A 72,089-nucleotide genomic window follows, 5' to 3' on the forward strand; every position below is an offset into this window, starting at 1 on the left:
CAGGTACCACACCCTTTAGAACTCTTGTTTTGAAAAAAAAAGAAGAGATGACACTAAAACTACTGTGAACCAACTACTTAAGATCATAAAGCATATTTTGTCCCTGTCTCTATCTATCAAGGTATATTTTTTAAAAACCTACCTATTTTTGTCAAGGTGTAAATTAACAACTGGCATCACATTACTTTCTTGGTAGTACAAGAGTGTGAATGGAAAGAGGTAAAATAAGTCAACCTTTCCTTCATTCCTCTTTAGAAAATAGTGTAGATATCAGGAAGAAATAATTCCGCAATAGATCATGTTGAATAGATTTATAATGTACCTTTTTTTATTATGAAGAAATAGTTCCTAAAGATGTAACACTAATTTCTTCCTTGGGAACAGGTGGAAGGGTAAAGAGGGGGACCTCACCTATTCTTTAGATCTGGCAATACTTGGAATATAAAATGTAAATGTTGCCTATGATGGCTAAGATAGGAAAATAGAGTTGATTTGGATTAGAATAAGAACAAAGATGACTAATAGTATATTGGGCTGTTAAGACCAAATCTTCTGAGTTCCCTATTGTGATAATTAGATTAAACCTACACTGCCCATCTTCAGATTTAATCACAAACATTTGGCTGACCCCTTAGTTTGTGCCGAATACCCTCAATCTTCTGATTTTTTTTGACTCTTCTTTGACTCTGTAAACCTCAACTCAACACAGCTGATGTTATGAGGAAGATTACTTAGTTACTAGTTAGGAGACCTAACAGGAAGGGCTGGAGAATTCTAAATGGAATGGGGAAGCAGGAAGTGTGTCTCTTGCTCTCTGAGACAGACTACATGGTGGTTGGGACAAGCTGTAACTGACCCTGGGAGACCTCAGAGCTAGTGGAGCTATACCCTGATTCTCTGGGATCTTGGAGAGTGGTGAAGATTGAAAGCAGAGGACATTAATCCTGCAAGACAGAACTGAGTAGGGAAGTGGCCTGAGATCTGGTGGACAGCTTGCAGACTTCCTCTCCCTACTGGGCTACTTTGGATCATCAGTTCTGGAGGAGTTGGCTCCTGGCATCTTGATAACATCTCTGGACTCTGCTGTGAGGATTCCCACTCCAGTCCTGCTATTCTTTGGGCTCTGCCTGGCTTAGGTCTTAGATGAGAGTAGTTAAGTACCTCCCCTGACCCTGTGGTTTGCCCTTAGTCATAAAGTGTAGAAACCCCTATTCCCATCCTTTACCATAGTTTCCTTAATTAAAATTGTTATAAACTCTTGCCATTTGCCTGCTGGTTCCATAGGCCCCTTGCCTAGAAGGTGCAGAGTGAGTTAGGGCCTAACTGCCACTTGTAATGGATAAAAATGGGGGTACACTAAAGTTCAGAGGGTGATCTCAATTTGGGGGTGATCTCCTTCCATGGCTGAGTGACAGAGGGGTAAAAGGTGAATGAGGTAATAGGAGAGGAATGAAAGGGATGACTAAGTTTAGGGAGGAACGGACAAGGTGGTATTTGGATGGTAAGGGTACAGGTGAGATATTCAGGAGAGGCAGCTAACACAGACTAGACACCCAAGCTAGAGACAGAGGATATTGGGGTAATAGGCTGAACCCTTCCAGGCAGGAAAGGTACTTTTACAGACACAAGGAATAGGGTCAGTCAGAAGTGGTTTGAATCTGACTTGAGGGCTTTCTTGTCAGTTTCTCAAGCCCTCAGAGGAGGAATCACAAGGTTCCTCCCTGTCAGTGAAATTGAAGGGTTTCAGGAGGAAGCGTTGGGCAACTACTTGCTCCCAAGATGGATGCCTCCAGTTTCCCTCAGGAAATAAAAGAAAATTTTTCCTACCCCTTCACCCTTGCCTAATTCTTCAACACAAAGATTCACCAGAGGGTTTGATTAGGTAACCAAGGGTTTATTAATGTTTCAGGGTTGGTCTGGAAGGAGAGAGCAGATTGAGGTTCCTGACAGCCACTAGAGAGAAACTCAAGATGGGGGAGGGTCTCAGGAATGGGTTAGACTGAGAGAGAACCTGCTCTCTCATCCTGGGAAGATTTGGCTGCTTTAAGGTAGAGGATATACTAAGGGATAGTTTAAATTCAAGGATGTCCTACTTGCCTATTGGGGAAAACTAAACCCACAAAGTCATTTCATTAAAAAAGCCCGCAAAGCCACCCTGCCTCCCAGAGCCCCGGGAAAACAGGCAGGAAAACAGGAAAATAACATGGAGAAGGTCAGAGAGAGGTCCAGATGAATTAGCTAGGTACAAATTGTCCAAAGACAAGGCAAAGGCCAAAGCAAACTGAAAGCCAAAAATAGAGCTCTGGTTGATCCTTCCACTCTGTTTAAGTGTCAGGGACCAACTGAACTTTCTCCCAGAATTCTAAGGCTAAACTGCCAAAAGTTTTCAGTTTGCCCCCTGCAAGAGCAAAAACCTTTCTCTTACATCTTTTGCATTACACACTTCTGTTAACAGATACCTCCTTAGCAGTTAAAGTCAGTCTCCCTACCTTGTTTGGTCCTGCCTTCTTTCATTCCTGTCTTTCTCACACCCACGGAGCCCACAAAATAATATTTAAGGCAACAACTCTGGTATTCCCCATTATACTGAATAGATAAGTTCAATTTTTTTTCTCCTTTTACCTTAAAATAAATAGCAGATAGCTGTTTAAATTTTAGCCTCAGGGTCTTAAAGCCCCACCCATCTTCTAGGTACTTTGCTGGCAATACTCAGTACTGGAAGCAGCTGCTTTGTTTCTTAACTAGCTGTATAGGCCTCACCTGGGGAACTGTTTCCAATTAGCCAGCCCATAGATTTTGGGAAGGATTCTTTTAGCTGCCTTAGTTGTTAGCTGGCTGGTTTGCCTTACCATCAACAAACAGGCTGCTTTTTTCTTAACTAACTGTGAGGGCCACACCCAGAGAAACACTTTTTAAACCCTCTTAGAGGGAAAGCATCTCTTCTCTGTGTCCCAAACAATTTCATCTTGTAAAGCTGCATTTTTGCCCCAAAGAGTGAGCACATTGTTCTAGCTTGTTTTTTTTTACCCTTAGGAGCTACTTAATCTATACTTAAGCATACTTAAGTATACTTAGCCTCAGACAAAAGGTTCCTAGCCTGCCCTCGATCCAAAAGTTAATTAAATCTTGAAGTGTGACATATTTTAAAAATGTGAAGTACTTAAAGGGACCACACCTTACCTATAAATTCTCACACCTTCACCTTAAAACCCTAGCCAAAGGAAAACCTAGCCAATAGCGCCATCTACTGACAAAAATAAAATTACAAGCAACTTAACAATTAGCTAACAAAAATGTGGTTAGAGCCATTGAATTCCTTAGTGAGTACTTGGATCTCCTGGACTTTAGACTACATACCCAAATTTGTACAAACAACCTTTTTTTTTTGCTGATTAGTAATCCCACAGAATGTATTACAAGGGGGTATATCTTGCACTATATTTGGGTGTGTAAAGTTGAAAATACCTTGTACCCCCTTTAAAACTACATTACCCAGATTCCCTTTCACAATACCCATAATTCCTTAAGCCTTTTCCTATTGGTTGTGAGTTAAAACTACATTACCCAAACTCCTTTTCACCATACCCATAATTCCTTAAGCTTTTCCTATTGGTGGTGGGTTTCATGGGCTGTTTTTAATATGGTCATGGTGGGCGTGGTGACAGGACCTTTTGGAGAGGAGGTGCCGTGGTGAAGGGTGAGTTAGGATTCTTCCCCAGGGCTTTAAATAAAAATCCTTATAAATATCATACTTTGGAGGCATTGAATATTAATTTCAAAACTTACAGGTGTGATTGTAATACTTTCAAGTGGAGTTGTTTATTTTTACCTTTCTCAGAGAGACTTGAGAAAGTCCCTAGATATACTAGATAGGCAAGTAAAAGATTTATTTCAGCCTCTCCAAACACAGCATACTTCCTGTCCAACCCAAATAAATTCCCCTTCTACTATACAACAACCCAGGGAACCACAAGCTCTGATTGAATGTAACTCAAGACTGGACAATATTGAGAAGAAACTGGGGAATTTAATAGCTTTCATGGAACAGAACTCTAAAAAACCCCAGAGTAAGGGAGACTTATCTCTCCAGACCTCCTCATTATCTGAGTCTTTGTCCCATCCTGCCCTATAAGATTCTGCTACTGCCACAATCCCTACTCAACCCATCCCATACCCTGTCCCTACTGTTGATCCAGCTCTAGCCCCTCCCCAATCCAACCCCTCCTCCGTTGCCCCAGCCCCTAACCTTTGCCCACTTCATTACCCATCCTGCTCCTTCTACCTCTCATCCTTCTAACCCTCCCTGCCCCCAACCCCTTTCCCTCAGCTTACCTACTCCTCCCCCTCCCCTTACCTACCCCACTGATCACTAGCCAGGGAGCCTAGAGGCAGGAATAGAGAATGATGCAGTCCAAAGCCTATTTCCCTTAAGGGAAGTACCCACCTTCAATACAAATGGGGAATTGGTGTCTATAAGATACCATACACCCTTCAACCCTCAAGATTTAGCTAGATTCAAAGAAAATATGCTTACTTTTTGAGAATTAACCAATCTTAATTGTGAAAAAATTAGAGAATATATTCCATACTCATGACCCCAATTGGTAGGATGTTGAAAATATATTAGAAGAGTTTCTGACAAAAGGTTGAAAAAATAGAATCATCTCTCTGGCCAATCAGAAGAAAGGCAGGGGAGGACTTAAATGGCCCCTCCAGGATCTGAAATGGAATTACAATTTGGACCCATATTACAAAAACTTATGCAATGGCAGAGAAGCAATATTGTCAGCCATGAAAGCCTGCTATGATACTACTAAAAGCTGGTCAAAATTCAGAGAGACCAAACACCATACCAATAAAACCCCCTCCCAGTTTATGGACAGGCTCATCAAGGTGGGCTATATATATATGGACTTGATTTGACCAGAGAATGAGATATTAAAAAAATACATAAACAATTTGTTGAGATTTGTAAAGTAGTCAAAGACTACTTTAGAACTGACTGCCAGAACTGGGATTCTGAATCTTGAAGAATTGAGGAGGGTAGCATCTTATGGGTTTAAGGGCCATGCACAAAGACATGAGGAAGACAGTGATTCAGTGGAAGCTTTAAGAATAGAAAATAAAATGCTAAGAGAAAAACTGAAAAATAAGGGAGAGACTATAGCCCCTCTCCAAGAATCTAACTATCAATCCCTCACCTGTCACTTCTGTGAGAAGAAGGGCCACACAATGATGAACTATAGAAATTTGTTAAGAGTAATCAGAAATAACACCCAGTTAAAAGATAACTATAGAAATAATGATAGGAATAATAATCATAACAATGATTCCAGGAATTGTAACTTTAGGAGTGATAAATATGCTAGGAATAAAAATCAGGAAGATACTAACTCATTACCCTGCAACAGTATATCTTAAATTGAGCTCACTCCCAAACTACTCAGGGTGCTAATGTCCAAGGAAATGCCCAAGCAGCTTTATGAAGATGTGATGGGGAGGAAAGGGCCTTGGAATCAAAAAGGGAAACCTTTAATTTTCCAGACCCTAATGTTTTGATGCCAATTATCCTCATATATTCCACACCCCAACATAGTAAGGAACCTCATGTAAGCCTAAAAGTGGGAAATTCATATTACAATTGTTTATTGGACACTGGAGCTTCAAAGTCAGTACTGGTGAATAAACCAGATGAAAACTGTAACTCGATTGGCTCTCTAAATGTAGTAGGTATACCAGGAACACCTAAAAAGGTCCCAAAACTTTCTCCTCGATATGGTACATGTAGGACTCCTAACTGTAAAACATTCCTTTCTTTTTATGCCTGGATCCCCCACAAATTTGCTGGGAAGGGATCTATTATGTAAACTTAAAACTACAATAGTTTGAGCTCTAGATGGCTCTATGTCATTAGAATTATGGGAGGACTCTTTATATTTGCTCCCTGTATTTCTCTCAGAGAGTCAGGAGGTGAAAAAGCCTCCCACCTTTGAAATCCCAGATGATATCCCGAAGTCTCTCTAGGCCACATCTTCTTCTGATGTAGGCCTACTTAAATCAGCTGTTCCCATTCAGATTAGAACAAGAGGAGGGCCAGCTCCCTCCATTCCTTAATACCCTTTATCAAAAGAAGCTACTGAGGGAATCAGCCCAGTAATAAATTCATTAATTGAACAGGGAATAATAATTCCATACAAATCGGTATATAATACACCTATTTTACCTGTTAAAAAACCAAAAATAGGCCCAGATGGAAAAGCCCAACATTGATTTTTTCAAGATTTAAGGGCTGTAAACAATCATGTCATAAAGAGACATCCTGTGGTTTCAAACCCAAACACAATCATTTCCTCTATTCCCGGTACAGCCACTTACTTTATAGTAGTGGACCTGTTTTAAGCCTTTTTCTTGATTCCTATTCATGAGGATTCCAGATGTATATTTGCCTTTACCTGTAAAAATTCTCAGTGGACATGGACTCATTTGCCCCAAAGGTACTCGGAAAGTCCCAGCCTTTTTGCACAGGTTTTGAGCCAAGATACAGATAATATAAAATTTAAAAACAGTAAGTTAATTAAATATGTGGATGATTTGCTCTTGGCTTCACCAGATGCTGAAACATGTCAAGAAGATAATAAACATCTTCTTTTAGAATTATATAAAAGAGACCACAAGATCTCAAAGGAAAAGGTTCAGTGGTGTATCCCTAAAGTGGTATATTTAGGATTCATTTTAACTTCTGGTGCCCATTATATTTCTCCTAAGCGTATTGAAAATATTCAAAAATTGAGCAATCCACCACTAAAAAACACTTAAGAGAAATCTTAGGTGTAACAGGTTTTTGTAAACAATGGATCTCTTGCTATGGGGCAATTACTAAACCCCTTATAACACTAACAAGAAATTCACTCTGTGAACTGTTTAAATTAGAGTCAGAACACCAGTTAGCTCTGTCAAAATCTAAAACAGGCTATCCTGTCTGCCCCTGCTCTAGGCATCCCAGATTATAACAAACCATTTACTTTATATGTACATGAGGGTAAAGGGGTAGCTTCAGGTGTTTTAACTCAAACTTTGGGACCTTATCAGCATCCAATTGCTTATTATTCAGCCCAGTTGGACCCAGTAGCTATAATAACACCACCATGTCTTAGAGGTGTAGCTGCCACAGCCTTATTAGTAACAAAAACTGTTGATCTAGTATTGGGATGCCCATTAACAATTATGTGCCCATGTAAAGTAGAAGCATTGCTGCTTAGACATAGAACACAGGCATTTTCTGATCAGAGAATAACAAGGTATGAAATAATCTTACTAAATACTGAAAATATTACTTTAAAATGTTGTACAACTCTTAATCCTGCCACGCTGCTTCCTGATTTACCAGTCTCAGGAGAACCATTACATAATTGTGAATCACTAGTGTCCATGTTTGAAAAGCCTCACGATAATCTCCTGGACACTCCTTTAGACAATCCAGATATAGTCTTATTTACTGCTGGTTCTTCTTTTATGAGGGATGGCATACACTACACTGGAGCTGCTGTAGTCACAGAATTTGCCACTGTGTGGTCAGCTTCACTGCCCTCAAATCTAAGTACTCAAAGTGCAGAACTCCTAGCCCTAAAACATTCATGTATAATTTCCAATGATAAAAAGACAAAAATTAATACAGATTCTAAATATCCATTTGGAATTTGTCATTTAGTGTGTATGTTATGGTTTCAGAGAGGATTTTTAACATCAGCTGAAAAATCTATAGCTAATGCAAAATTTTTTAATCAAGTTCTTTCTGCTCTCCAGCTACCCAAAGCCCTAGCTGTAGTTCACTGCTCTGCCCATACAGGTGGCACTGACTCTGTCTTTAGGGGAAATGACCAGGCAGATACTACTGCAAAGCTAGTGGCCATAGAAGGGCCAGAATTAATTTTAACATTAACAACCACTGATGATTTAAATTTATCACCTTCCTATATAATGAAGAGGAAGTCTGAAAATGGAAGCAAAATTGTAAAGCAAAACTGATTAATGGAGTATGGGTGTCTTCTGAAGGAAAACCCCTGCTCCCTAGAAGTTTTTATCAACAAATTTGCCAATATATTAATAAAAATGGTCATTTTGGTATCCAGGGCATCTCAGACTCTGTTAAAAGAGTATGGATAGCTCCTGGCATAACTACTATAGCCTCTAAATTGTGTGCAGCCTGCCCTACCTGCCAAGCATATAACCAACATGTCTTTTGTGGAAAAGCTTTTGGTGGGTATCCTCTGGTTTACACACCTTTTAAGCACTGTAAATTGATTACATAACCATGCCAAAGGCTGGACAATATAAATTTTGAGTAGTCATAGTGGATCAACTGACCAGATGGCCAGAAGCATTTCCTACTGCCCAACTCACAGCCACTTTTGTTGCCAAGGTGTTTTTAAAAGAAATCACTTCTTGTTTTGGCTTGCCTGTATGTATTGATTCAGATAGGGGAAGTCACTTTACTGATTCAATTTTATCTGAAATATATTCCTCTTTGGGGATAAATACCAAATTCCATGTACCATATCACCCCCAGAGCTCAGGCCAAGTCGAAAAGATAAACAGAGAACTTAAAACTATTATTGGAAAATTATGCACTGAAACACATTTAAAATGGCCTGAAATTCTCTCTCTGGCTCTATTTTATCTTAGAAGCAAGCCCAGAGGAGATTTCACATCTCACCATATGAGATGCTTTTTGGACATCCCCCTCTACAGGTCTAAGCCTTTTTCTCCTACATATACATCACTATTAGGAGGAGATCTTCTATTGCTTCCTATATACAGGAATTGCATCACAAACTGCATGAACTCCGTGAATCCGGAGCTATAGGACAAGTAGGACCAATAGATTTTTCAATTCATGATCTGAACCCAGAGGACAAGTTATATATAAAGAATTTCCAGCTCACCGAAGCAACTCAGCCTTCCTGGGAAAGTCCACTTCAAATATTGTTAACCACTCCAACAGCTATAAAAATTGGAGAAAAGGACTCTTGGATTCATTGCTCACATGTAAAGAGAGCACCTTCTATTGAAACTGATCGACTATATCCTATTATAAGCATTGGAGCTAATAATCCATAGAAAAGTGGACACCATTTTTGGAACACATTGAATTCCTGAATTTTATTTTACTATTGCCTTTTACTTTTCTAATAGAATATTTGATTTTTTCCCATTTTTTATTTCTTATAATCAATATTAATTTTTGATTCTGCAGTAATATGTTTAAAATATATTTGCTATAATATTAATGCATACCCACAAAGCCTTAGACTATGGTAACCTGTCATTTATTGTTAAATATTATAAGACTGTGATTAATGATTCTGTATGATTCCAGAAGAAGGGAATGGCAGAGCCACCATACAGTGCAAGAAGCACAAGGTTGTGGAGACCAACAAGTCCCACTGGGATTTGTAAGAGGGGAGACTAGATATTTAACGTATGATCACCAGAAATCAATTAACTCAATTTCAAAATAAAATAGACCAAGTCAGGATGACTTTTATGGTGGTTTATTTTCAATTAGGAAGGTTGAAGGTAGGGAAATTGAGAGAGGGAAACTCTGTCTAGGACCAGAGGCATGAACCAGGTAAGAATTTAGAGGCCCCAGCAGAGGGGCACAGAGGTTAATTAAACAAAGCTTCTAGTCACAAAGTCTCCTCCAAGAAGAGGCCTCCCTAAGGCTAGAGCCTCCAGAAACACCAAGGGAAGAGAAAGAGATTCAGCCTAACTTGCCCAAGTGACAATTCAAGGGAAGCAGCCTGAGGTTTCACCAGAGATCCTTCCACACCAAGTTCAAAGTGCCAACTCCCTCCACAGGAAGTTACCATCATATTTAAAATATAGCATCTTTTGTCACTTCCTGCATCCACCTTCAATTTCAAGTGGACAAATGGAAGCCTCAACACTGTTTTGGACTGCCCAAAGGGCAGTCCCTTGTTTTTGATTTGCTACTTACTATCATGTGTGGGTCACAGACCTCCCCCTCCACACTTAATTCTAAGTTGTGTGGGGTGACATTATATCTGGTTGCTAGAGTCTACACAAATGAATGAGGGTGAGCTAATTCCATTCACACTGATGACAAACTGCACAGTGCCATGGAACACAAGGTCAAAAAAAAGACCATACCAATCCAAGTAGGATCGTGCAACTTTTATGCCAATACTAAAGGACTTGAAACTAGTGTGAGACTTTGTGTGACCTTGTTCTCTTTTCATCCAGTCAACTCCAGACTACTTTCTAGTCCATTCTTTACTACCTGGTTAATAGAAAAAGAGATACTTCTTTTAATTACTCTCTTCGTAAAGCCTTGTTATACTTCTAGAGGTTGTAAAATTAGAAAATGTTTTGACTTCCTAGTAGCCAGTGGCTGATTAAATATGACTCTTTCATAGGACATAATAATTTCCTTCTCTTTTTGTCTTTTTAACTATGATTTTGGAAGTCAATAACAACTCTTACTAAAGAAAAACCAATCAGCGCCAGGAAAATAATGATCACCATTCTTCTTTCACAAATATTAGATGTATTCCTTATTTTTATAGTCATTAAATTTCCATTATCTTAATATACTGATTAATTTTGATAGCTGTATGAGTTTATAATAAACTAAAGTTTTCTTCTCAACTTTATGCTATAAGTTTCCCATTAAATATTTCTACTTACAGATCAAAATTTTTTGTATATATTTAGTGGACTTTAGCCTGTCAATTATTCTACTGGCTAGAATCCAGGAATATCCTGAGATTACTGGCCCTCAACAAGGTTAAAGAAATTATATTTTGCACATAATAAATACAGTGAATGCTTAATAAATAAATGGATAAATGAAGGATAGTTAATGAATGAATAAATAAAAAGGAAAAGCTTAAAGTAAAAACTTGGTAAAATCACATTCACTGCTCATTTTTTTTGGGAAAATATTAAAATTATCTATGTTGTTTGTTTTTTAGCCACTCAGATTTGTTATCTCTGATATTCTTTTGCATTTAAGTGACCATTATCATTCACCATAAATGTTTATTAATTTGTATTGAGGAGAATAGCATGAGAATGTATGATTGTCCATCCACTTGAATAGACTGTGGTTAAATAGGTCTTTTTGAATTAATCTAACATTAAGAACCATCAAAAGATTCCAGGGTTTTGGCACTATTCCCACAAGCTCTTTCCCAGATTTTAATGTGCCCTTGACTCAGAGATATATGCCTTCATGAATTTTAGTATTGGGAAGGAAACATACATTTATATAGCACCTACTATGTGCTAGACACTGTGCTAAGCAATTTGTGAAGCTTGAACTTTAATAAAGTCAAGTTAGATTCCTTTACAAAATTTATAAAATTCTTAGCTCCTGGTACCTTGGGACACTTTACTTAAAGGTTATATTTGATTTATTATTAGTCTCTCCTAAGAGAGACTAAAAAGAATATGATATACAACATTAAGTAGGGACAGATATTTATTTCCTACACAACAAGCTAAAAGACACAAGAGACTCACAGCTTGCAGTGACATAATGACAAAATAAGATTTAGTAACTTAATTTATAATGTCTTATGAGTTCTCCTGGGATACTAACACTTTAATTTAATTAGAACCCAAAGCATTTTTTGGTTACTTCTAAATATTCATGTCCATATTTTACCACATGTATGCCCCATGGACAGAAGAAGTCTAGTTCATCCTCCAGTCAGAGGTCATCATCTCCAGTGATGAAAGTCTCCTTTTTGCTGGTTGCCTGAACCAATAGACTTCCAGACCTCTAAAACCTACATGGTAACTTCCAAACTTTAGCTCATTCATCTTGTTGATTCTTGGTCACCTGTTTAGGAAAGTAAACCTAATGTAGATAAGGCATCAATGACTCTAACCCTAAGCTCCCCTAATGCAAACACCATCCTTTCCACTTGTCATGTGAAAACTGATGCTTTGTTGGGGAAAATCTAGCCCATTCTCTACCTAACACTGATGACTTGAAAGAGTGAGATGAATTTATCTCCTAAATGCTACATCACTGTGCCCACATGATTTTGATATGGTATGATGGAGAGCTAAAAGACCCACGATACTTGTTTTTTCATTCAAAACATCTACACTTTTTGAAGCTGAATGACTAAGTGGCTATTAGGAAGGGGAGGGGAAATCTAAGCATGCTCCATTTTATGATCTTCATTATAAAAGAATAGATCTAAAACTTTGCATATTTTTATTGTATTTGCTTGAAGGAGGCATTAAATATACTCTGTGAAGCTTCCGTGGGGGTCTTTAAAGGAAATATACCAGCTAAGTTCTAGAATTTTCACAGTCAACTTTTGGAACAATCCTGTCTTCAGCTAATGGATTTTAAGGATTTAACTTTAGATCTAGAAGAGACTTTAGTGGTCACCAATTGCAATCTTTTCCTTTTACAGTTGACAAAATTGAATCCAAGTGTGCTTTCCTAAGTACACATAAAAAGAGCTGGGCTCTGGCCTCCTGACTACAAATACAGTGATATTGTTATTGTGTCATATTTCTAAATGCTTCATTTTTTATCCAGCAATGTAACAGCCAAGCATTCCTCTAAAGAAAAAAGTTACATATATTCTTATAGTATATCTTGGGGCTTTTATTATTAAATGATATGTTTAATTCTATATTCTGTATTCTGGGGTGCAGGGCAACTTTTGCTATTTCCAGAAAATTATTTCTGAAATCTAAGGCCTTTTCTTTGTTTTATGTGTTCAGTTGGGAAAGTACATTTTAAAATTAATGCTATTCATATAAGACTTGCATATATCAGCATTATGTAATCTAAATTTCATTGATTATTAACTGCAAAATATGGGGGAAGAATTTCCCACCCACCAATATAATATCTGAAAATTTTTCCTAGTTATTGCAGTGTGGGCTCATAGAGGAAAAGTGAAAATGGCCAACCAGAGTTCCCATATGAATATTTAGCTCGATGATCAGATGAACAAATTCATACCAGCCAAGAGTCATTGACTCAGACAAGAATAATTGACTCAGGTCTCTTCCACCCTTAGTTCTTTATAAAGAATCAAAAACTTTCTTAATGTCTTTTGTATGAATGGAAATTTTGTACCTTTTGAACTATGTTCCCCAGAATTCCTTTCATCTCCCAGCATCCCTTTCCCTGTGCCCCACATTTGCATCTTCATGTTATTGTTTATACAGTTCTATAACTCCTCCTTCCCCCTCTCTTCTTTGGCAACCAGGGCTCAGTTAGTTGCCTCTTTACTTTAGCTAGTGGTTTTTTTTTACTTTACTATTATTAATAAACTTTATAAAATATAATACTTAGTTATTGTATATTAATTTTAATCTTTAAACTTTTCTTTTCCTCCTTTTTAGATATATTTTCAATGTAGATTGTTTTAGGCATTTAGATAGCCCTCTGTTTTCTGCATAATCTTACACAAATTCTCATGTTTTAAGGGGAAATGGGGAGTGGTAGCAAAGAAATGTGTCTGTTTCTCTTTCAGGGTCACCTTGAGATTGTTGAGAGTCTGTATTTTATCTTCCCAAGGATATCTGTCCTTTGCTACACGTCTCATTCCATGTCTCCTCTTTTTCCTTTATCAAAGGCAAGATCTGATTTAAGCTACCTATTCTCAAATGCAGTCTTCAGACCAAAGTAAGAACATTAGAAAATTAGATGAGACAATGGATTTCACCAGTATTTTAAAACTATATCCCTAAATGATGTTCCACCATTAACATTATGTCTAGAATCAATGAATTGGGACACAAATGCAAAAGTTATAGTACATCTCTTTTCAAGAAACTGATATTTTTCCTGAAGGAATATAGCATTCCTTCAGCTAAGTAATCATACATGATTTCCCAAATAAGTGAAATAGATCCTGAAGTTTAGAGTCTAAAAATTCAGAGGAATCTGAAAAGGTCTTTTGAAGTAAGTTTAATATTCCAAAGAGAGGTAAGAATTCTAAGAGGTGTCAAGAAAGAAGAACATTCTAGGAATGGAGGTGAACCCCTCTTCCCCAGAATGGGGAGATGAAAGTCCCGTATGAGATAGACTAGCATTTGACTGCTTGAAGCTGGGTCACAATTGTGAATGGATCTAGGTGTCAAATAAGCATTTATAGTTCATCCTAAAAGCAATGACGAACCTCTGAAGAAGCCTAAGAAATAGAACTAATCAGGTATAATCTTTAAAATATCATTTTGGCACATGGGAAGAATGAATTGGAAAGGGTAATGACTGAATGATAAGGAGACCAATTAGTAGGGCATTGTAATAGGTGACAAATTTTGAGAACTTGAACCAAAGTGATTCTGCTATAAATAGAAAAAGGGGACAGATATGGGAAACGTGGAATTAGAATGATGAAACTTGGTAGGTGATTGGACTTTGGTCTTGAATCAGAGAGAAGAATGGATTCCAAGGTTTTGAATCTGTTTGCTATAAATTTGAGTAATGTTGGCCTCAAAATGAATGGGAAAATCAGTGGGACAGCTAGTTATATACATACATGCATACACACACAGACATATATATATATATATATATATATATATATATATATATATACATACATACATGGAAAATGCATTGGAATAGAAGGATAGATGTTTGTCCCCAAGACTGGCCTTGGGCGGCTTTTGCCTACTTCCCCTCTCCTATATTGTATTTGTAGAATGATTTGGACTATTTGGTTTTCAAAATCTTTTCTAACTCTTTTCTAAGTTTACATTTCAATAAAAGTTTTGGGTGCAAATGACATAAAATAAGGTAAGTACTATGAGGAAAAATGCCAAATATGTTTAGAATTTTTCTCTAGTTAAGGATTTAAACTATCCCCTTCTTAGTTTAACTCAACAGTGCCTCTTTTTGTCCTGGACCCTTGGCCAGACGATTCATAAAATGTGGAGCATCCATTTGATCCTGATATTTCACAAAGTTCAGAAATCCAACAGGAATAAGTATTTGAAAGGTTTTTAAAGCAACAATTGTCATTGGTTCTTACTGTGACTTTCCCCTACATATGGTTTTATGAGACTATAGGTATAGGCTTTTGTAATGAAGAATGGTTTATTAAGCAACCCAAGAAGCTACTAAAAGTTTGACATGTATATACAGACTATAATAATAAGATTATATTCTGGTCCAGATTTATTTAGGAAAATTGAGTCCTATTATCTCTAACTAAAAAGTTTTGGATAGTATATAAAACAGAGAAATTATTTCCTTCCCCTCATGTTGCCTTTGTATTGTATGCCTATATATGAATATACATCTTATCAAAGATTTAATACTTTTTTCTTTGAGTGAATCACAAAGGTTAGATTTCTAGATGTACAAAGAATAGTGAGTAAGGTGTCATTCTTTCAACAAGTATTTATTATGCATTTAATATGTAATAGACACTATAATGGGCAGCTATTTGATGTAGGGGATGGACCAGACTTGGTTGGAGTCAGGAAGATATGAGTACTCATCCAGTTTCAGACACTTACTAGCTGTCTGACCCAGGGAAAGTTACTTAAACTATTTACCTCAGTTCCTCATCTTTAAAATAGATACATAATTGAACAGGAAATAGCTAATCCCTCCAGAATCCTTAACAAGAAAGCATCTTTGATGGAAGTCCATGGAGTCATGGAGAGCTGAATGTGATGAACAACAATAACAAGAAGCACTATATTACTTTGTGTGTTGCTTTTTAAAAAAATTCTGAGCTAAAACACTACACAAAATGAGTACTTCTCCACACAAAGCAGAATAGAAAAATTGGATTGTACATATACACAAAAGGATTTATTTGCAGGATGAATAGGAAATAATTAAAAGAGGGAAAGCACTAGAGTTAGGAGGGGTTGGGAAGGGCTTCCTATTAAAGGAATTCCTGATTTTACTTGAGATTTAAAGAAAGCTAGAGTGGTCAATAGTCAGAACAGAGGAGGAAACACATTACAGGCTTTACTAGCAGCAGCAGTGAGTTCATTTCAGTCATGTCTTGTTCGTTTGGGGCTATTGACATAGATTGCCATTTCCTTTTACAACTCATTTTACAGACGAGAAAATTAAAATAAATAGAGTTAAGTAACTTGCTCTGGGTCACATAGCTTGTAACTGATCTGAGGCCAGATTCAAGCTCATAAAGATGAGTTTTCTTGACCACAGGACTAGCCCTGTATCTATTGCAATACCTAATTGCCTTTCCTTGTATTAGGGACAGCCAAGGGAAAAGCCTTCAGCCTAGACAAGATCTATCTAATTATTGGAATAGCCAAAAGATAAATATCATTGGAACAAAGAGTACATGTTGGAGAGTAAGGCATAAGAAGACTAAAAAGGGTGGAGGGGCCTAAGTTATGAGAGGCTTTGAATGATTAATAAAACACTTTTTATTTGATCCTGCAAACTAACAGGAGTCACTGCAGCTTATTGTGTATGGGAAATAATATGGAAGGACTTACACTCTAGGAAAATCACTTCAGTGCCTTAATGGAAGGTTGATTAGAGTAAGGAATAATAAGAGGTAATAACTAATTTAAGCTCCATTTCTTAATTTCCATATTTACTTCAATAAGAGAAGGCAGACAAATAGATAGAAAAAGTCTATTTCCAAGTAGTTATATGGGGGGCTCTCCACATGGTCTCAGGCACCTTCCTTTTGCCAGGTGCCCAAGAAAATGGAGAGAGCCCACTTCCTGAAACTCCCTCTTTTATTCCTTCTCTTTTACCCTGGATCAATGTGCCCATCAGTTTTGAGTCAAATACTTAGGCCATTGTCTGATAACCCAAGCCCACTGATGTGAGGTAGTGCTAGCAATACCAGGACACAAGTAAGACCCCAGTACATGATCCTGGAAGAGGTTTCCTTCACACAAAGGTAAGTAAGCCTTACTAGCTGACTATACCAGGGTAGATACAAGACTTCTGACAGTGTCAGGGGAAATAGTGGAGTATTTTTAGACATGGTTAAAACAAACTGGACAAGTCATAGGGAAAGAGATTAAGGAATTCAGGATGATTCCTACGTTACAAATCTGATTGGTTTGGAAGATGGTGTTACTCTCTACAGACAGAGAGAAAGTAGGACTTGGTGGGAGCGCCTTTTGTGGGGGGGAGATAATGAGTTATGTTTTAAAAATTCTGAGTTTAAGATGTCTACTAGACTGGAGCAGGCAAAGCCTAAGGACCTCCATGGAGCAAAGTTCTGGAGGACATAGACCCTCAGTAAAATCAAATCCATAGCTCAGCTGGTTACACATGTAGCTCACTCCTCACCTGAGGCTCCAAACCCTTCCTTTTCCAACCCTCCCACCATAACTAAATGTTTTTCCAAAAACTACTGATACAATCATTCTCTAGGAATCTGGGTTAGATGGTTACATATTGACATATTGATTTATCAGCCTGTAGACAACTCTGTCTAGATTCAATGAAGTAAATCAAATCCATTGTGCCAAAATTGTAAATCATTACTTTCCACTGTGTATGTGAAAAGCTTAACTAATCCCTCCGCCTGTATCAGTCTCTCTATAAAATAGAAGCTGTGATTAATAAACTTTGACTTGATTTGCCATCTGCTCTTGAGGCCCTCCTGATTCTAAACCTATTTTCTCATCTTCCTCACCTCATCCTGGGGACCCCACAATTATTTCAGTGAGCAGGATTCATCAGGCTTAACACTAGACATTATCTGTGAAAAGTCTGAAAGCAGTTGGAGAGGTGAATTTGGAGGTCAGTAGAGAGAGTGAGTCCATGTAAGTAAAGCTGAGAATCATGAGTATAAATATGTTGATTGCATCTATGGAAGCAGAGATCATCAAGTGAAGTGATAAAGATGAAGAAGAGATGGTATCAGGAGTAATCCCTGATGAAAATCCACAGTTATATAGTGTGAGGTGGAAGAGATTTCAGCAAAGGAGACAAAGAAGGAGTGGTCAGATATGTAGGGGAAGAAGAGGATCAAGTAGGAGAAAGGGATTAACAGTGTCAAAGGCTTCAGAGAGTTGAGGAGAATGAGAATGGAGAATAGGCCATTGGATTAGGTAACAAAAGATCATTAGTAACTATAAAGAATACTTTTAGTGGAATAACAAAGATTGGAAACTGTATTTTAAGGGGTTAAGAAAAGAATGAGAAGAAAGTGGCAGCACTTGCATGATTTTTTTGAAGAGTTGATATACAAAGGGCATAAGAGATCAATGTATAGAAATGATACAACAATTAAGTAAGGGTTTTTTGAAGATGGGGGAGACATGGAGACATCAATATGTTTGTAGGCAATAGGAAATGAGTCAGTAGACAAGGAAAAATTGAAAATAAATGAAAGAGTAGAAATGAGAGATGGGACAATTTGTTGGAGGAGATGGAATAGAATGAGATTTCTTGAACAATAAGAGAGATTAGCCTTGATAAGGAGTAAGACCACTTCATAATGTGAGACAGGAATAAAAAGGGAAATAGTGACAGAGGGCATTTGTGTAGTAGGAGATGAGGAAGAGAGAAGAAGGAGCTTATAGTGAATGGCCTTATTTATTTATTTATTTATTTATTTATTTAGTAAAATGTAAGGCTAGGTTCTTAGCTGAAAGGATAGAGTGGGAGTCATGGGAAGTTTGAAGAGGGATGAAAGGGTTTGGAAGACCTGCTGTGAAGAGTAGGACTGTGTGTTGAAAAGAGAGGCATATTGGATTGGTTAGAAAAAATGAAAAGTGTTAAAAGCATTAAACAATTCAACTTCTAACTCTCGTAAATCTTACTAGAAAAAGGTCTTTTGAAATTTTATTCAGTCATATTTATTGTGTTCTTATGTAGAATAGTAAATATTTGGAAGATGAAAAATGAGCAATATGATGATATAATCATAGATATAATGCATGAAGTGATCAAAGAGAATATTTAGTACAAAGACTTCATTTTACAGATGAGAAAACTGAGGTAAAAAGAGGTTAAGCACTAAGCCAGATATATATTGTCCTCAGTAGAAAAGTAAGCAAATGACAGAGTCCAGATTTGAAAACATTTCCTCATTTTCAAGACTCCCAGAGGCTGAGTCTTGTCCAATATAACAGGTATGAAATGGCAAAATTCAAACTCAGATTGTCTGATTCAAACACAGGACAGTTTCTACTATAGCATGCTACCTTGGAAGAAGCAATTCTAATGAAGACCTAATAAATATGATAAGGCTTTGTTTGAAATTGTATTTCTATGGATGGTCTATGATGACAATATCATTTATTTCAATTCCATATTTTTTCTTGAAAATGTATGCTTTTATAGGAATTTTACAAACAGAAGTACAAAACACTTGCCAAACAATTAAAATTAGATCTAAACAATTGGGAAAACATTGATTGCTCATGGGTAGGACAAGCTAACATAATAAAAATGACCATTCTAACCAAATTATTTTACTTATTTAGAGCCACATCTATCAAACTTTAAAAAATATATCTATCAAACTTTTAAAAAAAATGACTCCAGCAATTGTGGTTGATTCTGTAATTCACTTCTTTTTAAAACAAAAAAAAAATCCAAGTACACAGTTAATTGAGAGGCCCTGGCAGTCTCAGTGACTGAGGCACAGAGTCCAGAAAATGTTTTAACAATCTATGATTCCATATTTACACAGTAGTCCACAAAGGGTTTCAGTCAATGGACTATTCAAGAAAATAAGTTTATTGCCATAAAATTGGGCAAATAGTTTTTAATGATTGCCTTCATTTCCCCTTCATTAGAGGTGAGGTCTCCCTTTTCATCTTTGATACTGTTAATTTGGTTTTCTTCTTTCCTTTAATTAGATTTACCATTACTTTGTGTATTTTATCTCTTTTTTTTCAAAGTACCAGCTTCTAGTCTTATTTATTAATTCAATAGTTCTTTTACTTTCTATTTTATTAATTTCTCTCTTGATTTTTAGCATTTCTAATTTAGTTTTCATCTGGGGATTTTTAATTTGTTCGCTTTCTAGTTTTTTAAGTGGCATGCCCAATTCACTAATCTCTGCTCTCCCTGATTTGTTAATATATGCACTCAGTGATATAAATTTTCCCCTTAGAACTACTTTGGCTGCATCCCATAGGTTTGGGTAAGAAGTCTCATCATTGTCATTGTCTTCAATGAAATTATTGTTTCTATGATTTGTTCTTTCACTAATTTATTTTGGAGAATATTATTTAATTTCCAATTTGTTTCTGGTTTGCCTGTCCATGTATTCTTACTACTAATTATTTTTTTTTGCATTATGATCTGATATGGTTGCATTTATTAATTCTGCTTTTTGGCATTTTTGTCATGTTTCTATGCCCTAGTACATGGTCAATCTTTGTGAATGTTCCATGTGTTGCTGAAAAGAAAGTATATTCCTTTTTGCCCCTATTTATTTTTCTCCACATATCAATTAACTCTAATTTTTCTAGGGTTTCATTTATCTCTCTTATCACTTATTTATTTTTTGGTTTGATATATCTAGATCTAATAGGGGAAGGTTGAGGTCCCCCACTAGTATAGTTTTGCTATCTATTTCTTCCTTGAGATCCACTAGTTACTCCTTTAGAAATTTGGAAGTTATACCTTTTGGTGCATACATGTTGAGTACTGATATTTTTTTTTCACTGTTTATACTACCTTTTATTAGGATGTAGTTACTTTCTCTATCTCTTTTAACCAGATCTATTTTTACTTTGGCTCTGTCAGAGATCATGATGGCAACCCCTGCCTTCTTTTTCTCATTTGAAGTCCAATAGATTTTGCTCCATCCTTTCAGTGTTGCTCTATGAATGTCTGCCTGTCTCGTGTGTGTTTCTTGTAGACAACATATGGTAGCATTTTGACTTCTAATGTACTCTGCTATTTGCTTGGGCAAGTTCATCCCATTCACATTCAGAGTTATAATTATCAATTTTGTATTCCCAGACATTTTGATTCTCTCTCCTAGCCCTATCCTTTCTTCTTTCACTATTTTCGATGTTTGGAAACTAAATCATCTAATGCTAATAAAAGGGTGGGTCAAAGGACAAATTACAGAAAAAAACAATAATTTTATTAATAAGAATGACAATAATGAGAGGACATATCATATTTAATGGGATAAAGCCAAAACAGTCTTGAGGGGGTAATTTATATCTCTAAATGTTCATATCAATAAATCTGAGAAAATTCAGATCAATGTATTTAGCGTGCAAGTAAAAAAGACTAGAAAAAAAACAAATTAAAACTCCTCAATTAAATACCAAATTAGAAATCCTAAAAGTTAAACGAGAAATTAATAAAATTGAAAGTGAACAGTAGTACTAATTAACAATAAGATTTGGTTTCATAAAAAAAAAAAAAACAAAGAAAATAAATGGAGGGTTGGTTGATTTGATTAAATAAAGGAAAGAAGAAAATAAAATAATCAGAATAAAAATTGAAAGTCTGTACTCACCACTAATAAAGAAGAAATTAAAGGAATCTTTAGAAGCTATTTTGGACAATCATATGCCAGTAAGTCTGATAATCTAAATGAAATGGATGGATTTTTAGAAAAGTACAAATTTCTCAGGTTAACAAGAGAGGAAATAATCCCATCTCAGAAAAAGAAAGTGAACAAGCCATCGATGAACTCCTTAAGAAAAAATTCCCAGAGCCAGATGGATTCACAATTGAATTCTCTCAGACATTTAAAGAATAATTAATCCCAATTTTTTGGAAAAACTCTTTGGAAAAATAGGCAAAGAAGGAATCCAACTAAATTCTTTTCAGAAACAAAAATGGTATGATTACCTAAGCCAGGAAGAACAAAAACAGAGAAAGATAATTATCAGCCAATTTCATTAATGAACATAGATACGAAAATTTTAAATAAGATACTAGCAAGGAGATTAGGGAAATATATTACAAGGATAATTTACTTTTTTTTTTTTTTTAAACCCTTACCTTCCGTCTTGGAGTCAATACTGTGTATTGACTCCAAGGCAGAAGAGTAGTAAGGGCTAGGCAATGGGGGTCAAGTGACTTGCCCAGGGTCACACAGCTGGGAAGTGTCTGAGGCCAGATTTGAACCTAGGACCTCCCGTCTCTAGGCCTGACTCTAAATCCACTGAGCTACCCAGCTGCCCCCAATAATTTACTTTTTAACAGGTGGGATTTACGCCAGAAATGCAAGGCTGGTTATATATTAGGAAAACTATCAGCATAACTGCCCATATCAAAAAATCTAATGAACAGAAATCATATCATTATCTCAATAGATGCAAAAAGGACCTTCAACAATATACAAAACTTTTCCACTTTAAAAACACTAGAAATGGGGGCAGCTGCGTAGCTCAGTAGATTGAGTGTCAGGCCTAGAGACGTGAGGTCCTAGGTTCAAATCCGGCCTCAGACACTTCCCAGCTGTGTGACACTGAGCAAGTCACTTGTCCCCCACTGCCCACCCTTACCACTCTTCCACCAAGGAACCAATACACAGAAGTTAAAGGTTTAAAAAAAAAATTAAAAAAAAAAAAAAGAAAAACACTAGAAAGCATAGGGAAAAGGAACCACTCCTTAAAATGATAAGTTATACTTCCCTAAAACTCTCAGTACAATTTTTGGAAAGTAAAGCAGTTTTCAAAATCTCCCTTCTGCAGAGGTGGAGGAAGATGTAGAGGAGAGAAGGAAGACTGTAAGTGACCAGTCCCCATCCCTGCCAACATGGGCCAGGTGCCAAAGCTCACCCAGGGCTGCTGCTGCCACCCACAGGCTCTGGCAGGTCTCTCACCTCTGCTGTAATACTGAAATTAGGCAGAGTGGCCCAATGAACTGTGATGATGACAAAAAAAAAATGCCAACTGAAAGACATGGATAAAACCCAAGGTGGGGGCATCAGGAGGTGAGGCAGATCTATACAGTAAGTGGGGTATTTATTTTTGTTTGTTTTTAAAAAAATTTTCCATGGTTCCATGATTCACGTTCTTACTTTTCCCTTCATCCCCCCTCCCACAGCCAATGCACATTTCCCCCGTTTTAACATGTCATTGATCAAGACCTAAAGTAAATGGTTTTATGTTACAGATGACTGGCAGTTTAAAGAGTCTCTTCCCAGCGCCCCAGCTGCCCCAGCTCAAAGAAGCCAAAGCAAGGGAGAAGAGGAGAGGAGAACGATATGGTGGTGCATGCAGGGTCAGAAGCAGCAGGCTGGACAGGCTCAGATAAGCCCTCGAAGTCTCTTGTAGTCTTCTAAGCTCAGAGACCTTCTTGGAGCAGCATCCTTGGCCAGGGGAGCCCTTGCTGTGATGGCCAGCGTCTTTGTTTCTGAACTGGGAACTTGCAAGTCTATCTTCACATCAAAGTCATGCACTTTGAAGAGGTCCCCTGAGAGGTCACTGGCTGACTTAGAATTGGACTCTTTGTCCTTTCCCTGCCCCTTGTTCATCTCCTTAGGAGCATCTGGTAATGTGCCAGAGCCGTATTTTGCATTGAGCTGGGCCAAGATGGCAGCTTGAACAGCAGGGTCTCTGGAATTGGAGACAATAGTTGGTTTGCACTGCCGCCTGGTGAAGGGATCCGCCTGCTGATTCTTCATGTGGTGACTTTCCGCCACAAGGGCCTTCTGAGACTCCACAATATTCCATTCTCGATTTCGTCGATTGATGTAACTAATGGCGGAAATAGTCTTTGTTCTTTGGCAATGAAGGGCCTCTGCCCTATCCTCTAGCTCATTCAGCTGACCTTGGATTTGCTTTGCTTTGTCTTGGTCTCCCAAGTCTTCTGCCAGGGCCTTGTCCTTCAGAAGCTGTGTTTTTTTCATGGCATAGTTGGGCGGAGCTTTTCTGAATCTCGCTTTCGCTTTTACAATCTCTTCAATGTCCTGATCATTGAATTGATAATTCAAAGCTTCTTTAATGGACACTTCCTTCTTGTTAATCTCATCCAAGGTAGGCAGCTGCATGCCAGCAGAGAACATCCCTTCTTTCCATTTCATGAATTCACTTTCTGTGAACTCTTGATTCGAGACAAACTCCAGGCGGAACACACGCTGCTCACTGCCATGTCTCAACTGTAATCCCTTGTTTGTCCTAATGCCACCCAACTGGTAAACCTTGGCTGTTTCCACCACACCAGTGATTTCAGCAACCCTATAGACAGGCTTACCATCATGATTCCCAGTGCCAATTCGTACAAAACATCCAGTGACAGTCTTAGCAAAAAAAGGCATGTGACACCATTGTTCCAATTTGTGCCGTGATAATCGCACCTGGTTCAGCTCTTTAGGCAGGGAAACTGGCTGGGACTTTGGAGCAACCTCTTCCTCATCAGAAGATGTGGTCCACGATGAGCCATCAGTCTTCTCCCTGGACTGATCATCCTCTTCCTCCTCTTTTTCATCGGAGTAGACTTCACTTGTTTTTAATGGCTGTTTTTTGGCAAGCAGCTCAGCTATTCTGTTTTTCCATTTTTTTCTCTCTGCTTTCAGTTCTTCCATGGCCTGAGACTTTCTGTCTAGTTTTTCACCCCTCTTGGAATGCCGCTCCTCGTTATGGCACACGTCCAGGGACTCTTGAATCTGTGGGAGTTTTTTCTTCTCTTCTTCTTTCTTTTTTCCTTGCTTAGCCGGTTTTAATTTTTTCTTCATTTGAAATCTTCTCTTAAGCACCGCTCTCTTTTCTTTCCTGCTAAATAGTGCCTGTTCCCTCTCCTTCTCTGTCATTTGTTCTAAATGGGCCCTGTCTTCTTCATCTCCCATGAGGTCTTCTCCATATGCACCCTGAGACTCCTCATCCTCAGAGGACGAATCGGAATCCCAGCTGGAGGAGGAACTGTTACTGTGGGAGTCAGACACTTCTTCTTCAGGGGCTGAACTCTCAGCTGAGCTCCCTTTGTCAGAGCTACCTGAGGAAGCAGCTTTGTTAGTCTGCCTTTTCATTGTTCCCTTCTTCTCTATTCTCCCAGTTTTTCCTTTTTTCTTATTTTGTGAGCGTCCAACTGTCCACTCATCATCACTCTTGGCTGTTCCAGAGCCTGAAGAAGCTGCAGGCTGATGAACAGGTTGCTCTTTCTCTTCAGAGTCACAACGTTTCCTTTTGGCTAAGGATAAGAGTTGTTGATGCACATTCTTATCCCTGGGGCTGTCCTCAGTGTCTGAGTCCATCACAACTTGGAGTTTCCTCTTGTTGACCATGGTGGCCCAAGAGCTCCTGCTCCAGACTCTGCTGCCTGGACTCCTCTCTTGCCCGCCAGCCAGTGTGAGGAACTCCACTGCCTCCGTCTCTGCCGCCTTGGCTCGACCTACACAGGATATATGATTTAGATATAAAAAGTCATACTCTAACTAAATCAGGGGAACACAAAACAGTTTACCTGAAGGATTTTCAGAGAAATAGACAAGAGATAGAGAGTATTATAAAATGTAAAATGAATACTTTGGAATATATTAAATTGAAAAGACTTTGTACAAACAAAACTAATGTAACCAAGATTAGAAGGGAAATAACAAACTGGAAAAATTTATAACACTCTAAGAAAGGTTCCCTTTCTCAAATTTATGGAGAATTCAGTCAAATTTATGAGAATATAAGCCATTCTCTAATTGATAAATAGTCATGTGTTAAAATTAATTACTTGGCTAAATATATGAAAAGTATAAATCTTTTATTTATAAAGAAAAGAAATACAAAAAGGTAGAAAAGACATTAACCTATCTAACGAAATATTGCTCCAGTGCTTGACTCAGCTAGGACTTGCTAACTTTCAATCAGAATTAAACTATCTCCAGAAGACAGGAAGGGAAAAGCAGCTATCCACTCACCCAACACAATGATTGGAGCTGAAGATGACTCCTGAGGCCTGCTTTCTTCTTTCAGCTGACCTTCCTCTTGAAGCCAAATTCTTTCTCGAAGCCAAACTCTCTTCTTGGAGTTCACTCTCTACTAGCCTCCTTCACCAGAGTGCCTGCTAAACAATCTTCATTGGCTTTTATGATGTTTTCTAGTCCCTGCCCCCTTTTTGTGGGGGCCAATCACAGTTTCCAAGTTGTCTGAGTTCTCACCTTTACACTCACACCTTTCTAAGTGTGTGAACTCTTAAGTTTCTGGCTGTTTGAGTTTGGGGAAATAGGTGGAGCTCTCCAAGTAACTATGGTATCTCACCTAGCATCAGGCAAGGTGTGAACTCTCCTAGCATCCAAGAAGGTGTGAACTCATCTTATTCAAGCTTGTGTTGATTCAATCAGAAGGTAGAAAAAGGAGAGCTAGTCTCCTCCTCACAATCTAGTGAGATACTGAGTAGGGTTACTTAAATTATCCTCAAAGTTTCAACCCCAACTAGGCAAATAGAATGAAGGATTCTCTTTTCACAGGTGTGAATTGAAAGATAACCAACAATTCCCTTTCACAGTCAAGGGATATGAATAAGAAATTTTCAAATGAAGAAATCCAAGCCATTAATAATCATATTAAAAATGTTTTAAAACACTCTTGATTAGAGAAATGTAAGCTAAAACAACTATGAGGTATGACCTCATACCTATCAGATTGGCCAATATGGCAAGAAAGGAAAGTGATAAATGTTGGAGGGGATGTGGCAAAATTGGGAAACTTTTGGGAAAAATGCATTGTTGGTAGAGTTGTGAACTAAACTAACCAATCTGGAGGGCAATTTGGAACTAAGTCTAAAGGTCTATAAAACTGTGAATACCCTTTGAATCAGTAATACGGCTACTTGGTCTGTGTCCCAAAGAGATAATAAGAAAGAGGAAAGGACCTACTTGTACAAAAATATGTATAGCAGCTCTTCTTGTGGTGGAAAAAATTGGAAACTGAGAGGATGTCCATCATTTGGGGAATGGCTGAATATAGTGTGATATATGTTGATGATGGAATACTATTGTGCTATAAGAAATTATAAAAATGTTCATCACTTCCTACACCAAGATAAATTCAGAATAGGTGAATGACTTGAATATAAATAAGGAAACTACAAGTAAATTAGGTGAACACAGAATAGCATACTTGTCAGATCTCTGGGAAAGGAAAGATTTTAAATCCAAGCAAGGGTTAGAAAAAATTACAAAATGTAAAATAAATAATTTCAATTACATTGAGTTAAAAAGGTTTTGTACAAACAAAAACAATGCAGCCAGAATCAGAAGAAAAACAACAAACTGGGGGGGGGATCTTCATAACAAAAAACTCTGACAAAGGTCTAATTACTCAAATATACAAGGAGCTAATTTGATTTTACCAAAAACCAAGCCATTCCTGAATTGATAAAAGGGCAAGTAACACAAATAGGTAATTTTCAGATTAAAGAAATCAAAACTATCAATAAGCACATGAGAAAGTGTTCTAAATCTCTAATAATTAGAGAAATGCAAATCAAAACGACTCTGAGGTATCACCTCACACCTAGAAGATTGGCTAAAATGACAGCAGGGGAGAGTAATGAATGTAGGAGGGGATGTGGCAAAATTGGGACATTAATGCATTGCTGGTGGAATTGTGAATTGATCCAACCATTCTGGATGGCAATTTGGAACTAAACTCAAAGGGCTTTAAAAGACTATCTGCCTTTTAATCCAGCCATAGCACTGCTTGGTTTATACCCCAAAGAGATAATAAGGAAAAAGTCTTGTACTAAATTATTTACAGCCATGCTCTTTGGGGTGGCAAAAAATTGGAAAATGAGGGAATGTCCTTTGATTGGGGAATGGCTGAACAAATTGTGGTGTCTGTTACAGGTGATGGAATACTATAGTGCTCAAAGGAATAATAAACTGGAGGAATTCCATGTGAACTGGAAAGACCTCCAGGAATTGATGTAGAGCAAAAGGAGCAGAGCCCAAAGAACATTGTACAGAGACACTGGTACACTGTGGTAAAATCGAATGTAATGGACTTCTGTATTAGCAGCAATGCAATGACCCAGGACAATTCTGAGGGATTTATGGAAAAGAATGCTACCCACATTCAGAGGAAGAACTATAGGAGTGGAGACACAGAAGAAAAACAACTGCTTGAACACATGGGTTGAGGAGGACATGATTTGGTAAGTAAACTCAATATGACCACCCTAGTACAACTATTGATAATATGGAAATAGGTCTTAATCAATGACACAGGAAGCAACCAGTGGAAATGCATGTTGATTATGGGTGGGGGGGGGAGGAAGGGAGAGAGTAATAACATGAATCATGTAACTGTGGAAATATTTTTTTAAAAAATAATTAAATCAATTGATAATTTAAAAATATTCATGCTTTTCCAAAGACTTATTCACCCTCCTCCATAAAGCATCATTCCACTTCTGATCGTAGAGCATGAGTCACCTGAACATTGCTAATTTCTGGGATTGCATTCCAAATTAGAATCCCTTCCATTGGATGCAAAACCTCAAATTAGTTTTCATTTTGTATTCCTTTTGGGAGTTATTAATCCATTAAAGTGATTATTAAATAAACTTAGGTCCTAGAAGTATAGGGATGAAAAACTATTGAGGGCATCATTATCAAGGATAAGATAGACATTTATAGCTATTGTATAACCTGAAGAATATTTTTTAAGTCCACTTACTCCCAAATAAGATCATAAAATTGCAGATTTAGGCTTAGAAGTCCCTTTAGAAATCATTAAGTCTCACATCTTCATTTAATAGAAGATGGAATCAAAGTCTACATAAAGTAAAGTGGCTTGTCTAAGGTCTTGTATTTAGCCATAGAGGACCCAGTTGAACCTAGATCCTCTCACTTGAGATCACTTAGCTGGTACATAGCATCTGAAATTCTAGTATTTTTTAGATATTCCATATGAAATTATTTTATTGAGAGAATTAGATCACTATCACCGAATAACACATTGGAACAGAAATGAGTCTGCCTGCTTTCTTAGGGGGATATACAGAACAAAGAAATCATTTTAAAGTACCTAATGTGCCAGGCCCTTGACTACAGATTTATGAATATTATCTCATTTAATAACAAGATAGGCAAATTCTAATTATGACAAGAAGATGGAGAAATATAGGCTTTGGCACTCTTCTAAGGAGAGAAGTCTCTTCTGGGAGAGAGAAGTCCATACTAGACAAATAATATATTATTATGACACTGGACAATAACCAACATTAGACCACTAAAATTTTGAGAAAGCCATACTATAGCTAAGAATGGGATGATTTGGCCTTCTATGCAACATGCTGAATTTGAGATCATACAATTTAGAAGGCCTGCAGGTTAGAGAGATTCAGTAACATTTGTCCATTTTCAACTAGAAATCACAGAGCTTAACAGCTAGTTGGGCAAGAACAATTCTTAAAACATACAGCTACCAGATAATCTCTTATTCCACTCCACATGGTGGCTTTGCCAACTGTAGTCTCAGATTTCTGGCTTACGGTATCTTTCTTTCATATCTCAACTGAGATATTGGTTTGCTTTCTCTGCCTACACTTCATATTACTTGCCCTGAGTCTAACAGTCAGTACCACTACTCCGCCAAGAAGACATTGAAATGATGGTACTTGTGTAGATAGAGATCTGGATATAAATATTGTTCTGGGTCACAGATTCTTAATGTGGGATTCATGGACCCCTAAGGAAGTTGGTTCTATGACTCAGGGGATCCACTAACTTAGAATGGAAAAAAAAAAGCCCTTTAATTTCACCAGGTGAAATTGGATATTTTCTTCAATTTGACACCAAAACCACACATTTTTCTAGTAAAAAATCTGTGTTAAAGATGCCCATGATACAACATAGGTTAAGTGTCTTCACCTAAATATAGATATCTACCTTCAACATTACCATTCCTCTCAGCCCCAATGCCAGTATAAGTCCTGGTCCTGTATCCCCAGGTCCTAGCTCTTCTTCAGAGGATTAGTCTTATCCTTCACCTTAGAATCTCCCTTTTTATTCAAGACTCAGTGATAATATTCCATGAAAAATAAGGGACTACTATTCCTCAAAAAGGCAAGTGTTGTTGTTTTTTTCATCCCTAAAGACTCTATTAGCTTTTTTCCCCTTTTTTAACATTTATTCATATTTATTTTTTATAAAAGTTAATATAGTTACATAATTCACACTCTTACTTTCCCCTTCACCCCCACCTACCAAATTCCCCACCCTCCATGGCTGACGCGTATTTCCACTGGTTTTAACATGTGTCATTGATCAAGACCTATTTCCAAATTGTTCATAGTTGCATTGGTGTGATAGTTTTGAGTCTACATCCCCAATCATGTCTGCCTCAACGCCTCAACCCATGTGTTCAAGCAGTTGTTTTTCTTCTGTTTCCACGCCTGTAGTTCTTCCTCTGAATGTGGGTAGTGTTCTTTTCCATAAGTCCTTCATAATTGTTTTGGATCATTGCATTGCTGCTAGTATAGAAATCCATTACATTAGATTTTACCACAGTGTATTGGTCTCTGTGTACAATGTTCTTCTGGCTCTGCTCCTTTCGCTCTGCATCAGTTCCTGGAGGTCCTTCCAGTTCACATGGAATTCCTCCAGTTTATTATTCCTTTGAGCACAATAGTATTCCATCACCATCATATACCACAATTTGTTCAGCCATTCCCAATTGAAGGGCATCCCCTCATTTTCCAGTTTTTTTGCCACCACAAAAAGCACGGCTATAAATATTTTTATACAAGTCTCTTTATCTATGATCTCTTTGGGGTACAAACCCAACAATGGTATGGCTGGATCAAAGGACAGGAATTTCTTATAACCCTTTGAGCATAGTTCCAAATTGCCAGCCAGAATGGTTGGATCAGTTCACAACTCCACCAGCAATGCATTCATGTCCCAGTGTTTTGCCACATCTCCTCCAGCATTCATTACTCTCCCTTTCTTTCATTTTAGCCAGTCTGCTAGGTGTAAGGTGATGCCTCAGAGTTGTTTTGATTTGCATTTCTCTAGTTATTAGAGATTTAGAACACTTTCTCATGTGCTTAATGATACTTTTGATTTCTTTATCTGAAAATTGCCTATTCATGTCTCTTGCCCATTTATCAATTGGGGAATGGCTTGATTTTTTATACAATTGATTTAACTCCTTGTATATTTGAGTAATTACCCCCCTGTCAGACTTTTTCGTCATAAAGATGTTTTCCCAATTTGTTGTTTCCCTTCTGATTTTGGCTGCATTGTTTTTTTAAAATCATTTATTTTACATTTTGTAATTTTCTCTAACTCTTGCTTGGTTTTAAAATCTTTCATTTCCCAGAGATCTGACAAGTAAACTCTTCTATGTTCACTTAACTTATTTATAGTTTCCCTCTTTTTATTTAAGTCATTCACCCATTCTGAATTTATCTTGGGGTAGGGTGTGAGATGTTGATCTAAACCTAATCTCTCCCACATTGTTTTCCAAATTTCCCAGCAGTTTTTGTCAAATAGTGGATTTTGTCTCTTTGGGTTTATCATACATTGTCTTGCTGATGTCACTTAGCCCAAGTCTATTCCACTGATCGTCCCTTCTCTCTCTTAGCCAGTACCATACCGTTTTGATGACTGCTCCTTTATAGTACAGCTTAATATCTGGTATTGCTAGACCCCCTTCCTTCACATTTTATTCATTATTTCCCTTGATATTCTTGATCTTTTGTTATTCCAAATGAACTTTGTTATAGTTTTTCCTAATTCAGTAAAAAAAAGTTTTTTGGTAGTTTGATAGGGATGACACTAAATAGGTAACTTAATTTGGCTAGAATGGTCATTTTTATTATGTCAGCTCGTCCTACCCATGAACAATCAATATTTTTCCAATGGTTTAGATCTGGTTTTAATTGTTTGGAAAGAGTTTTGTAGTTGTTTTCATATAATTGCTGTGTGTTTGTTTTGTTAGATAGATTCCTAAGTATTTTATATTGTCTAGGGTGATTTTAAATGGTGTTTCTCTTTTTACCTCTTGCTACTGTGATGTGTTGGAAATGTATAGAAATGCTGATGATTTATGTGCATTTATTTTGTATCCTGCAACTTTGCTAAAGTTGTTGATTATTTCTCCAAGCTTCTTAGTTAATTCTCTAGGATTTTTTAACTAGACCATCATATCATCTGCAAAGAGTGATAGCTTAGTCTCCTCATTGCCTATTTTGATACCTTCAATTTCTTTTTCTTCTCTAATTGCTACTGCTAGTGTTTCTAGTACAATGTTAAATAATAGAGGAGATAATGGGCATCCTTGTTTCACTCCTGATCTTCTTGGAAAGGCTTCTAATTCATCCCCTCTGCATATAATGCTTGTTGATGCTTTTAGGTATATACTATTTATTATTTTTAGGAAAAGTCCTTCTATTCCTATACTTTCCAGGGTTTTCAATAGGAATGGGTGCTGCATTTTGTCAAAGGCTTTTTTAGCATTTATTGAGATAATCATATGATTTTTGTTTGTTAGATTGTTGATATGGTCAGTTATGTGGATGGTTTTCTTAATGTTGAACCATCCTTGCATTCCTGGTATAAATCCCACCTGATCATGGTGGATGATCATCTTGATCACTTGCTGGAGTCTCTTTGCTAATATTCTATTTAAATTTTTTGCATCTATGCTCATTAGGGAGATTGGTCTATAGTTTTCTTTCTCTGTTTTTGATCTACCTGGCTTTGGAATCACTACCATATTTGTGTCATACAAGGAATTTGGTAGGACTCCTTTTTCACTTATTGTATCAAATAATTTGTATAATATTGGGATTAGTTGCTCTTTGAATGTCTGATAGAATTCACTTGTGAATCTATCAGGTCCTGGTGATTTTTTCTTAGAGAGTTCTTTAATGGCTTGTTCAATTTCTATTTCTGATATGGGATTATTTAGGTATTCTTTTTCTTCTGCTGTTAATCTAGGCAATTTGTATTTGTGTAAATATTCATCCATATCTCCAAGGTTGCTATATTTATTGCCATATAATTGGGAAAAATACCTTTTAATGATTGCCTTAATTTCCCCTTCATTAGAGGTGACCTCTCCCTTTTCATCTTTGATACTGTCAATTTGGTTTTCTTCTTTTTTTAATTAGATTGACCATTACTTTGTCTATTTTATCTGTTTTTTCAAAATATCAGCTTCTACTCTTATTTATTAATTCAATAGTTCTTTTACTTTCAATTTTATTAATTTTTCCCTTCATTTTTAGTATTTCTAATTTAGTTTTCATATGTTTATTTTTAATTTTCTTGTTTTCTAATTTTTTAAGTTGCATGCCCAATTCACTAATTTCTGCCTTCCCTAATTTGTTTATATATGCACTCAAGGTTATAAATTTCCCTCTGGTTATTGCCTTGGCTGCATCCCTCAGAGTCTGGTAGGATGTCTCTTAATTGTCATTCTCTTCAATGAAATTGTTGATTGTTTCTATGATTTCTTCTTTGACTAGCTGGTTTTGGATAATCATATTATTTAATTTCCAATTAGTTTTTGATTTTCCTGTCCAGGTGCCCTGTGAAAATAGATAATGGAGGGCACCAGGGATGTTACAATAAATCTAAATAGTTGTGGGTACACACACTGAGTTGTAGGAGAGACTGGACCAGGATGGGAAGACCAGAGTTCACTGAATTAACACAGGAATGGCAGTTGGTCATAAATGTCACCCAGCTTTCCCTAGGCCAGAGTCTAGAAATAGGCAGGCAAGGTAAAAGTTGGGAGTTTGGATAAGGGAGATTTATACAGTAAATGGTATATTTTTTGTTTGTTTTTGTGTTTGTTTGTTTTTTGTTTTTCTTTTTTAGAAAAATTTTCCATGGTTTCATTATTCATGTTCTAATCTAATGGACAGAAATCATATCATTATCCCCATAGATGCAAAAATGACCTTCAACAATATACAAAACTTTTCCCCTTTAAAAACACTAGAGAGCATAGGAAAAATGAGCCACTCCTTAAAATGATAAGTTATACTTCCCTAAAACTTTCAGTACAATTTTTGGAAGCTAAAGCAGTGTTCAACAACTCCCTTCTTCAGAGATGGAGGAAGATGTAAAGGAGAGAAGGAAGACTGTAGGTGACTAGTCCCCATCCCTGCCAACATGGGCCAGGTGTCAAAGCTTGATGGCTATGCCCAGGGTGGTACAGGAAAAAGCTTGCCCAGGGCTGCTGCTGCTATCCACAGGCTCTGGCAAGACTCTCAACTTTGCTGTGATAGAATTTAAGTGTCTTGAGAGGGGGCAGCTGCGTAGCTCAGTAGATTGAGAGTCAGGCCTAGAGATGGGGGAGGTCCTAGGTTCAAATCTAGCCTCAGATACTTCCCAGCTGTGTGACCCTGGGCAAGTCACTTGAACCCCATTGCCCACACTTACCACTCTTTCACCTATGAGCCAATACACAGAAGTTAAGGGTTTAAAAAAAATTAAGTGTCTTGAGAGCAGGGTTAATTTTTGTCTATGTCACTAGGACTTACCACAATATCTGGTATATATCAGGTGGTTAACAAAAAGCTTAGCTGAGTGTTTAATTAGAAACATGTCTTCACTATATATACCTGACTTTTTTTTTTTTTACCATCCTCCCTTACTGCTGTTCTTGGAAATGTAAAGGACAGCTGAAGATGGAAATAGCTCCATTATTTAATTGTAAAATTCTACTTTCTAAAAATATATTCTCTCCTTTAAAGACTTGATCTAATAGTGTTTTTTAGAAGACAGGGCATACAGAGAGCTACCATTCTCCAAAACAGTCAAAAGTATTCCAACTGTATAGTATTGGTTCTCCAAGTGATGATTCATTTTTAAAAACATGCTTTGCATTTGTAGTCATTTTAAGCTACAATATAAATAATGAAGATGAAAAGGCTTCATTTCCTGGAGGGATTTACATACTGACACACTTTTTTTGTCTGCTATTCAATAATAATTATTTCTCATACCTACAGAGGTTCCTAGATAAATGGAACAAGTAAAAATAATTTTTTAAAAAGACAGCAGAGCTTAAAGAAGGGGAAAAACAGCAAGGGAGAGTTTTCAGTTACACTTTCTGAATCAGAAGCTCTGGAAACTTAAATTTCAATAAAACATAGCAACATTATTCCACCCCTTATATAAAATCTCTCCTCCCTTGACTCTCACATTCTTTTGGTTCTGATGCCTTTCTGATTGCTTTTTTTGTGTGTACAATGACTCTTTTCTTCCTTTTCTTCTCAAAAACAAAAATGCTCCTTGGAGTTTTATTCTGGGCTTTCATTTTCTTTCTGCACTCTATTGATGCCTTCATGATCAAAGTTATTCCAATGGCTCTAGAAATTATCTCTCTAGAGCTAAATTCATCTCTTTGTCTCTCTTTCTCTGTCTCTGTACCTTTCTCTCTCTCTCTTTCTCTCTCTCTCTCTCTCTCTCATAATTTCTGTCGTTCTGTCCCTTTCTCTGTTTCTGTCATTATTTTTCTTTTTCTCTGTCTCTGTCTTTCACTGTTTCCTTCTATACCTGTGTTTTGTTTTAAATCAGTTCCCCTAATCCCCTCCCTTGTTGTACTTCCCTTTCTCCCCGTCCTGTCTTATTCCCCTCTTATTTTTTTTAAAACTACTCTGCGCTCCTCCCCAAACCCTCTCCCTCCCTACTATTGCTTCCCTCCCTACCAGTCCATTTTTTACCCTTCTACTTTTCGATATGGCATGAATCAAATCTCTGCCCCAATGGATCTTATTGCTTTTCCCTCTTTAATTGAATTTCAATGCACTTATGAATTAGGTATTTCCTTTCTCCAACCTCTTTACCTGTCCATTGTATTGATCTTCTCCCCTGTTTGCTCCATGCCCTTCTTTATGAAATATAAATTTACTCCATTTTTCTGTTTTCCCCTTTCTCTTAATATTATCTCTTTTTTTACTTCTAGTTTTGTATGCATATATACATATATACATACATACATACAAACATATATATTGACATTTCATCCTATACAGTTTGTCCCTGTTCCCTCTAATTGTACTCCTTCTATCTACTCTGTTGGTAATAACAATTTTTAAGAGTTACCAATATCTTCTTTTCTTATAGGAATATAAGTCAGTTGAACTTATTGGGTCCCTTAAAGAAAAGGTTTTTTGTTTTTGTTTTGTTTTGTTTTGTTTCCCACACCCCACTCTCTTAATTACCTTATGGTGATTCTCTTGAGTTCTGTGTTTGAGCAGCAAACTCTCTGCTTAAGTCTGGTTTTTTTCTTCATGAATGCTTGGAAGTCTTTAATTTTGCTGAATGACCATACTTTCCCCTGCAAGAATATAGTCAGTTTTGCTGGATAGTTAATTCTTGGTTGTGGATGTTGCTCTCTTACTTTCTGGAATATTGTATTCCATGCTTTCCTGTCCTTCAAAGTAGATGCAGCCAGATCCTGTGTTATCTTAATCCTAATCCTGTGGTTCCTTGGTATCTGAATGACTTCTTCTTAGCAGCTCGTAATATATTTTTCCTTGGTCTGGTAGTTTTTGAATTTGGCTATAATATTTCTGGAAGTTGTTAGTTGTGGATTAAATGCAGGAGGTGATTTGTGGATTCTTTCTATTTACACTTTTCCCCCTTGTTTGAGAATGTCAGGACAGTTCTCTTGTATAATTTCCTGTAGGATGATGTCCAAATTTTTCCTTCTGTTGTGATATTCTGGCAGACCAACAATCCTGAAGTTGTCTCTTCGAGATCTGTGGTTGCGTCAATGTTTCATATTTTCCTCAAATTTTTCATTTTTTAAAATTTTGTTTTATATATTCTTGCTGCCTTATGAAGTCATTTACTTCTAGTTGTTGAATTCTAATTTTTAAAGACTGAATTTCATCCCTGGCTTTTTGCTCATCCTTCTCCTTCTGGTCTGCTTTTCTTTGTAGATCATCTTTTGCCTTCTTTGCTTCATTTTTCAGTTGGTCAATTTGGGCTTTTAAGACATTATTTTCTTGTTTTAGGTCATGTATTTCCTTTTCCCAATTGCCTTCAGCCTCTGTTGATTGTTTTCTGAGTTCCTGAGTTATTTGGATTCTGAGTTCTTGAGTTAATTGAATTTTGAGTTCTTGTAATTGAATTTTAAGTTCTTCCGAAGCTTGTGTCCATTTCACTGAATTTTTTATGTTTTTTTCTTGGTGTTCCTTTATCTTCTTCTGATCCATTTGCTCTTCTTCAATTTCTGGATAAAAGGTGTAGATTGTGATTTCTTTTTTCTTTTTCTGTTGTTTACTCATGTTTTTTTTTCTTCTTTCTCCTCTGTATTTAGCTGTAATCTTCATCCTCTGATCATAATTTTGGGTTTGGATTATTTAGCCCCAGGAGGGCTTCTTTGTTTTGTTGATTAATTAGGTTAGTGGGACCTGAGGCCAGATTTTCCCCAGCTGTTGGTAAAAGCTAAAGTGAATTTGGCTACTTTCCTTGTAGTCTGTGGAGGAGGGTTGTTGGAGCTTCCCTGCCCTCTGAAGACTTCTTGTCTGCTGTACTGATAGGATTAAGCCAGGTGGGATTAATCTGCTCAGCTCCAAGTGCCCTGATGTCAGATTTTCCCTAGCTGGTGGTAAAAGCTAGAGAGGTGAGTTCATTCACTCTAGTCTGTGGAGGAGGGGGTGTTGGAGCTTCCCTGCCCTCTGAAGACTTCTTGTCTGATGTATTGATAGGATTAAGCCTGGGTGTGGTTGATTTGCACAGCTCTGAATATCCTGAGGTCAAAGCCTCAAGAGAAAGAGGGGGAGGTAGCACAAGATGGAGGGTATGTTCACCCTTTCTGGGTTTCTCCCCCAGTAGCTTCCCTTCTGTCTGTGATCAAAGCCTTGAGTTTGGCACAGCTGTGCCAGCAAGGCAATCTATCCAACTAGTGGCCCAGCCCACCCAGGGATTCCAATATCTGCTGGAGATTCAGCTCATTAGGTGGAGGAAGGGATCTGGGATCCTCCTCCTTTCTTTCCCCTCCCACGTAAGAGTTCTAAGAATTCAGGCTTTTTTCTCTTTTTTTCCATGTACCTTTTAAGTTGGGTTCAGCTGGAGCATCTCCCAGCTCTGTTGTGTTGTCAGATTTGGTTTTCTGTTCCCTCAGAGTCCTTTGTCTTTGATTAGTGGTGAAGGGCTTTATGGAAGTTTGGAGCCTTGCTGCTTCTACGCTGCCTCCATCTTCACAGAATTCCCGAAGTCACAACTTTATTTTAAAAAACCCCTAAATTAAGTAATTCTCTATTATTTAATAAGTTTATTCTAAGAAGGGTATAAAAATTTTACCAAAACATGTAGATAGTCATGCTTGCCTCAACACACACAGACAAAATGGTTAAAAATCCGTGCTTTAAATGCCTTAATTTAATTTAGTTAATATATTTTATTATTATTAATTAATATAATTATTAATTAATAAATTAAATTTAGTTAATTTAATTAATTCAGGTAACTTAAATAAGGCTTACAGTTGACTAATGGAGGGTTTTCTGGGCCAGTGAAATCCATTTAGAAAATGGTAGAGTGTTTCCCTAACTTCTATATCCATGGGAACTGTTAAAATGGGTGGGAGGCACAGCAAATGGAGGATGACAGAAAAGGAAAATTCATTTATGATATCTTGCTATGATATAAAGTAAAATTGAGGTTTGTTTGTATAAGAGATACTTTTCCATCAGCCTTTGGAAATATCCTGTATGAAAGGCTGGAATAAAATAAAAAAAACGAACCTCCAACTATGATTTTGAATTGTGACCCAGAAGAGCCAGAAAAATTCCCTAGTCTCCTGGAAATGTGATCAATCATAATTTCCTGGGAGCTGAAGTGAACTAAAAAGCATTATGAGCAAATGAAAATTGTGAATAGGTTTAAGTCTTAAAATGCACTCATGCTTTAATCTTTAGAATCCTAGATTCTTGTAAGCAGAACTGGTGACTACAAAATTAGTTGGGGCTTAAATTACAGGGAAATGATGCTGAGAAGTGGTAATTCCTGTTAAGTATGCCAATGCCTTTCTTGTAGGGACAGATCCTAGGACTGAAGGATTAACAAACACAGACTATGCTTTAATTAATGTAAATTAACAATTTTGGAATCAAAGGACTTGCATATGAATCATGATATTTTTTACTTACTGTTTGACCTTAGATAAGTCATTCAATATTGGGCTTCATTTGTAAAAGGAGGGCATATATCTAAATAGTCTCAAGGTTCTCTTCGAGCTTCAAATCATGTATCCTGTTACTGTGAATAAGCAATATGATGTTTCCTGCTGTGTTATTTGGAATTTTTTGGGTTTCATTGAGAGTTATTTGGGGTGCACTTGAGTTTGAAATATTTAGATATATGACAAACTTCCTGTGGACATTTAGGGGACTTTGAAACTACATTTCCTTTGATTCAACGGGTTTCTGGTTTTATGTGATGACTTGAGCCAATGTAAAGTGTAGCTTACATAGAGAGGACTTGATTGGGACGCTCTCTTTTGGTACGAGGAAGCCAGGTGGGAGAAGGTATGACAGGGAATTTGAATTAGATCTTAGCAGGCGTGTGGTCATCTTATATTTTACCAACATGACCTTGATTAAAATATTTATACTTCTATCAATATCAATCTATATTTATTATAATTATTACACTGCATTTTCACTTTCTTTATCATGAAAAAACTCAGTCCAAATTCTAACTCCTCTCTGATGTTTAGTCTCCTCTCATCAGTCATAAATGGTCTTGTTTTCAGCAAACCTCAAATAGCATTTAGTTATAATGAACCATTTTGTGCTATATATATATATATTTTACTATAAATTATATTCCTGTAAGCTCTATTAGGGAAGGGGTAATATTACAGCATGATATGATGTGATAAAATATAACATGTACACTTGTACATGTATATCTATATATGTGTCTATATATAGACACACATATCTACATACTTATATGTATACATGTGTACATATGTAGATACAGATTCACATCTATCTATATTGATTGTATATTTGAAAATAATATTAATCATGTAGAATGACAAAGGCATTTTGCTAGGTAATGAGTACATTAAAAACAATTATGAAATTGCCCTAGTCCTTTAGAAGCTTACATTCTCTATCAAGACTCAATATAAGTGGTAATAAGATAACTCATTTGGATATCAAAAGATCTAGTTAGAGTCTGAGTCTGCCATCCATTGGATAAGTTTTCATCAAGAAAATATCAGCATAAAGTTTTGATGAGGTCATTTTAGATATAAAACAGAAATGGAAGTAGAAGAATGAAAAAATCCAACTTAGCAAGAGTAATGTTTTTTGACAATAGTTGTATTACTGATCATTTTAGGGGAAAAACAACTAATTCCTATGTGACATGCTATATTCTCTTCAGGAATCTTAAATAACAAGTAAATATTAGTCTAATTGGTGAGAATGGTCAGGTCTAGAGATAAAGATCATGCGTAAATTGCAATTGGGATTCAAGTAGATAGATATTCTAGATAAGTAGAAAAGGGAGGGAAAAGATATAATGAATGTTTTCTCTTATGTTAAATGAGGAATAGTAGGAAACAAGGAACAGTGAGGTGCCCTAGGATTGGGGTTAAAGCTAAAGCCTCCCATAACTAACATAAGTTTTAGTATTTTCCTTTAAAATATTTGTAACTCATAACAATCATTCTTTGATGATAAGCATTTGCCAGGTATAGAACTGTATTTGGTGGGATTGCTGATAAAAAAGAAAAAAAGTTTGAGTTTAGAGTTACANATACATACATACATACATATATATTGACATTTCATCCTATACAGTTTGTCCCTGTTCCCTCTAATTGTACTCCTTCTATCTACTCTGTTGGTAATAACAATTTTTAAGAGTTACCAATATCTTCTTTTCTTATAGGAATATAAGTCAGTTGAACTTATTGGGTCCCTTAAAGAAAAGGTTTTTTGTTTTTGTTTTGTTTTGTTTTGTTTCCCACACCCCACTCTCTTAATTACCTTATGGTGATTCTCTTGAGTTCTGTGTTTGAGCAGCAAACTCTCTGCTTAAGTCTGGTTTTTTTCTTCATGAATGCTTGGAAGTCTTTAATTTTGCTGAATGACCATACTTTCCCCTGCAAGAATATAGTCAGTTTTGCTGGATAGTTAATTCTTGGTTGTGGATGTTGCTCTCTTACTTTCTGGAATATTGTATTCCATGCTTTCCTGTCCTTCAAAGTAGATGCAGCCAGATCCTGTGTTATCTTAATCCTAATCCTGTGGTTCCTTGGTATCTGAATGACTTCTTCTTAGCAGCTCGTAATATATTTTTCCTTGGTCTGGTAGTTTTTGAATTTGGCTATAATATTTCTGGAAGTTGTTAGTTGTGGATTAAATGCAGGAGGTGATTTGTGGATTCTTTCTATTTACACTTTTCCCCCTTGTTTGAGAATGTCAGGACAGTTCTCTTGTATAATTTCCTGTAGGATGATGTCCAAATTTTTCCTTCTGTTGTGATATTCTGGCAGACCAACAATCCTGAAGTTGTCTCTTCGAGATCTGTGGTTGCGTCAATGTTTCATATTTTCCTCAAATTTTTCATTTTTTAAAATTTTGTTTTATATATTCTTGCTGCCTTATGAAGTCATTTACTTCTAGTTGTTGAATTCTAATTTTTAAAGACTGAATTTCATCCCTGGCTTTTTGCTCATCCTTCTCCTTCTGGTCTGCTTTTCTTTGTAGATCATCTTTTGCCTTCTTTGCTTCATTTTTCAGTTGGTCAATTTGGGCTTTTAAGACATTATTTTCTTGTTTTAGGTCATGTATTTCCTTTTCCCAATTGCCTTCAGCCTCTGTTGATTGTTTTCTGAGTTCCTGAGTTATTTGGATTCTGAGTTCTTGAGTTAATTGAATTTTGAGTTCTTGTAATTGAATTTTAAGTTCTTCCGAAGCTTGTGTCCATTTCACTGAATTTTTTATGTTTTTTTCTTGGTGTTCCTTTATCTTCTTCTGATCCATTTGCTCTTCTTCAATTTCTGGATAAAAGGTGTAGATTGTGATTTCTTTTTTCTTTTTCTGTTGTTTACTCATGTTTTTTTTTCTTCTTTCTCCTCTGTATTTAGCTGTAATCTTCATCCTCTGATCATAATTTTGGGTTTGGATTATTTAGCCCCAGGAGGGCTTCTTTGTTTTGTTGATTAATTAGGTTAGTGGGACCTGAGGCCAGATTTTCCCCAGCTGTTGGTAAAAGCTAAAGTGAATTTGGCTACTTTCCTTGTAGTCTGTGGAGGAGGGTTGTTGGAGCTTCCCTGCCCTCTGAAGACTTCTTGTCTGCTGTACTGATAGGATTAAGCCAGGTGGGATTAATCTGCTCAGCTCCAAGTGCCCTGATGTCAGATTTTCCCTAGCTGGTGGTAAAAGCTAGAGAGGTGAGTTCATTCACTCTAGTCTGTGGAGGAGGGGGTGTTGGAGCTTCCCTGCCCTCTGAAGACTTCTTGTCTGATGTATTGATAGGATTAAGCCTGGGTGTGGTTGATTTGCACAGCTCTGAATATCCTGAGGTCAAAGCCTCAAGAGAAAGAGGGGGAGGTAGCACAAGATGGAGGGTATGTTCACCCTTTCTGGGTTTCTCCCCCAGTAGCTTCCCTTCTGTCTGTGATCAAAGCCTTGAGTTTGGCACAGCTGTGCCAGCAAGGCAATCTATCCAACTAGTGGCCCAGCCCACCCAGGGATTCCAATATCTGCTGGAGATTCAGCTCATTAGGTGGAGGAAGGGATCTGGGATCCTCCTCCTTTCTTTCCCCTCCCACGTAAGAGTTCTAAGAATTCAGGCTTTTTTCTCTTTTTTTCCACGTACCTTTTAAGTTGGGTTCAGCTGGAGCATCTCCCAGCTCTGTTGTGTTGTCAGATTTGGTTTTCTGTTCCCTCAGAGTCCTTTGTCTTTGATTAGTGGTGAAGGGCTTTATGGAAGTTTGGAGCCTTGCTGCTTCTACGCTGCCTCCATCTTCACAGAATTCCCGAAGTCACAACTTTATTTTAAAAAACCCCTAAATTAAGTAATTCTCTATTATTTAATAAGTTTATTCTAAGAAGGGTATAAAAATTTTACCAAAACATGTAGATAGTCATGCTTGCCTCAACACACACAGACAAAATGGTTAAAAATCCGTGCTTTAAATGCCTTAATTTAATTTAGTTAATATATTTTATTATTATTAATTAATATAATTATTAATTAATAAATTAAATTTAGTTAATTTAATTAATTCAGGTAACTTAAATAAGGCTTACAGTTGACTAATGGAGGGTTTTCTGGGCCAGTGAAATCCATTTAGAAAATGGTAGAGTGTTTCCCTAACTTCTATATCCATGGGAACTGTTAAAATGGGTGGGAGGCACAGCAAATGGAGGATGACAGAAAAGGAAAATTCATTTATGATATCTTGCTATGATATAAAGTAAAATTGAGGTTTGTTTGTATAAGAGATACTTTTCCATCAGCCTTTGGAAATATCCTGTATGAAAGGCTGGAATAAAATAAAAAAAACGAACCTCCAACTATGATTTTGAATTGTGACCCAGAAGAGCCAGAAAAATTCCCTAGTCTCCTGGAAATGTGATCAATCATAATTTCCTGGGAGCTGAAGTGAACTAAAAAGCATTATGAGCAAATGAAAATTGTGAATAGGTTTAAGTCTTAAAATGCACTCATGCTTTAATCTTTAGAATCCTAGATTCTTGTAAGCAGAACTGGTGACTACAAAATTAGTTGGGGCTTAAATTACAGGGAAATGATGCTGAGAAGTGGTAATTCCTGTTAAGTATGCCAATGCCTTTCTTGTAGGGACAGATCCTAGGACTGAAGGATTAACAAACACAGACTATGCTTTAATTAATGTAAATTAACAATTTTGGAATCAAAGGACTTGCATATGAATCATGATATTTTTTACTTACTGTTTGACCTTAGATAAGTCATTCAATATTGGGCTTCATTTGTAAAAGGAGGGCATATATCTAAATAGTCTCAAGGTTCTCTTCGAGCTTCAAATCATGTATCCTGTTACTGTGAATAAGCAATATGATGTTTCCTGCTGTGTTATTTGGAATTTTTTGGGTTTCATTGAGAGTTATTTGGGGTGCACTTGAGTTTGAAATATTTAGATATATGACAAACTTCCTGTGGACATTTAGGGGACTTTGAAACTACATTTCCTTTGATTCAACGGGTTTCTGGTTTTATGTGATGACTTGAGCCAATGTAAAGTGTAGCTTACATAGAGAGGACTTGATTGGGACGCTCTCTTTTGGTACGAGGAAGCCAGGTGGGAGAAGGTATGACAGGGAATTTGAATTAGATCTTAGCAGGCGTGTGGTCATCTTATATTTTACCAACATGACCTTGATTAAAATATTTATACTTCTATCAATATCAATCTATATTTATTATAATTATTACACTGCATTTTCACTTTCTTTATCATGAAAAAACTCAGTCCAAATTCTAACTCCTCTCTGATGTTTAGTCTCCTCTCATCAGTCATAAATGGTCTTGTTTTCAGCAAACCTCAAATAGCATTTAGTTATAATGAACCATTTTGTGCTATATATATATATATTTTACTATAAATTATATTCCTGTAAGCTCTATTAGGGAAGGGGTAATATTACAGCATGATATGATGTGATAAAATATAACATGTACACTTGTACATGTATATCTATATATGTGTCTATATATAGACACACATATCTACATACTTATATGTATACATGTGTACATATGTAGATACAGATTCACATCTATCTATATTGATTGTATATTTGAAAATAATATTAATCATGTAGAATGACAAAGGCATTTTGCTAGGTAATGAGTACATTAAAAACAATTATGAAATTGCCCTAGTCCTTTAGAAGCTTACATTCTCTATCAAGACTCAATATAAGTGGTAATAAGATAACTCATTTGGATATCAAAAGATCTAGTTAGAGTCTGAGTCTGCCATCCATTGGATAAGTTTTCATCAAGAAAATATCAGCATAAAGTTTTGATGAGGTCATTTTAGATATAAAACAGAAATGGAAGTAGAAGAATGAAAAAATCCAACTTAGCAAGAGTAATGTTTTTTGACAATAGTTGTATTACTGATCATTTTAGGGGAAAAACAACTAATTCCTATGTGACATGCTATATTCTCTTCAGGAATCTTAAATAACAAGTAAATATTAGTCTAATTGGTGAGAATGGTCAGGTCTAGAGATAAAGATCATGCGTAAATTGCAATTGGGATTCAAGTAGATAGATATTCTAGATAAGTAGAAAAGGGAGGGAAAAGATATAATGAATGTTTTCTCTTATGTTAAATGAGGAATAGTAGGAAACAAGGAACAGTGAGGTGCCCTAGGATTGGGGTTAAAGCTAAAGCCTCCCATAACTAACATAAGTTTTAGTATTTTCCTTTAAAATATTTGTAATTCATAACAATCATTCTTTGATGATAAGCATTTGCCAGGTATAGAACTGTATTTGGTGGGATTGCTGATAAAAAAGAAAAAAAGTTTGAGTTTAGAGTTACAGAAATATGAGATTCCATTTGATAGTAGTAAACCAAATTATGGCTTAGTGGATGGACAGATAAGGTAAACACTCATCATTGAATTATAGTTTCTTGAAATGGAAAATCATATAACTCTTTAAGTTCACCAACAAACTATATTAAGATTGGGTGCCACAGAAATGATTTTCAATGATACAATTGAATTATATGGATAAAAGTGATGAATAAGATTAAATAGGGTCTAGATATTTAACTGAACTAGTGAAATTGAAGAGATAGAATCATTCAGACTATCAAATGGCTATTTTTAAATATTAAAATGATAATTAGTAACTGTCAGGAAGCATAGAGAGGGGAAAGGGTTTAGTGTACCTCATCTAAAGGTTGTAATCATTAGTTGCCATCATTTCACCATTTCACCATTGTATATGTTGTTATAATGCTTTATATTCAACATTATTTAGAAGCAATAATTATTATCTTTATTTTCACAAATGAGATAACAGACATACCTTGATCTTTTAAAAGGTTTTACAGTTTGGATACTGTGAAGATGGCTTTTGAAAACAAACTTTTCAAGAACAAGCACAAACTAGTTCAAGCCTTAATTGAATAAGGCAATAAGCATTTCAGAGTGTATGTTTCCTTATAGTAATATGTGATTTGTCTTTTATCTATAGACATTCATATCTGCTAGCCTGTGGTTGTAAATGAAAAAGTAGTATTCAGAAGTTCTTTGCTCAAGCTCTTATGTCTATCACCTTGGACAGTTCCCTGACTCTCTGCTCTGTCTGAGACTTCTGTCAACTATTTCCTCAACTATAAAATCAGAACATGAAATGATTTTAAAATCTTACAACACTATATAATGTCTCAAATGCCAACTTAGATTCCTAATATATTTGACAGTGATAAAATCTCTTGGTATATACAAACATATGTATCTAAAAATACTGTGTAAAATAATTATATGACAGACATGGGGTTTAGACAAAAACAAAATAAAACAGTTCCTGACATCATGAAATTTACGTTCTCCTGGAGGGAAAAGCCTATATACAATTAAGAACACAGTAAATATCTAAAAAGCAAATACGAGGAATTTTGAAGAGAAGAAAACTAAAACTAGAGGAATTAGGAGAGGCCTTTTTAGTAGATTTGAACTTTGAAAAATTGCAGGGATCCAAGTGGTGGACCCAAAGAGGAAGAACATTCTGATATTTTTGGCCTGCCTGCCTGGAAATAGCCTAGAAAATCGACATTGGATGTTGTTTGTTGGTAACAGAAAATAGGTTGGTTTAACTGAAATATAGAGTGAGTGAAGCGAGTGATGTGTATGTAACCATCCTGAAAAGTCAAATGAGAGCTTTAGTTCAAATTCTCCCTTGGCCTACAAATCTCACTCCTCTTAAGTAATTACAAATCAAAATATAGATGGCAAAAACAAATATGCCCTAGAGGTAAGCTCAGAATTGTACTGTTTATATTGCTTTAATCACCAACTCCTCCAGACATGAAAATCTTTCTAACTTGTTGATTGGCTTCTTATATAAAAATTACAACTATGATGTTTTCAGTGAATGTTTTGAATCTAAGGAGAAAAGGCTAGGTTTTAAGGAAGGGGAAGTTTTATGAAAATGGCTAGTTGTTTTAAAAACCTGATATGTGTGATAATTAGATTAAGTCTACACTGCCCATCTTTAGATTTAATCACCAAAATTGAGAACATCTCCAATTTTGGGAGATCTGTAACTCACTTGTGCTAGAATGGGCAATGAATCAGAATTGACTGACTTCCCCCTAGGCAGTCCTAAGAGAAGTGTCTTTTGTGATTGGGCATGCAAACTAGGAGGGAGGCACAGGAACTGATGCATAAGTGATCCCTTTAAAAAGATAGAGTTGAGTGAGTCAGGAAGGCTTCTGGAGAATAACTTAACTTAATCTTCTGATGAAGGAGTTCTCTTTGTTGGTGGAGGAGTGCTGGCTGGGACCCTGAGACCTTGGTGAGACTGTTCTTAATATCTTCTTTGGAATTCCATTTGGTGAGTTTAAAGACTGAATCTTCCTGAATTTCTCTTAAGGAAATTCCCTTTAATAGAGATTCTGTGACTGAAGCTTTTGCTTCATTCACCTCCAGGGAACCTGCCCCCCACCCCCATCCCATCCCTCTGGCCCTCTGACTCTCAGCTTGGGTTAATTAGATATACCTGGATTCATTAGAGGATTGTAGTAATTTACCTACTGTGTTAGATTCTTATTTCCTTATTTTTTCTACCTCTTCTCAATTGTAAATAAACTTCCATAAATGTCATTTTAACTTGAGGTTATTCTTAATTGGGGATTGATAATTTTTCAATCTCCTGGTGACCTAATCTTTAATATATTCAAACCAAAAAACCCTTTTCCCCCAGGGAAATCAATGCTTTTGAGACTTTATTCCAGATTCCACAATGTAATGGGTATGTTAATCAGCAATAATTTATTAAGCATTTATTCTGTCTACATGAGTCCTCTCTAGCATCAATCAGACCAAAATGTTAGTTCAGTGAATAATTTTAAAGGATTTATAGCTATGTTCTGAATCTATTTTAGTAAAAATGATACTGTATGATAATATAACATTTTTCACTTTTTTAACAGTAAAAATTGTTCTTTTATTTTCACTCAATTCACTATGTATCAATTCATTTGTCTTTCTATGAATTTTTACAATCACCAATTTCCAGATTTCTCATAGTGCATTAATTCTCCATTACATTCATGCCCCACAGTTTATTTAGCCATTCCACAATCAATGTGCATTCCCTCGGTTTCCAGATTTTTTGCAGTTTGTCATCACAATAATAGCTGTCATGAATATTTTTGTACATACAAGACCTCTTCCTTTTTAAAAATTTCTCAAGAAGGAATTCCATGTGAACTGGAATGACATTCAGGAATTGATACGGAATGAAAGGAGCAGAACCAAGAGAACACTGCACACAGAAACTGATACACTGTGGCAAAATCGAATGCAATGGATTTCTGTACCAGCAGCAATGCAACGACCCAGGACAATTCTGAGGGATTTATGAAAAAGAACGCTACCCACATTCAGAGGAAGAACCACAGGAGTGGAAACACGGAAGAAAAACAATTGCTTGAATACATGGGTTGATGCGGACATGATTGCGGATATAGACTCCAAACGGCCACCCCACTGCAATCACCAACAATATGGAAATAGGTCTTGATCACATGAAGAAATCAGTGGAAATGCACGTCAGCCACAGGGTGGGGGGAGGTTGGGGGGAAGAGTAAAACATGAATCATGTGACCTTGGAAACATTTTTTTTCTAAATAATAAAATTAAAATTTCTCCTGGGTATCAGTCTAGCTTATAAACTACTTATGAAACTATTTAGTGACTTTTTTTTTAGTTTTTTTTAATGTTAAGATTCAAGCTGATTTTTTTAAACATTTATTAATATTCATTTTTTTTAAACCCTTAACTTTCAGTGTATTGTCTCATAGATGGAAGAGTGGTAAGGGTGGGCAATGGGGGTCAAGTGACTTGCCCAAGGTCACACAGCAGAGAAGTGGCTGAGGCCGGATTTGAACCTAGGACCTCCTGTCTCTAGGCCTGACTCTCAATCCACTGAGTTACCCAGCTGCCCTTAATATTCATTTTTAACATGGTTACATGATTCATGCTCCTCCTTTCCCCTTCACCCCCCCGCACTCCCCCCACCCATGGCCGATGCACATTTCCACTAGTTTTGTCATGTGTCCTTGATCAAGACCTATTTCCAAATTGTTGGTAGTTGCATTGGTGTGGTTGTTCCGAGTCCACATCCCCAATCATGTCCACCCCGACCCATGCGTTCAAGCAGTTGTTTTTCCTATATGTTTTCCCTCCTGCAGTCCCTCCTCTGAATGTGGGCAGCGTCTTTACCATAAATCCCTCTGAACTGTCCCGGTTCACCGCATTGCTGCCGGTACAGAGGTCCATTACATTCAATTTTACCACAGTGTATCAGTCTCTGTGTACAATGTTCTTCTGGCTCTGCTCCTTTCGCTCTGCATCTGTTCCCGGAGGTCTCTCCAGTTCGCCTGGAACTCCTCCAGTTTATTATTCCTTTTAGCACAATAGTATTCCATCACCCGCATGTACCACAGTTTGTTCAGCCATTCCCCAATTGAAGGACATACCCTCCTTTTCCAGTTTGTTGCTACCACAAAAAGCGCAGCTATAAATATTTTCGTACAAGTCTGTTTATCTATGATCTCTTTGGGGTACAAACCAAGCAATGGTATGGCTGGGTCAAAGGGCAGGCATTCTTTTATAGCCCTTTGAGCATGATTCCAATTTTTTTTTTTTTTTTTTTTTTTCAGTTCACAGCTCCACCAGCAATGCATTAATGTCCCAATTTTGCCACATCCCCTCCAACATTCATTACTCTCCCCTTCTTTCATTTTAGCCAATCTGCTAGGTGTGAGGTGATACCTCCGAGTTGTTTTGATTTGCATTTCTCTAATTAATAGAGATTTGGAACACTTTCTCATGTGCTTATTGATACTTTTGATTTCTTTACCTGAAAATTGCCTATTCATGTCTCTTGCCCATTTATCAATTGGAGAATGGCTTGATTTTTTTATACAACTGCTTTAACTCCTTGTATATTTGAGTAATTAGACCCCTGTCGGAGTTTTTCGTTATAAAGATTTTTTCCCAATTTGTTGTTTGCCTTCTGATTTTGACTACATTGTTTTTGTTTGTACAAAAACTTTTTAGTTTAATATAATCAAAACCATTTAATTTACATTTTGTAATTTTCTCTAATTCTTGCTTGGTTTTAAAGTCTTTCCTTTCCCACAGATCTGACAAGTATACTATTCTGTGTTCACTTAACTTGTTTATAGTTTCCCTCTTTATATTCAAGTCGTTCACCCATTCTGAATTTATCTTGGTGTAGGGTGTGAGATGTTGATCTAGACCTAATCTCTCCCATATTGTTTTCCAAATTTCCCAGCAGTTTTTGTCAAATAGTGGATTCATGTCCCAAAAGTTGGGCTCTTTGGGTTTATCATACACTGTCTTGCTGATGTCATTTACCCCAAGTCTATTCCATTGATCCTCCCTTCTGTCTCTTAGCCAGTACCATATTGTTTTGATGACTGCTGCTTTATAGTATAGTTTAATATCTGGTACTGCTAGGCCCCCTTCCTTCACATTTTTTTCATTATTTCCCTTGAAATTCTTGATCTTTTGATATTCCAAATGAAATTTGTTATAGTTTTTTCTAATTCAGTAAAGAAGTTTTTTTTGTAGTTTGATAGGTATGGTGCTTAATAGGTAAATTAATTTGAGTAGAATTGTCATTTTTATTATGTTAGCTCGTCCTACCCATGAGCAATCAATGGCTTTCCAATTGTTTAGATCCAGTTTTATTTTTTTGGAAAGTGTTTTGTAGTTGTTTTCATATAATTGCTGTGTTTGTTTTGGTAGATAGATTCCTAAGTATTTTATATTGTCTAGAGTGATTTTAAATGGTGTTTCTCTTTCTACTTCTTGCTGCTCTAGTGTGTTGGAAATGTATAGAAATGCTGATGATTTATGTGCATTTATTTTGTATTCTGCAACTTTGCTAAAGTTGTTGATTATTTCTACAAGCTTCTTAGTTGATTCTCTAGGATTTTTTAAGTAGACCATCATATCGTCTGCAAAGAGTGATAGCTTAGTCTCCTCCTTGCCTATTTTGATACCTTCAATTTCTTTTTCTTCTCTAATTGCAACTGCTAGTGTTTCTAGTACTATGTTGAATAATAGAGAAGTGATAATGGGCATCCTTGTTTTACTCCTGATCTTATTGGGAAGGCTTCTAATTAATCCCCATTGCATATGATGTTTGTTGATGGTTTTAGGTATATACTGTTTATTATTTTTAGGAAAGGTCTTTCTATTCCTATACTTTTCAGTGTTTTCAATAGGAATGGATGCTGTATTTTGTCAAAGGCTTTTTCAGTATCTATTGAGATAATCATGTGATTTTTGTTGGTTAGACTGTTGATATGGTCAATTATGTGGATGGTTTTCCTAATGTTGTACCAACCTTGCATTCCTGGTATAAATCCCACCTGATCATGGTGGATGATCTTCTTAATTACTTGCTGGAGACTCTTTGCTAGTATTCTATTTAAGATTTTTGCATCTATGTTCATTAGGGAGATTGTTCTGTAGTTTTCTTTCTCTGTTTTTGATCTCCCTGGCTTTGGAATCAGTACCATATTTGTGTCGTAAAAGGAATTTGGTAGGACTCCTTCTTTGCTTATCTTATCAAATAATTTGTATAGTATTGGGATTAGTTGCTCTTTGGATGTCTGATAGAATTCACTTGTGAATCCATCAGGCCCTGGCGATTTTTTCTTAGGGAGTTCTTTGATGGCTTGTTCAATTTCTTTTTCTGATATGGGTTTTATTTAGGTATTCTATTTCTTCTGCTGTTAATCTAGGCAGTTTATATTTTTTAAATATTCATCCATATATCCTAAATTGTTATATTTATTTCCATATAATTGGGCAAAATAGTTTTTAATGATTGCCTTAATTTCCCCTTCATTAGATGTGAGGTCTCCCTTTTCATCTTTGATACTATCAATTTGGTTTTCTTCTTTCCTTTTTTTTTAATTAGGTTGACCAGTACTTTGTCTATTTTATCTGTTTTTTCAAAGTACAAGCTTTTAGTCTTATTTATTAATTCAATAGTTCTTTTACTTTCAATTTTATTAATTTCTCCCTTGATTTTTAATATTTCTAATTTAGTTTTCATCTGGGGATTTTTAATTTGCTTGCTTTCTAATTTTTTGAGTTGCATGCCCAATTCATTGATCTCTGCCCTCCTTAATTTGTTAATATATGCACTCAAGGATATAAATTTCCCCCTGAGTACTGCCTTGGCTATATCCCACAGAGTTTGGTAGGATGTCTCATCATTGTCATTTTCTTCAATGAAATTGTTGATTGTTTCTATGATTCCTTCTTTGACAAATTGGTTTTGAAGAATCATATTATTTAATTTCCAATTAGTTTTTGATTTTCCTGTCCAGGTGCCCTTACTAATTATTATTTTTATTGCATTATGATCTGAGAAGTTTATATTTATTATTTCTGCTCTTTTGCATTTGTTTGCAATGATTCTATGCCCTATAACATGGTTAATCTTTGTGAATGTGCCATGTGCAGCTGAAAAGAAGGTGTATTCCTTTTTGTCCCTATTTATTTTTCCTCACATATCAATTAAATCTAATTTTTCTAGGACTTCATTCACCTCTCTTACCTCTTTCTTATTTATTTTTCGGTTTGATTTATCTAGATCTGAAAGAGGAATATTTAGATCTCCCACTAGTATGGTTTTACTATCTATTTCCTTCTTGAGCTCTGCCAGTTTCTCCTTTATGAATTTGGGTGCTATGCCACTTGGTGCATACATATTGAGCAGTGTTATTTCCTCATTGTTTATACTGCCTTTAATCAGGATTTAATGACCTTCCCTGTCTTTTTTAATCATATCTATTTTTACTTTGGCTTTGTCAGAAATCATAATAGCCACTCCTGCCTTCTTTTTCTCATTTGATGCCCAAAAGATTTTGCTCAAGCCCTGAACCTTAAACTTGTGTATGTCCACCCGCCTCATATGTGTTTTTTGTAGACAACATATGGTAGGATTTTGGTTTCTAATCCACTCTGCTATTTGCTTCCATTTTATGAGAGAATTCATCCCATTCATATTCAGTGTTATAATCATCAGTTGTGCATTTGCTGACATTTTCAAATCCTCCCCTATTCCTACCCCCTTTTTCTTATACTTTTTCCTTTTAAACCAGTGGTTTGCTATTGAGCCGCTATCTCTTATCCCCTCCCTTGATTAACTTCCCTTTCTACCCCCTCCATTATTTCCCTCCTCTTTTTGTTTTTAAAGGCCTTATGAATTCCCTCTCCCTTCTTCTCCCCTCCCTTTTTTTGACCTCCCCACTCCCCTGTTCCCCTTGGTTTATCCCTTCTAACTTTCTCTGAAGGGTTAGATAAGAGTTTTATGTCCCAATGGATAGTATAGCTACTCTTCCCTCTCCGGGTTGATTACACTGAGAGTAAGGTTTGAGTATTACCTCTTAATGCTCTCTTCCTTTCCTTCTTATAATAGTATTTGTCCCCTCTCCTTCCCATACCCTCTTTGTGTGTAATAGAATATCCTATTTTTCTTATTCACTCAAGTTTCTCTTGGTATCCCCTGCTATTCACCCCCTTTTTCCCATCCCCCATGTCATCTTAGATTATTTAGTGTTCCAACCTCACCCTGTGAATTATTCTTCTGATTACTATAATAGTGAATACTATAATAGTCAATAGAGTTCACTACAGAGAATTATACATAACATTTCTCTACATAGGAATACAGATAATTAGATCTCACTGAGGCCCTTAAAATGGCAAATTTAAAAATTATAAGTTTTCTTTCTTTCCCCTCTGTTTCTTATTTACCTTTTCATGTTTCTCTCGAATTTTGTGGTTGGATATCAAACTTTCCATTTAGCCCTGCTCTTTTCTGTGCAAATACCTGGAATTCTTCAATTTTGTTGAATGCCCATACTTTCTCCTGGAAATATATAGTCAATTTTGATGGGTAGTTGATCCGTGGTTGCAGGCCCAGCTCTCTTGCCTTTCTGAATATCGTAATCCAAGCCTTGTGATCTTTTAGTGTGGAGGCTGCCAGATCCTGTGTGATCCTGATTGGTGCTCCTTGATATTTGAATTGTCTCTTTCTGGCTTCTTGTAAAATTTTTTCTTTTGCTTGGAAATTCTTGAATTTGGCAATTATGTTTCTGGGCGTTTTCTTATCTTTATGGAATGTTGCAGATGTTCTATGAATCCTTTCAATGTCTATATTGCCCTCTTGTTGTAGGACTTCAGGGCAATTTTGCTGAATAATTTCTGTTAGTATGGAGTCCAGGTTTCTATTAATTTCTGGTTTTTCTGGAAGACCAATTATTCTCAAATTGTCTCTTCTAGACCGGTTTTCTTGGTCTGTCACTCTCTCATTGATATATTTCATTTTCCTTCTATTTTTTCAGTCTTTTGACTTTGTTTTATTTGTTCTTATTGTCTTGAGAGATCATTAGCCTCTAATTTCTCAATTCTAGCCTTTAGGGATTGGTTTTCGGCTATCATCTTTCGGTTTTCGGCTATAATCTTTTGGTTTTCAGCTATAAACTTCTGTTTTTCAGTCATAATCTTCTGGTATTCCTTTTCAATCTGGTCATTTCTGGTGTTCAACCTGCTCATCAGTTCATTTGGTTTCTGAACCTCACTTTCCAATTGCAAGATTCTACCTTTTAAACTGTTAGTTTCTTGCCAGATCTCTTCCATTTCCTCAAAATCTCAGTTTTGAACTCTTCCATAGCTTGTGAGGAGTTTTCCTCATTTGTGGAGGGTCCGGATGCTTGTTTGTTCTCCTCCTCTGTTTGCTCGATTGTCTGGATTTTCTCTGTGTAAAAGTTGTTGAGTGTTAAAGACTTCTTTTTCTTGTTGTTAATCTTTCTCTTCTGAACTTCCTGAGACTGGGTAGCCAGCGTTAGCCCAGCAGCTTCTCAGGTTTATCCTCGCGCTCAGGGTCTGTCCGTGGTCTTTTGGCTCCTGAGGTCTGAGTTCTGGTTTTTTCCAAGGTGAAGCCCCCTGGTGGACCCCCTTGCTTGGTCCTCTGCCAGAGGTTTCTTTACAAGTCTCAGGGTGCTGCTTCCATAGTCAGTTGTATACACTTCTGCGCTGGTTCCCCACTGAGGGTTTCAGAGCTTCAGCTCATGGCTGTGTCTGCCTCCACCCACGCCTCCACCTGCGCCTGTGCTCTGAGCCCGTGCTCTGTGCCCTGCTCCCACGCTCAAATTTTGTGTGCGTTTGTTAGCTTTTTGGGGTCCTAAATCTTGCTGCTCTCAGGAAAAGGCCCTGGACCTGCCAACGACCCAATGGGTGCCCCAAACTTGCTCTATTTCTTTTTAGCTGGTTTCGGAGCTATAGGTGTTGTTTGTGGAGGGGTTGGGGGTGGGGTGGTTGCTCAGCCCGTGATTTAGTGAGAGCTGTTTCACCCCTTTATAGCATGGAAATGCCTCGATTCCACATACCTTCCATGCTGTGCCCTGTTGTGGGGTTCCTCTGTTCATCTGGACTTGTTTTTATGTCCCCTTGAGGACTTTTGTGTGTTTCGGTCAGGAGAGGTTAAGAGCTGCCTCTTACTCTGCCCCCATCTTAACCCGGAACCCCATTTTTCACTTTTTAAAGAGGTTAAGCACATTTTATCTCATTTTATACTCATAACAATACCATTAAATATGCCAGGAAGGGTTTTCTATCCCCCATTTAACAGATGAGTAAACTGACCATAAGGTCATGTAGATAGTATATGATGAACCCAAGTAAAAGACTTAGCTCATTATCCTGCCTTCACTGTTTTATAATATTCATACTATCACTCAGTAGTTGGAGAATTGACTGTTTTCAAAAATGCTGTACATATTTAAATGGATCTTTGTTAAATACTTTTCAATAGTTCCTTAGTGCTCCCTGTGTAAGGGTGAAAAGGGGGTTTTATGGGTTCAATATATTAAAAGATGGTCACCAGAGGATTGAACTATTATCAACCCTCAATTAAGAATAATCTCAAATCAAAATTGACTTTTATGGAAGTTTATTTACATGAGAGAAGAGAGAGAAAGTAAGGAAATAAGAATTTATCCCATTAATTAATCCAGTTAGATCTTAACCCTCAGCTGAGGGTTAAAGGGCCTGAGGCCCGGAGGTGAATGGAGCAAACTTCATTCACAGAGTCTATAAAAGAAGGTTCTTAATAGCAGTTCAGGAAGATTCAGTCTTTAAACTCACCATGTGGAAGAGTCTCAGTCACGAACCAGCAAAGCTCCCTCAGGTCCCCCTCACAACATTAGAAGACTCTCACTCCCTCAACTCCCTCTTTTTAAAGGGGTCACATATGTGTCACTTTTCAGTGCCTTCCCCTAGCCTGCATGTCCAATCACAATAGATGATTCTCATAGACCGCCTAGAGGGTGGGTCAGTAGATTCTGATTCATCACTCACTCTAGCACATGTGGGTTAGGACCTCCCAAGATTGGAGGTCCTCTCACCTTTGGTGATTAAATCTAAAGATGGGCAGTGTAGACATAATCTAATTATCACACCTGTCCTTATCAGAGATAGGTTTAGAATCATGGAATCTTAAATTTGGAAGAGACATCACAAATCATACAGTTGTACTGTTTTGTGAGAGCTCCAGCCATAGGCAACTCACTACCTCCCATGTCAATCTACTCCATCTTCAAAGTTGAAAAAAATCAGCTCATGCATGAAAAGTGAATTGCTGAGACCAAGGACTTTTCTTTTTAAAAGGAACTATTTTGGGGGCACCTGGGTAGCTCAGTGGATTGAGAGCCAGGCCTAGAGGCAGGAGGTCCTAGGTTCAAATCTGGCCTCAGATACTTCCCAGCTGTGTGACCCTGGGCAAGTCACTTGACCCCCATTGTCCACACTTACCACTCTTCCGCCAAGGAACCAATACACACTGACCACACTAAAATATGTCTATTTTGATAAGCAAGTCATGTTAAAAGACTTTTGAATGAAGAAGGAAGAGTAAAAAAATACCTTAGGGAAACAGTCTCCATATCAGTAATAGCAAAAATTTTGAAGAATGTTAACCCTAAGTAATAAAATGATAAAAACCGACCTTTTGTCTTCTTCTCCTAACAGAAATAAATAGTTCCTTTTATTATTTTTTTTACTTTTATTTTTTATTTTAAACCCTTAACTTCTGTGTATTGACTTATAGGTGGAAGAGTGGTAAGGGTAGGCAATGGGGGTCAAGTGACTTGCCCAGGGTCACACAGCTGGGAAGTGTCTGAGGTCGGATTTGAACCTAGGACCTCCTGTCTCTAGGCCTGGCTCTCAATCCACTGAGCTACCCAGCTGCCCCCAAAATAGTTCCTTTTAAAAAGAAAAGTCCTTGGTCTCAGCAATTCACTTTTCATGCATGAGCTGATTTTTTCAACCTTTAGTGACTTAATGAAATTGAAGAAATCAAAGAAAGTCAGGAAAGGAAAAAGCAAAGGGGAAGAGAGAGAGAAAAAGAAAGGAAAGATAAAAGGAGAGAAAGGAGAATAGTGGGAAATGAATAGGGGGAGAGAAAGGAATGGAGAATAATGGAGGGGGTAAAAGAGAAGACAGGAATGAAAGGAAAGGAGAGACCTGGAGTAGGATATGGGAGAGTAGCACGAAAGAAGAGGGAAGGGAAGAGAGTAGATTGAGGAGGGGAAGGAATGAAAAGGGCAGAGGGAGACAGGAGGAAATGGAGAAGAGAGGAAAATGGGAGAAGACTTAGATTTATAGGGTAAGGAAAGAGTTTAGAGAAAGGAGAGAGGAGAGGAAGATGGGAAAAGGAACATGAATAGGAGAGGAAGAAAAAAGGAGGGAAGAAGGGAAGGGAAGAGAAAGGGAGAAGGGAGGAAGATATTTCAGGCAAATAATCTGGATATGTTTTTACATGGAAAAGGCAAAGTTCAGCATCACCCATTAGTCACATTTTTGATAATTCCTTCCTCCCATTCTGCCATGCCTGTGTAAGCCTTTACTGCTGTAATAATCTTTGTCCTGTGGTTTACAACACAACTCACAGGAAATTGCCTGATCAAACTATCCCACAAATGGGGAAATTTTGCCACATTTGTGGCAGTAAACTCTGTGAAGACAAGTTGGTTTACCATTCAGAGACCATACCAAGTATATGTGAAATGTCATTTGTGAATCATTGTGTGCAATTGTATACAAACCCAGCTCCCTCCCAATTTACTGTCCTATAGTTGCCAATTCTATTTTGAAGACATTAACCTTCTTCTTGAAAGCAAATACACTTAATCCTCTTTACAATCTGCTTGGCATTATTCACATGGTTTCCTCAACCAGCCACAAAGGCACATACCTGGATCACTTCAGACTATTTATAGCACCTATTATGGCTACACTTTATGGCCATTTTAATTGGAACTAAGGCGGTGTGAAACGAAAATGCCTAAACTTGTGTCGCTAAATATGATTCACTGGGAACTCTGAAAAGCAGAGGAAAGCTTGAGGTAAAGTCTCCTTTAAAAGCAGTTTTTGTTCTCTTTTTTCCCCTTTCTTCCTGCTCATCTGAACCACTCACCTTAAAAATGGCATGTGTCTTTCATTTCTGATGAAAGAAAGGAAGGAAGGAAAGGAGAAAGGAAGGAAGGAAGAAAGAAAGTAAGAAAGAAAGAAACACAGACAGACAGACAGAGGAAGAGAAAAAGAAAGAAAATGAAAGCTAAACTGAGAAACTAAGAGAATAATGGAATAATGTTGAAACTAAGAGGGAAGGAGGTGTGTGGGCAGCTCTGCTTCATAAACCACAGGCTTTTAGGTCTGTAACAGTTGGTTTCAAATTCCTGAAATACAGGAATAAGAGCTAACTGACAGATCGAAGCATGATGGCAAAGTTACTGAAGCAACACATGGGAGGGATCATTAAAGACAAATTCAAGGAAGCAGACAGATTCCATTATCCTTTACCCTACATGGGATTTGCCTACAAACCTTCCATCTGTCACTTCTGAAATAGACTCCATCATGGAAAGTGGGCTGGGGAGAGAAAGTATGGCTTCCTGGGAAGTGACAGTTGTCATTATTCTGTTCACTAAAACAGCTTGCTCTCTTTCCTTTCTCTATCTCTAATTTCATTCATTGTCAGATTATTCAGTGAGCTTTGCATAAGATTCAAGAATCACATGATTGGCATCTAAGCCACAACAAAAGTAATTTTAAACCTTTAAAAATGCAATATTAACATGAAATCCATTAGCAGGAGAGTTCATTGCTAAAGATCAGTGTACATGAATCATTAAGGCAGTTCCCTTCTTTGGAAAGACTTTAAAATCTATGACTATTATATATTCAAGCATAAAGGTAAAAGCCAAATGGAATTCTGTCCTTTCTTTGACCTATATGACTAAAAATCCCATTTGACTATGAGTGAACAGTTTCAGAACACATGAATTGTAATATTTTTTCAGATGAGTAGTCAAAAAAATCAAACTATCTAGTTAGACTGAGATCTAGCTCTCTCTAGCACAATTATATATAAAGAACAAAAAATCCATCCTGAAAAAATATGGATAGTGATGGCTGAAGAATTCATCAAAAGGTACCCAATTTACAGTTGGTCAAGCTTTGTAAAAATCTCTATCATCCTTCAAAGCATAGCTTAGGGGCTATTCCTAACTATTTCTTTTAAGAGGCATCTAGCTATTCCCATTCTCTCTCCCTCTTGAAATTACTTTGTCTGCATTTGGGAAAATATTGTATCCACTTATCTATATTTGTCTATTAGAATTTTAGCTCCTTGAGGGTAAGGGTTATTCTAATTATGTCTTTGCATTTCCAATAACTATATAGGCAATCTTTAAGCAATTAATTAAGCACTACTACATGCCAAAGGTTGGTCTAAGAACTGGGAATTCAAAGATAAAAAGTAAATTAGTGTCTTCCTCAGGGTCCTTACAAATTAATGAAAGTAGACAACATGTATTCAAATATATGTAATACATAATAAATAATATTCAAGGAGTTATGTCAGAGATGGAATTAAAGACATAGGGACTGAGGAAACATTTCATAGAGGTGTTGAAAAAAACCCTGAGGTTTTTGAAGAAACCTATGATTCCAAGGCTCAGAGGTAAAAAGGGAGTGCATTATAGGTTTGGGCAATGATAGTGCAAAAGTGGAAACAATGGAAGAAGTATCCTGTGACTCAATAGTGGGTAAGCCATGATGGTAGAATGAAGAGTTGGAGAAAAGAAATACTACATGAAAGAACTACAAATTTTGGAATACCCAGATTGTGGAGAGATGTAAATATCAGAAAAGTTCATAAAAATTATCCCCTAGGAAATAAAAAACAAGGAGAATTTATTGAATATGGTGATGACCAAATATATAAGACTTGTGCAGTGCTTGAAAATATTAGATATTTAATAAACAAATACAAACAAAAAACCTAACCTAGTAAATCAAATTGGTTGAACTTGCTCAGTATTCATTGTATTTAAATTAGTTAACTAAGTATAAAACTTTTCCATTCATTTTATGTAAATCACAAACAGGAGTCTTTTTCCTTCATTCATATTCTCCTGGAGGGGAACTACAGCAGAATTTTTTTTTCTTCTTCTAGATGTTCTGCTACACATTCTTTCTGGCATTCCACTTTAAAAAGAGAGAATTTGGGTAATGGTAGAGGTTGGTAGTGGTAGCTGGAGGTGGTTGTGGTGATTAGGGTTTATTAGTAGGTGTTGACTTGATAAGTTTGATGGATGATGATTCTTTTTTGGAAGATCACATCAGATTACACAGCTTGGAAGTGTCTAAAGCCAGATTTGAAATGAGAACCTCCCGTCTCTAGGCCTGACTCTCAAATCACTAAGCCACCTATCTGTCTCTGGATTATTATTCTTTAATCATACAATAAACAGGCTAAACAATTACCTCTCTTCCAAAAAAAAGAAAACCTCCTAGAAAAATAGACTTCATTTTGCAGATCTATAGTAAGAGTTAAAAGAAAGTATACAATGTGGAATTTATTGGGTACTTATTTACTGAGTTATATTTATTTTCTTTGCTTAGCATAGTGTCTGGCACATGGTAGATGTTCTTGTTGCTGTTTAGTCAGTTAGTTCTGTTTGGCTTTTTATGAACTCTTTGGGGTTTTCCTGGAAAAGATGATGGTTTGTCATTTCTTTCTCTAGCTCATCTTACAGAAGAGAAAACTGAGAAGAATAAAGTTGAATAGCCTGGCCAAGGTCACACAGTTAGAAAGTGTCAGTGAAAGTTTTAATTCAGGTCCTCCTGAATATAGGACTGGCATTCTATTTACTGTACTAACTAGATGCCCCTAGAGTAGGTTCTTAGTAAATATTTATTAATTGACTGGAATGAACCTGTGCAATGGCTAAGAACCCAAGAGCCTTCCATGTGTAGTACCTAATTGAACTCAATGGAAAATATATGAGCAAAGAAGTAAACAGAGTCAAGAGTATGGAGGGAATCATGACAGCAATAAAAGACCAAAACATGATTATCAAAAAAATTACAAAAACATCATCATCAAGGATTTCACAATTATTTACTTTTAGAGATTTTTCAAGGAAACAGTAGAAACTATGTAATATAGTACTGGTGGTCACGAGATATTAGGACCTACTGAATATCTAGGAAGTCATAGTAAGAGGCCATAATTACAAAATTCTCTCTTTTTTAAAACAACATGCAGCAATTCTTTCTCCTAGAAATACAAACCATTTATGGTCTTCAAAGAATTTCATAAATAAAATCTACTGGAACAGAAGTAGTTTCCAGAAAATAAGATGATGGATCACAATCACCTAGAACAGTGATGGTTAATCTTTTAGAGATGGAGTGTTGGCCCTGCCCCACACTCCACCTCCCAGATTGGGTGATGTGCCTTGCCCTCCCCTCCTTACCCCAGACAGGGGAGGGAAGAAGTGCTCCCATTGGTCCCCTGGGTGGAAGAGTGGGTCATGTGAGAAATGTCCCCAGGCATGCATGGAGATGGGGAGGGGACCAGCTCTACCCTGAGTCTCTCTGGCTTTCTAATAACAAACTCTGGCAGACGACTACAGGCATGACCACAGAGTCCTCTGTGTGTCCTTTGTGTTCTTTTTGGTCCATGTGCCATAGGTTCACTATCACCAACCTAGAGGTAACATTGACCCATAAAATTTAGGAACAGTGTTTTTGATAGATGTCACCATATTGAGTCCTCATAGTTTATAAACTATAGAAATGAAAGTCTCTTAAAATATAAAATCTCTTAAAATATAAAAATATAAAAATATAAAATATACTAAGAGGAAGAAGTCAAAACCTTGTTTATATAGAATTAAATAGATTCCATTGTGGTAGGTGAAAAAATGAAATGACTGAGGAAACACAGGTTTGATCTTGTGATTTATTAAGAAATTTGTATTATTTATTTAGAAATATATTAAAAATATTCATTATTTATTAATAAATGCATGGCAGTTGCCCAACAGAATGAGACAAAGCCCCTTCTTCAGCTTAGTATTGGACCCTGAATAACAGAAGAAAACTTCTATATATTGAAAACAATCAAATATGGCCAATTGATTAAAAAGGAAGCAATACAAAATTAATCAACCTGATTTTTAATTGGATGAGAGATTAGGGGAGGGTGAATGGGTACATTGTTCTCATTATCTTGTTTGTTTTTCGGTTTCTTCACAAGTTGATGCCAAATCTTCTTTAGTTTCCCTGATGATTGCAACCTCAAGATAATTATTTTCCCTGGGAACTACTGCAATACTTTATTCAAACTGATCTCACAGAACCCCTCAGATATTGATTGAATTATGATTACATATTCTTGTCTAAATTATAACTATATAATTCAAGTCAACAAACATTGATTAAGCAACTACTGTGTGTCAGGCATTTTTTAAAATTTATTTTTGTGTATTTCAAAACAATATAACACACTGAAAACTGAAAGTGTCTAGTAAATATTTGTTAATGAAAAGAGTTTCCACAAATGTCCTACTCTGAACCCTCATTGTGGCCCTAAATTTATAAAGGAAATTCAAATAATTTGGAGTAGTAATATTTTATTTTTTAACAATCACGCAATACCCCTAAATGATTAATTTCACCAAAATTATTAAGCAAATTTGACTGCAGTTGGTAGAACATGTCCCATCCAACTTTTTTAATTTACTGATTGTTATCAAAAAAAGGATGGAAAGCATCATAGTGTAGTAGATAAAGAGTTGGTCTTAGGAAGACTAAGATTCAATTCCTTATTGCTATTATTATTCATTTTTGTTTCAGTTTTGTCCAACTCTTTGTGATTCTATATGGGGTTTTCTTTGCAAAAATAGTAGAGCGGTTGGTCATTTCCTTCTCCAAACCCATTTTAAAGATGAAGAAAGTTCTGTGGAACTCTTTCACTCTCTGAGTCTACTGAACAAAAGTCAGTGGCCTACGTTAGTGTAAAGATAATTTCTGTATAAAGACAGGAAAGGATGGGAGGAGAGAAGAAAGGAAGAAGGAAGGATCTTTATGTTAAATTTCATACTCTGGTACCAAAATCAATAACTATTTAATCCAAGTTTTTGGTTTTGTTTTGTTTTTCTTAGTGTGAACAAAGATGAGAAGTCATGTAGAAATAGGGGTTGGAATCTAACCTGGTGGAGGAAATTCTGACAATGAAATCATCAAAATCATAGATGTTTCAAATGAATATTCAAGTAGGTAGTATAGTATGGTAGAAAGAAAAGAATATATAAAGTTATAAGACATTGTTTTTATATCCCAACCTTGGCACTTATTATCCACAACACCTAGGGCAAGCCTCTTTCCCTCCCTTGTCCTCAGTTTGTTTGTAAAATGGTAGAGTTAACATCTACAGTTGCTTCCAACTCTAAATCTATGATCTAGTGAGTGAATGAATTGATGGAAGTAAAATGAATTTCTTACTCTCATTTTATAAATCTCTTACTAATTCATTTCCTTTTAGAATATCAAATGGAAAAATTATTTGGCATAGAAAATCAAATGGCAAAAAATAAAATAAAAAAGGCAAAGAGTATTTTTAAAAATGGGAAAAAATTGGTTAAAAAATGGAACCAATAGCTACTGGGGAGGCTAAAACATTAATTCCTCTCCACAGGGGAGGGGGATTTTATTCTTCTGAAATCATCAAGAATTTTGTAACCCCAGAACATTTATGAAGGAAGATCTTTAAATTGGCATCTAACAATAATCATCACTTCAAGATGATTTTCTTTTTCATAATGTCTCTAAAACCAAAAAAATCTGAAAAAAGGTATGATTTCCTATTAATCCTTCTGGATGGAAGAAAGAAGGCAGTGACCTTGTTTTGGTTTAAACTTAGCTTTTTATGTTTTCTTTTTCATTCCCAAGATTTTAAGTATAGACTAAAGTGTATAATTATTTTGGCATTCAGCTTGTGCCAACCTGTAGCAAATGCACCCAGGCACATTGTGGTAATTTCCCTTAATCTTTTGTTTACAATTCTGTTTTGGTTTTCTGTGAATAAGAAGAACAAAGAACCTGCAAACAAAACTTTGGAGGATGTATGTGTGTGCATGTGTGTGTGTGTGTGTGTGCATGCATACATACACATATGCCTTTCTCTTGATTACACAGAGTTCACTTTAAATTCCTTAGTGTGAAGACACATGATATCCAACTATAATTGATGAATTGTATACCCATTTTAAAAATAATTTGCAAATTTAGAAAGGAACATTTGATTTGTGCATATGTTTTTGAATGGGTAGAGGGGTGGATTAGAAATTAAAGAAAAGATACCCTAGAGACAAAAACAGCAGAATCAAGATGATAATTGTACTTGAAATAAGGTAAAAGACTACCTAAGCAATGATATGAAATGTGAGCTTTTTGTTTATTTCACCCCATTTTACAGTTTTTTCTTTTGCCTGTTTCTATTTTACTTTATTTTTACACTTGAGGGAGACACACACACACACATATACACACCTCTTTTCTGTTAAAGTAATACATCCCTAGATTAGAAATTGGAGACATAAGTCAGATTGATGATTATACCATGAAGTAATTAAGTAAAGATACGATCTTTATAAAAGTGATTAGAATTTGTAGGCATACATTTCCTCATATTTAAGAATGGAAAGAGTTGAACAGGATGAGGGGTTTTTAAACTGTGGTCTGCTTATTCTTTGAAGTCCATAAATAAATCCCAATAAGTCTGTAAATTAGGCATTGGGGGTAAATTGTTTTCACCAATTTTTGGTTTCTTCTATAATCCTTAATTTTTTTTTCATTTTTCTGATTCAAAAACATTATTCTGAGAAGAGGTCCATCAACTTCAGGTTCTTCAAGAGGTCCAAGACATTCATATAAAGAAGAAAACCTCTGAAGTAGAACATTGCTAATGTTTTCTTCAATCTTTAAAATCTCATGATTCTAAACAAACAAGATTAACATTTTCATAAGCCTAAAGGTCTTTTAAATAAAATTAAACCAAACCATCATTTCTCTTTATTCATTTAGAGCTGGAAAGGAATTCAAAGGACATCTAGCCCAACTTTCATACATTAAAGATGAAGATACCAGGCTAATTAAATGACTTTTCCAAGTGTCAGAGTCAATATTTGAAGAGATGTTCTCTAATTCAAGACTCAATATTTTTTTGTTCCTTCATTTTATCTTGCTTTGTCTGTTTCCTTGAAATATTTTATTGATTTAAGTATATCTAACTTAAAGAAAACTCCATATTGCACTTTTATATTAAGAGGTTACACAGTGTGGTGGATGGAAGATTTCATTCTTGTCTTTTGTTGTTTCTGCCTCTCCAAATTTTGTTTTGAGGCTGTGTGTGGTTTTTTTGGAGGTGAGTTTGGGTAAATTCAGGGCATTCTTTATTCTGCCATCTTGACTGTCAGAAGCAGATATCCTCCCTTTATTTCTGTGTCTATTTCTGTCTCTCTTTGTATTTACCTCTCTGCACAAGAGAGAGCCAATACCTCATTTTTTTCAAGAGGTAACTGACGTCCAATGTGCTAAGAATTATAGACAAGATTTGTGGTTTCACTTTGTTCATAGAATATCTTGTGGATCTGATTATCCATCCTCTTCTTTTTAATCATGTGGACCAATGTTCATCAGTTTTCTTAGTTCATTCAAAGAAGCAGCTATCATTTCTATAGCTTTTTCTGTCAGTATCTAATTTAATATCCGATTTTCAAAATGTCCTACTACATGCTAATTTGGGATCTATTTACTGTGTTCCTAATTTTCCACTGAATAGTCAATTTGCTAATGTTGTTTTCTGTTTTGATAATTTAGGTTTTAAGGACTCAAGGTAACTTCAGTAACATCCTGGAAAATATGGTTTACTATTTTACAATTACTACTGTTTTTCTATTATTTTTTCTTAGATTCACTCATTATTTGGAATTTCCTTATGTCACTACTTATTTGTGTATAATTTTTTAGTGCTCCTAGACTACTAATTTTGCTAATTTATGGTTTTTAACATACCTATTTACTGATTTTATTTTATTTTTTATATTTATGGCAAAATATAGTCATTTTCCTCCACATGGAACTGAGCATTATGCATAATCTTTATAGTTCCATTTGCAAAACATCATACATCCTTTAGTTCTAGCAACTCCAATAATTTATTTAGTTCTAAATTATTTCTATCTTTTCTAAACTTATGCTTTGATTCATGATATTTGTACATTTATAGTCTTTCTTTAGTCACTACATTTCTCATGGGAGCAAATTTTCTTTGTGTTTTCTGTACTAAAAAATTACTATATTATTTCTTTGTAGATCTTGTCTGTATTGCTTTGGAGAAGGAATTTTCCTGAGTTCCACAGTGTGTTGTTCATTTTTATCTCCCTAATTCCCCCTACAATAAAATTTTCATTTGTCATACCAATGTCCTCAAATGCTTTAAGTATGAGTTTCCCACAGGGGCTCTGATTTCACATTTCATGAAGCATGTTTTCCATAGAAGCAGAAAACTCTCCAAGGAAGTAGCCCCTCTGATTTCCAAATCGTTACAGATTGTATCTATTGTGAAGTTTTCAGATCTCATTACAAAATCTATTTCTCTATTCACAGAGAGTATTCTTCAGTGTAGTCCTATGAAACATTTATCCAAGATTTTCCATTTTCCTCCTTTTATTTGTATGTCTCCCTTTGCCACCACTCTCATTTTTATATCCTCTCTACTAATAAATCAAAAGGGTTGTTACATCAGTCTTGTTTACTAGTTTAGGGCATATAACAAATTCCCTCCTATCTTCTACATCCACATTCCTTTTTATACATGATCCCATCTGTCAATCTAATCCAACAAAATATACTGATTCATTTCTAGGAAATTTAAGGCTTAGTCATTTTTGAGTCTCTCTCTCTCTCTCTGTGTCTCTCTCTCTCTGTGTCTCTCTCTCTCTGTGTCTCTCTCTCTCTCTGTCTCTCTCTCTCTCTGTGTCTCTCTCTCTCTCTCTCTCCCGCATATGTATATAGTTCAAATTCTCATACATACATACATACATATATACATACATACATACATACATACATGTATATTAAATTTTTATTCCTTTGGGTACTTTTAGAAATTATTTCCTAAATGGTCTCTCTGCTCGGATTTTAATTCTATTTTTTTACTTTCAAAAGTTTTTAATAGTCTGTAAAGATAAATTATTCATATTTGTTTTGCATTCCATGATAACAGTATTTGCTTAACATTCTGGTATTTTATCAATGAAGTATTTATATGTCGAATACTATGCTAATGAATATTTTTAATTAGGCCCAGGATTCTATACCTAAATGCAGAGATTGTTTACATAGATAAGCCAGATAGCTGAAAGAGAAGTATAATTTCACAAGTCCAAGGAATGGCCAAGAGAGTCAGAGCATCACAAGCTGGTTTTTCTAGCACCATCCAAACCTTTTCCCCTGAGACCCTTCAACTAGCCCAAGGTTTCACTGCAGTTCCCATACCTCACATCCCCCGACTTCTGTAACTTCCCCTGGTCAGGAATCTCATCTCTCATGCTAGAAAATTAAAACGCATGACTGTGACTCCTGTGCCTACTTATTGTGGTGAGTCTTCCAGGACTGGACTGGGTTGGAAGTCCCCAAGATATTTGGTTCACACATTAGACTCAGGTTTTCAGGGTATGTGATTTTGGATTGCATCTTGATGTTCTTTCCTTTTCACATTTTTCAATTAGCTTTTGCCATTTGAATGCAGAAGAGTCTTGTATTGTGCTATTCAAATTTATTTTCTTTTATATTTGAAGATCTTTCTTTTGTTCAACTTTAGAATTTATTGCTTGCCATTCAAACTGGTTTAATAACTGTATATATAGATGCATACATATACACAAATATGTTTATATGTATACGTGTATGTATATATTAATGCATGTATGTGTATATATACATATATATATATACGATCTTGAGGTTTGAACATAGGTTCAATTGTATTTGTTTAGGGTTTTTCCCCACCTCCTCACTACCACCACTAGGCTTGCAATATGAGCTATATATATTTTAAATTAGTGGGGGTTTTGGTGTTATTATCTTATTGTTATGCTTTATTTTATTCAAATTCTACCAAATTGTTTTCTTTTTTATTGCTTTAACTAATATTTCTAATACAATATTAAATAATAGTGGTTATGACAGATATTTTTCTTCATTTCTGATCTTATTTGGAAGACTCCAATTTTATCCCTGTTGCAGATTATGTTTGCTCTTGGTTTTAGACAGTTACTCCTTATCATTTTAAGAAAAACGTTATTTATTCCTATTCTTTCTAATTTTTTTAAAATAGAATTGAACATGGTATCTTGTGAAAGGTTTCTGCATTTATTTTAATAATTACATGATTTTGTTGGTTTTGTTATTGCTATGGTCAATTATGCTTAATTGACTTAATAATATTGAACCAGCCTTACATTTTTGTTATAAACCCCACCTGGTCACAGTATATCATATTTTGATATATTTCTATAATCTTCTTGCTAATATTTTATTTAAAATGTTTGCAAAAAAGTACATTAAGACAATTATTCTATAGTTTTCCCTCTCTGTTTTTGTTCTCCCTAATTTAACTACCAAAACCATATTTGCATCAAAAAAGAAATTTGGAAAGACTCCTTCTTTATTCATTTTTTCAAATAGTTTATATAGTTTAGGGATTTGTTGTTTCATAAATTTATTTCTGAAACTTTTTTCCCTTAGAGAGTTTGCTGATGGCTTATTAAATTTATTTCCCCAAGATAGGGTTATTTAAACATTCTAGTTCACTCTGTGTTAATTTTGGTTATTTGTATTTTTATAAATATTTATCCATTTTACTTAGATTATACATTTTTCTGGCATATAATTTGATGGCAAAATAACTCCAGTAATTGCTTTAATTTCCTCTTTATTTTTTTTTTTGATACAAGTAATTTGGTTTTCTTCTTTTATTTTTTAATCAAACTAATGATTTATGTAATTTTTCCTTTGAGGCACAAATATTATTTGTACCTATCTCTTTTATATCTAATTTTCAGGTCATTTGTTTTTCCTATATTTCTTGTATTTTTTATTCATTTTCCCCACTTTTGACTTTGTTTTACTTTTCCTTGATGTTTAGTGTAATCATTACCTCCCAACTGCCCAGTTTTGTTTTTGTTATTTGTTTCTTTTACCAAGCTGTTAAATGTCTTTTCATAATAATATTTTTGTTTAATTTCCTTACTTTCAGAGATAGTTTTAGGGGCCTGGAATTTTTTTCCTTCCAAGTGGTAGGATTGGGGGAGGAGTATGGTGACTTTTCTCTTCATCTACATTCTTCTCTTTCCCAAAAAGCTCCTTGGATCATTTGGAATTGCAATCAATACTGATCCCAAGGGCCCTTCCTCACTTGAGACAAGAAATGATATTGTTCCACAGGATCTTATAAGAATAGAACCGATATTTGCCAATATAGTTTTGACCCCCATTGATCAAAAGTATTTCTCTCAACCCTAATTGGATATAGGTGATGGAATTGCCAAACAATTGCCCCTTGGTTCTCCCATTCCTTCTTTACTGAAAGTATTCTTCTCTGTTTTTGAATTATAATCCAGAAGTGGTCATATTAATGGAATTGCCAAAGAGGGTCTTGTCTTGCATCCAGTGCTAGCACAGAGGTACCCTGTAATCTCAATCTTTCAAATTACCAAATCCCCTTACCATTTCTTTTATTGATTTTATTTTTTAGCATGCAAAACATTTTTACATATTGGTCATTGTTTATGAGCAAACTCATACATGATGAAAATACCAAAAGAAAATAATAAATACTGTACACTAATGTGAAAGACAATTCAAACAATTCTTTCTCTGGAGGTAGATAGCATTTCCCATCATAAATCTTTCAGGATTGTCTTAGGTCATTGCATTACTGAGAGTGACCAAATGTTCATAGATAATCATCATAGAATATTTCTCTTATTGTGTACAGTGTTCTCACAGTTCTGATTATTTCACTCTGCATGAGTCCCTATAGATCTTTACAGCTTTTTATAAACCATCTTGCTTATCATTTCTTAGAGCACAATATTACTTCATCACCAATATGTACCACAATTTGTTGAGGCATTTTCCATTCAATAGACATGCCCTGAATTTCCAATTCTTTTTCACCACAAAAAGCTGCTATAAATAATTTTTACAAGTCTTTCCTTTCCCCAGTTTTAAAATTATTTCTTTGGACTACATACTCAGTAGTGATATCAAAGGGTATGCACAGTGTTATGGAATAAAATGGAAATATGATATGGAATAAATAGGGAATATATGAAGGGCTAATCAATCAGGCTAATCATAGAGGCTAGGTACTTGAGGGTACTGGGAGGAATAAGCTGGGTCCTTCAGGCATGGAGACTATCTCTACAATATAAGAAGAACTATGTCAGCCAGAGATGGTATGAGTCTGGCTGAAGAGTTTCTTCAGCCTTCTGTTGTTATTTCTATGGTCCCTTGAGGGAGGAATCAAGGTGCCCCTCCCTGCCAGTGAAAACTTAAACCTTACAGGAAGTGATGACTGGCCATTTCCTGCCCAAGATGGATGCCTAGGTTTACCCTCAGTAAATAAAGGTTATTCCTTTCCTTCTTCATTGTTTGCCCTATTAGTGGATACAAAGATTTACCAGAAATTCTTCGTGCAAATAACAAAGGGGGTTATTAATGCCAGGGGTAAGCTGAGGGAAAAGGGATGAGGTCTCGTAACTGCTGCTTGGGAAGAGGCTGGTGCTGGAGAGGGTTACAGAAGAGGGGGTCAGACTGAGGAAGGCCGGCTCCCTCAGTCAGGGATAATTTCACTGTTCTGAGGTAATAAGGTTTATCAGATCACTAGATAAGGGGATGGCTTGATTTAGGTTGTCCTGCCTGCCTACAGAAGCTAATTCCCATGATCTTCACCTACCAAATCATCCTTCCTCCCAGGGCCAATGGGGAAATCCAGGGAATAGCAGGATGTCAATGGAGAAGTCAAGAGAGAGGTCCAGGGAAATCAGGCAAAGCCCCAAAACCCCAAGAAGCAAAAGGCCCTTCAGTTGGTACTCCAGGGATATTTATAGACTCAGGCTCTAACGGTTTCCCCATGAGCCCAGGGTTAACATTCTATCTCTTCCCAACTGTCAGGACTGCTACAGTTGGTTTGCAAAAGGAAGAGCATTTGCTGCAACCCTGCATTACAACAGTTTTGTAGCCCCTTGGGCATAGTTCCAAATTGTCCTCCAAAATGGTTGGATCAGTTCTCAATTCTTCCAACAATGCCTTAATGTCACAATTTTGCCACATCCTCTCCAACATTTACCACTCTCCTTTATTGCTGTATTTGCCAATCTGGTACATATGAGGTGGTACCTCAGAGCTGTTTTAATTTGCATTTCTCTAATCAAGAATGATATAGAACTTTTTTATATGAGTATTGATGGCCTTGATTTCTTTTGAAAATGACTTGTTG

At 36.2% G+C, this 72,089-nt stretch overlaps 1 protein-coding gene across 1 annotated transcript; it reads right to left on the reverse strand.

Moving 5' to 3' along the window:
- Nucleotides 1–23,198: 23,198 nt before the first annotated feature.
- LOC123249838 (RNA polymerase-associated protein RTF1 homolog) lies at nucleotides 23,199–49,396 on the reverse strand. Its single transcript, XM_044678947.1, has 2 exons — nucleotides 49,340–49,396; nucleotides 23,199–25,322 (listed from the first exon to the last, which is right to left on the reverse strand). Exons 1-2 carry the CDS (start codon nucleotides 49,394–49,396, stop codon nucleotides 23,199–23,201), a joined length of 2,181 nt encoding a protein of 726 aa, XP_044534882.1.
- Nucleotides 49,397–72,089: the final 22,693 nt, after the last annotated feature.

The sequence above is a fragment of the Gracilinanus agilis genome, chromosome 5 (genome assembly GCF_016433145.1).
Source record: "Gracilinanus agilis isolate LMUSP501 chromosome 5, AgileGrace, whole genome shotgun sequence".
Lineage (NCBI taxonomy): Eukaryota > Metazoa > Chordata > Mammalia > Didelphimorphia > Didelphidae > Gracilinanus > Gracilinanus agilis.

Bases quoted from the DNA above. Each gene is read 5' to 3' on its own strand.
- LOC123249838 (XM_044678947.1), bottom strand. From the start codon at position 49,396: ATGGACCTCTGTACCGGCAGCAATGCGGTGAACCGGGACAGTTCAGAG. The intron at 25,323-49,339 runs GTAAAGACGCTG...CCCCTGATTTAG, and splicing joins ACAGTTCAGAGGGATTTATG to TTAGAGTATGACTTTTTATA.